This window comes from Lathyrus oleraceus, chromosome 6 (assembly GCF_024323335.1).
Source record: "Lathyrus oleraceus cultivar Zhongwan6 chromosome 6, CAAS_Psat_ZW6_1.0, whole genome shotgun sequence".
Lineage (NCBI taxonomy): Eukaryota > Viridiplantae > Streptophyta > Magnoliopsida > Fabales > Fabaceae > Lathyrus > Lathyrus oleraceus.
The window spans coordinates 206,466,928-206,539,016 of NC_066584.1; positions in this window are offsets into that span (position 1 = coordinate 206,466,928).

Below are 72,089 nucleotides of genomic sequence, written 5' to 3' on the forward strand. Positions count from 1 at the left end.
GTATTTTATCTCAGCAGTCAGCTTCGGCCTACGCATCCTCTACGTAGGGGACCGATGCAAATAAGTGAATGATCCAGCAAAAAAAAATTAATAAATAAAAGAAAGCAAAAAGTCAACTCCGGTATAGGTGACCCTCACAAAGTCATTTAAACCAAAGAATTGTAAAAATTTGCTACAAAAAGAAAAAAAGAAAAAGAAAAAGAAAAACTTACCCACTGTTAGTTGGTTCAGAGGTATCTGACACTGAACTCGGTAGGGAGGATTACGATCCGATCCCCCACAACTATAGTTGAGTCCAATAAAAGGGTTCACACATATTTATGTGCCAGAAACCCCATGCTCAGATCATAATCACTAACAAGCCACTCTACTACGAAGCATGTACGGATAACGGGCTTAATGTGATTGCGCCTGAATGAAAAGGACACAAAAAGAGATGAAGAGGCAGGCCTAGGTATTGTGGGATAATATGGGTTGGTTAATATAGGAATGAAGTCTACGTCCGTATTTACGGATTAGTGTCATCATGATACCCTTAGTTCACTCAGTTAGTACCTATCACTGTATTCCTACTTGAACTTAGAATTTTTACCTGAAGCACTCGTTTGCACCAGTTTTTCTTTTATGAGCTTTTTAATGTTTTGCTTAAGGACAAGCAAAGGTTTAAGTGTGGGAGAGTTTGATAACACTGAAATTTACCGTATTTTCGACTCCGATTTCACATGCACTTTAGTTGTTTTATTGCTATTTTATTGTGTTATTACTATGTTTTTCTTTTTTTTCAGGTTTTTACTTTAATCGGAGCCCCGATCGAGAAAAGGAGCGAAAAAGAGCCAAAAACCCTAAAATTCAGCATTTTGTACTTGTGGCTTCCCCCATGGCTGGCGCCATAAACCCTGCCATGACGTGTCCAAGCTCAACCTCCCTCAACTTCCACGTTCCCCTCTACTTCCACTAAGGCGCCTCAAATTGGCCTTGTGGCGGGCTCCATGGCCTTGTGGTGGGCGCCACAAGAGGAAAAGTTTTCCCTCCCATTTTCAAGTTGAAGGGCATCCTTGTCATTTCCATCTTTTTATTTGCTTATAAATAGAAACTCGAAATCACTTTTACAAACAACCAAACTTAGAACAAAGGCAAACTCAGAGCAACTTTGTTTCACTTAGGCATATATTCAGTATTTTAAAGTGGTAATCGCTTCACATTGGGGTGTTACCACAATTGTGTAATCGAGTCTGTGATAGAGTTTGTAATCGAGTTTGGAGCACTTTGGAAGGAAGTTAATCCTGCCGCCATTTTCATTTCCGCTTTGCAATTTATTCAACCCTCCGATTAGAGCAGGTTTTTATTACTTGTCTTTATCTTATTTAATTTCCGGCACTCGCTTTACTTTTATTTATTTCCTCACACTCGCTTTAAATTATTTATTTCCTCGCACTCGCTTTAAATTATTTATTTCCTCGCACTCGCTTTAAATTATTTATTTTCTCGCACTCGCTTTACTTTCGTTTATTTCTCGCACTCGCTTTACTTTTATTTATTTCTCGCACTCGCTTTACTTTATTTATTTCTCACACTCGCTTTATTTTCGTTTATTTTCCGCACTCGCACTACTTTTATTTATTTTCCGCACTCGCACTACTTTTATTTAAATTAATGCACTTTTACTAAATCTATAAGGTTAGAATGTAAGGATCGTAATTGAACCGATAATCCATACAATTGTTCGTAGAAACTCTTAAGAGCTATTTTAACTTTCAACTTAAGTTTTCCCGCACTTCAATTCCGTTCGGTTAGATCGAAAGCCGTCCAACGTCTATCTAAACTTAATTGTTTTTAACTATTTCAAAAACAGCGAAAGCGCTTTGTTTAGTTCATTAGGAGTTTTTAATTTAAGAAGAAAATAGATTTTAAAACTATTTTCGGACGCGTTTATAAGTTTAGAGTCTGGTTCATGAGAACCTTTTTTGGTTAAGAAATCCAGGTTATAATACTTTTCAACTTAGTCAAGACACTATATTTTTTAAAAATAGGTTTACTACTCTAACGCAATGCGCGCCTTTTTATAAGTCACAATAAGAGGGTTTAATTACAGAGTACAACTCGGTTCTGAATACGCGAAAGCGACAGTTCCTGTTAAATTAGTTCTTTTAAAAGTAGGAAACATAGCCCATAAGTAGTTCTATTAGCAAGTACTTGGATTATTAATTGATTATGTGAATTACATTCGAACCTGTCTTTATTAATTGAACTTCATTCAATACATTACTTTTCACTGCACGCTCTAAAAACAACTATTTTGATTGCCTTTGATAAACACCATAACAATAGAGAACGATAGATCGACACTTGGTCTCTATGTATTCGACAATCTTTTATATTACTCTGACGCGTTTGTATACTTGCGAAAGCACACGCATCAATGGGTTGTATTCTAGGTCAGCAAGATGAGACTGGAAAGAAAGAATTTTCAATTTACTACCTCAGTAAGAAGTTCACCGTCTGTGAGACTCGCTATTCTATGCTTGAGAAGACTTGTTTCGCATTGGCTTGGGCTGCTAAGCATTTGCGTCAGTATATGTTGAATCATACCACTTGGTTGATATCCAAAATGGATCCAATCAAGTATATATTTGAGAAGCCTGCTTTAACTGGGAGGATTTCCCGTTGGCAGATGTTGCTATCAGAGTATGATATTGAATATCGATCTCAGAAAGCGATCAAAGGTAGTATCTTGGCTTACCATTTGGCTCACTACCCAATTAAATATTAACAGTCAGTACAATATGAATTTCCGGATGAAGAGATCTTGTACTTGAAAATGAAGGATTTTGATGAACGATTGCTTGAAGAAGGGCCAGAACTTGGTTTCTGTTGGGGCATGGTATTTGATGGAGCTGTTAATCAATATGGTAATGGCATTGGGGCAGTGATTATTAATCCTCAAGGAACACACTTTCCCTTTACAGCTAGATTGACCTTTAAGTGTACAAACAATATGGCAGAATATGAAGCTTGCATTATGGGGCTCGAAGAGGCCATTGATCTCAGAATCAAGTATTTAGATGTCTTTGGAGACTCAGCTTTGGTTGTAAATCAGATCAACGGTGAATGGGAGACGAATCAACCCGGTTTGATACCATATAGAGATTATGCGAGGAGGATTTCAACTTTCTTTATAAAAGTTGAGTTTCATCATATCCCTCGAGATGAAAACCGGATGGCAGATGCTTGTAAGACCCTAATTTTGACCCTAAGATCCCTCATGGCATCATAACATTGCATTTGCAAAGCCTCAAGGATCATAAGCCTCTTGGGTCCCTTTACCTTTGGGTAGGACCTCTTATGAGTAGTTTGAGATCACCAAGCATGCTTGATTTGTATATCATTGCTTTTCTTATGTTGTTTACTAACCAAAAGCACAAAAATATGTCACTAACATCTTTTGTTTGTAGCTTGAGCAACCACAAGGTCAAAAGCTTCAAGGAGATCACTGGTACAAAGATATGGTCAAAAGAAGATGAAAGCAAGCATGGTAATGGGTTGCTCTTGAAGCAACCTCAGCCCATGATCAAATACAATCAAGGGAAGCTCTTTAATTCATCATTTCATGCATATTTGAACTTATTTGAGTGTTCTCAATCATCAATTCATCCAGATATGAGTCATGGACTTGAGAAGTTGAGCAGTCAATTCATCTGACTATTTTGAAATGCACTAAGACCTAACGTTTTATGTGTTGGTCAAATGGATATGATCCCAAAATAAAAAATGATCTTAAGAACAATATGAACAACTTTAATGTTCACCAAAAATTGATTTGAAGCTTGGAAGGTCATCTCCCATTCCAATACATTATAGGTCATTTTAACTGAAACCCTAATTTTGGGTCAACTTCCCAAGAACATAACTCATTCATTTTTTATGATTTTGAGGTGGGATCAAATGAATTGGAAATCTTAAGATATCTACTTAAAATGTTATGTTGAACAAAATTTCAAAATCTCAAAGGAAATACATGTCATAATGCAAGACATTATAGGTCCTTTTGGACCAAATGCATTAAAAGGCAAAAAAGTCCAACTTCAAGTGCCCATAACTCTTTCATCAAAAATCCAAATGATGCAAATTTTAAGTCCATTTTGATTGTCTTGAAGATATCTACAATGTTGATGTTGGAGGCGTTTTACATTGAGGCTTGCATTACCAAAACATAAGGGCTTGAACATTGGCCAAATTTAGAAACTTTGCCTTTACATGTTTTGCACCTTGCACTTTAAACTCAAAATTCACCAATTTCCACACTTCAAATGGATTTTTTCCCAACATAACAATTGTTCCTCACATCAAAACCTTTCCAACCATTACTCACATGCTCATGATTGGATTTGGCAAATAGCATTTTCGAAGAGGGGAAGTTTTTGGTTCAATTATGCATAACACATAAAAACTCCATGCACAAGCCATTTCACTCCAAACTACGCGTCCAAATCATCTCACATTCATTTCAGATTGCATTTGGCATTGAATTTGGGCCTTTTGCATGATCATGCAAGCCCATGCAATGAATATCCAATTCCATGCACACGGATTGAATCACACTTGCCTTGCCTTTCCATCTATAAATAAGAGCTTCATTCCATTCAAATCTGATCCATGAAACAACCTGAAATGCTGCTAAACTGAAAACCTAACCTCTCACCAAAGGAGCTATTTCACTTTTCTTAAAAAATTTTCAGATCTAAAATTCAACTACATCTGGTTGAATCTTTGGATCTAAAGCTCCTAGACCTCTCTCTCATACTCCATTGATCTTCTGTTTGGCCAAAGGAAGCAAGAAAGCAAGCTCAAATCTCCAGAATTCAAGGTTGTTCTTCAACTGGTTTTTTCTTCGAATCTCACCAATTATTGATCTATTTGCTTGGATTTTGTGTTGGCTGAAGTCCTCTTCATAGAGGCAATTGTTTTGTATGCTCAATTATTGAAATCCATGAAGTTCACTTGAACATCACAGAATTTCCATCTCTGATTTCTCTCAATATAGAGATCTAGAGTGGAATTGAGTGGTACAGGGATGATGTACATCATCCCAACTTTCCAACGATGTATGGATCGTGTATTTTGGTTAAGCTTTTGAAACCTGCAAATGTCACCAGAATCTTCATGCTCACCGGAGAAGAAGGTGGCTCCGGTGGCCGTCCCTTTTCCAGATGCGTTGTGGACCATTGGATCTGATCTCTAGTTTATATCCCAGCCCTTGGATCTTTTGACTTTTAATAATGCCATGTGTAGCGCATTGACTTGGACCTATGGTGGAAGCGCGCTTCTGGAGCGTATGATATGCCAGCTCAATTAATGAGCTCAGATCTAACGCTCCTTGTTTTTTTTAATTTTTTATATTCTGTTTTTATTTCTTTTATTTCCATTATTTTCAAAAATTCATATCTTCTTCATTTTAAATCCAAAAATTATGGGACCAATTGCATTCTTCTCCAAATAATTTCTAGTTTCTAATTTTGATTTTTAATTTTTTTAATTTTGTCATTTGGTATTTTTTGTGAATTTTCTCTTTCCCGGTCATTTTTAATTCATTTTAAATAGTTTTTGATATTCAAAAAATACAAAAATATTTTCCCAACCTATTTGAATGATGATGAATCTATGAAAAATATTCTCATCAATTTTTTAATTTATTTGAGATTTTAGTTCAATTAGGTTATTTTTGTTCATTTTTAATTGATTAAAAATAGTTTCTGACTTTTAAAAAATGCTAAAAAAAATTGTCAAAATTTGTTTGACCTTATTGAACTTAGGATAAATCACTTGGACCTTTCAAGGTTGATTTGAAGTGATTTTGAAGTTTGACCTTTCTTTTATTTTTTAATTCAAGTTTATTTTAATATTAAAAATGCCAAAAATATTTTGCTTATTGTTTGACCTCCAATCTTCATCTCATTGTTTGACTTTGACTTTCAATGTCATTTGGTCAACACATATGGATTGGTACATTTGATTTCACCTTATGCACTTTATTCTTTCCATTTTCCTTTTGCATTATTCATCTCTTTCTTCTTCTTCTTCTTCTTCTTTTTCTTTTTTGATCAATGAGTTGAAGGTTGATAAGTTAGCATTGATTAGCGAGGCTTAATCTTCCTTGATTCAAATCTAATTCATCTTGATCAATTGATCAAATGAATGGCTTTGCATTAAGGATAAATTGTTTCCTAAATTATGCAAAGGACTTAAACCAATACAAGATCAATTCTCTTCTTCTTTTTGGCATGGCAAGTTGTTGGAACTTGGTTCACTAATAAAGACTTCTAACTTGTGTTGTTGCCTACATCATTATTGACCGGCCTCAGATAGTTGTGACTTCTACATAAGTCCCATTACGATTGCTTAACATAGCGCTAAATTTGCCATATGGCACACTAACTACTAACACTAACCATTAACAATTAACATTTACTTTTTGCACTTTAATTTTATGCAATTTACTACTCTTGTACATATTATTCATTTGCTTTTTCCTTTGCTCACTTGAGCACATGTTTATGTTAATGCCATTTGCCTTTTGCTCACTTGAGCACATAATTGTGTATATACTATTGTGCTTGTGTTTTTTTTTATTGTTGTGAACCAAATACAATGAATTGGACAAATGGACTTAGACTTTAGGATCTTCCCTATGCAAATTTGGAATCAAAGAGCAACTAGGCATTGAGCCTTTAGAGTGCTATAAAAAGTCAAAGAACAACTAGGCATTGGGGCCTTTAGAATGCTTAATCTTGAAGATGAACATTAAAAGGACCATATTCTAAACTCCCTCTTGTCCATTCTTTGATTGTATTATAGAACCTTTTGATGTGTGTTTTCTTGTGCTGGGAGTTCCAACTTGAGCTTAATTGAGGAACCATTGCCATGAGCTTCTAAGAGAGAGGGAGATCCAAGATACATTGAGGAGTCTTTCCAAGAGTTCATTTGACTGTTGATTGCTTGAGTTTATGCTTTGTGTGATTACTTATTCCAAAGGATGGGAGCTACTTGGATCATCAATATGATCTAAAGAGAGGAACTCCATTTGTGGTTTTGTTTCTTATCCCTCACCTTTTTGCATTACTTAAGACCTTAGCCCTTCTTCTTCTTCTCTCCACTCTAACCCAAGCCAAACTTTTGTGCAAACATCTAACACTTGTTTTCAACATTAGAAACCTAAGCCTTATGCTTTTAATTTTCAAACATTCTTTTCATAACACTTATTTTGAATTGAATCTTTAAGTCCACTTCGACCATTTTGTATATACTTCTAATTGGTAAATATAACCCATACAAATGTGTTTTTGTGGTTTCAATGGCCACCTTCTAATCAAAACTTTTTCATAACCTTTAGTTATTAGGTTTGAGTTATCTTTGTGGTAGATGTAATACTCACCAATATTCTTAGTGATGGACAATGAGTCTTCCATGCTTATTATAGGGTTAACCCCTCACTAGCATGTTGAAGATATCCTCACATGGTGGATTTCTGGTTTTAGGTTGAGTTCTCTCCCTTTGATAACAAAAGACCTTAAGGCTTTTGGACTAATCAATTCACCAACTTGTTTTGAGATTTTTACCCCGAACTACGAGGTTTTGATCCTAATTTTTTTTAAGATGGTACGTAGGCAATGGGTTTATCCATCCAAACACAAAATGTAAATAACTTGTATATTCTCTTCTCATCCCCTCAATCATGTTTGCACAAACAAATTTTCACAAAACAACAACCTTACCACAAATATGAAAAGGGCTCCCTAGGAGTACCTAGGATGTTTTGGGTGCCTAACACCTTCCCATTGCATAACCAACCCCCTTACCCAGATCTCTGTTTCTCTTTTACTAGTTTTTGATTTGATAAAACTTTTAGGTTTTTGTTCGCTTTCTAACCATTCCTCTGGATAAATAGAAGTGCGATGGCGACTCGACTTGTATGATTTACCTTGGATTTAGTCAATATCTCTAATGGTAACGAATACCCCGCTACAGCAAGATAGTTATTAACCACTGTACTAATATGCACAGGTTCACAGATGTCACGACATCTCATTCTATGTCACCCTAGAATGTATGAACCCCTGGTTCTGTGCATCAGGAAGAAGGGCTTAACAGAAATCAAACCTAGCACTCACTTCTGTTGTTTTCTTCCATAGTTATCAGCATGATGTCTTACTGTTGTTTGTGGACATCATCTATTACATTGTTCCAGTGTGTGTATCTTTTACTTGTATTTCCTGAGTTAAAGATTGAACATGTTAATCTAATTTCCACTTATTAGATTGCTAACAATTTGGTTATTTGTTAGGTTCATTAATTGTAGGTTAGTAGTTGGTTTCCTGGTTTTTCTCTAAGCTATTGAATCCCTGAGAAAAATACTGAACCAGAAAAACCAATCATCCTACACTTTAGCACCTGCTGTTGGGAATGAATGTCACAACATTCAGTTCGACATCCAGAACATATGCTGATTCTGTTATGTTCCTGGAAACTTGCTGTGCTAAGGTTGCAATACTGGAAAAGACCAACTAGTCTCTCCTTCAGTATCATCCTTCAGTATCAACTGTCAAAACATCCAGTTTGACAGTTTCACTATGATCCTTCAGCCATGTCTGTTATCCTTGAGAAGAACAGACTTAAATACATACTGAACTATAGTTAACCTACTTATCATTCAGTATGTACTGTCCCTGATGAATGTTACAACTTTCTGATTGACATTCAAACTGAAGGCTATATGCCAGGTCAGTTATCATCTTGATAAGCTGACTGGAATACCTGCTGAGTTATGACAGTAATAAACACATGCAAAAGGAAAACAAACACAGGGAATTGTTAACCCAGTTCAGTCCAACATGACCTACATCTGGGGGCTACCAAGCCAGGAAGAAGATCCACTATTAGTAGTATCAATTCAGAGTTAAACTCACCCGTTTACAACTCCTCACTTAATCCCTACCCAATGCAATCTATACCTAGGAACTCCTAGATAGAAACCTCCAGTTTCCATTCCTATCACTACAAATACAATGTAATGTTAACACACCTTGAACTTGCTTCACAGCTTCATTCAAGAACAAAATCACTCTTGCCTACAGGCTTTGAGTTACAAACCCTCTCAGGATTTACCACTGAGATACACATGGTAACCTTCCCACAGATTGGGAGGTTTACCTTACACACACCCCTAAAAATTCATTCTAAGAGGCTTACCAAAAACTAGATTACAATCAGCTATTTATAACCTAATCACCCAACTGGATTTGGGCCTTCAGAAAATTGCAGCAGACTTGTTCTTGCTGTTACAACTTCAGCAGAAAAATTCTGCTACAAACAAGGTCTTCAAGTTCCTAAACTCTCTCCATATATATCTCCATATTTAGAGCTTATATATATTCTGATTTAGTCTTCAAGACCTCCACATGGGAGTTAGGATATTCACCAGATATCCTTGCTTATCCCAGAAAATATACTGAATTAATTAATTCAGTTTTCTACACATGTGCGATGTCACAGACCTGATGTCGTGACATCGTACATGACATGTTGGTCCAGATGTTGAATTTCTTCAACCCAACATATTAACACAACAGAGATGATTACATTATTTGTTTTCTAAAATTAATGCCAATCCTAAGGAATCAACAATCTCCCCCTTTGGCAAATTTTAGCTAAAACAAATAAATAATACACTGGACAAAACATCCCAATTTGGGAATGCTCTTCATCTCCGTCATTGGCTCCACCACCACAAACACCAAAGTTGGTGTACATGGGGAAGAAGAGGGACAAGACTCAGTTGTACCAGAACCCTTCCCCTCAACCGGAGAGCTTCCTGAAGAGTATGTAATGCTGAGTATATAGACAATGTAACTCAGATCACAAGGCACAATTGTCTTCTTAACTCAGATCACAAGACACAAGTGGTAAACCCAGTTGGTGGATTTTGTGCTTGATGCCAACTTCTGTTTGCTGCCACATCCACAGTTGGCTTGCTTCTGGTACATCCTCAACCCCAGGACTATATTTCTCTCCCCCTTTTTAGCTAAACATTTGTAAAGGCACCCTTCACAAAACCAGATCCAGGCGCAGCTTGCCCAAACCTTAACATACCCCATGATTCTGAGAATGGAGTGTTTTTCTTGTGAGAGGAAGAGGGCTATTGCATCCTTTAAATAGTCTAGCCCGTGCCTAGGAATTTCCGGTAGAAATAAATGCTTGGTCAAGATGCATTTATTTTTGCTGAGAAACAGTCAGAGAATCACCAACAAAATCTCAGATTATCTTTGAATACCTTTTATAGCTCCTGACTGTTTCTTTTCCAAAACAGTCGTTCCAGTGCATGGAGACTATTCCATATATGCAGTCAGACACGTTGCACGCGATGTCTTAACATTTCACGCGGCTTTTTCCTGCATTCTGCTAGTATTCAACATTTTCCAAGGTTCCTGTCATACCTCCAGTAGAGACTTGACATCTGGCACTGATACAGTCAAATTCCCACACTTCATCAGATGGTTACTCCCCCTGTACCACACAGCTGTAGCCATCTGGCTTATTCTGATTTGTCAGAATTTGACACATCACCTTCATAATCCCTACTGACTTTTAGTTTCAGAAGGAATTAGCAGCATTGTCCAGGGCAATGTCATGACATCCGGTCAGACATTCTTCAGCTCACTCAGCCTTGACATACATCACAGTATCCTGATAACTGACAAGGTGCCATACCTAGTTATCTGAGTACACATAGACCACAAGCTTGATGATGACTTGCAGCTTCAAGGACAAGACTCCCCCTGTCATGGACGCCCTACTCTCCTCTTGAAACTTGGAGATCACACATGAGCATATCCAACACCCCAAAGTTGGACCTTCACATACTTCCTGATTCAAAGAGAATCCAGACCACTTGATGAATGGAAAACATAAGACGCATCTTCATGTCTTCAAGAGAACACCCTCTGTTCAACCCTCTTAGCTGAACACATTCACACTCTGTGTCAATCTCTCTTCTAACCAGAATAGAAGACCACTTCACAAGATGTTCTAACATCAGCTGGGACATCCTTCACAACGAGGAGCACCATCTGATAGTCTTCAGATATCACTGAGTCATCAGCTTGATTAAGAAGACCCCAGACCTAAATTGGGACATATACATTTTCATCCCATTACAAGAGATAGTCTTCCATAGATGGCTCAGAACTCCTACCACAAGCTCCAAGGGATGAATAGAAAGCACCTCCTTTAGTCTTCAACTTACTACTTTTCTACTCAAGAGTAATTTGTCTCAGACTTTCCTCAAGAATAATCAGCAGCCATATGTTGATTATCTTGATTCTTCGAACTCACTTCTGAGGTAAATCAATTGCCACTGGTTGATTACCTCCTTCATGAATCCTCATATGAAAAGGTCAAATGCTGCTTTTTGACCTCCTCAAGTTTATCAGACTTCTCCCAAAGATATTCTGACCTTCCAAGTGAGACTAGAACTTCAAGCTTTTTGAAGTATCCAATCTACAACCCTGTAGACCTTTCTATCTCAAGTTGATGTGCCACTACACCAACTAAGAATCTGATGTTGAACCAAATGTCACAACATTGTGTTTTAACATCTAGCTGTTGAATTCAGCTCCTTCTTCTGCCACTTGAAAGAACTTCCTCCCTTCACAGAACAAGAGTTCAATGTTCTCATAGACTTGATTGTGGAACCAAGTTTGAGTAAACAACCTCCATCCTGCAGGTTTGCAGTTAAGTCATCCAAGCTCACACCTTGATGAATCCCTGCTTCTTCTCCAAAGACATCAGACACTCTGATGTATGAGTCTTCAGAAGGACCAGTTAGAAACTCACCCTTCAGCTCTACCAAGGATTCCACATCCTAAGGCAAGGTTGTTTCCATGATGTCAAGACTGTTGCCACTTGTTCTTGACTCCACAGTGTGCATAAGCTAATGCACTTCCTTACCTAGATCAGAAATAAACTGATCCAAGTAACCACCATCAAGACTATGATGTCTTCTTCTTCTTGAACATACCAAGGCTGAAACATGTTTCTTGCCAGGAAACCTTTTTAGAGATCATATGCTTTTGCTGCCACCAAAGAGATAGATCATAAGCCAATGTACTATCCTTCCTGTGATTCTGCACAGGGTCTTGAAGAAGTGATGTTCCAACATCTTTAAGAAAATTCGTTATCTTGAGCTCCAAGGATAATCAATTACACACTTGTACTTGGCACAAGTAGACATTGATCTTAAATCCTTTCCCAATTTTCCTTTCAGATATTTCCACCATAAGAATACATTGAAAGTACTCTTCTTGTGTCAACATCTTCTGCTTGCAAGCACCTAGACAATTTTGAAAGTCTTCCCAGATTAAATTCACCCTTAGGAATGACAGAGATGAATTCTTCCTTGCAAATGTGTCATACAACCACCAGAACCCATGTGACACAGGTCAACAGCCAACCAGACCCTAGGCTGACCAGACTTGAGGAGGTTAACCAAGACTCCCCCTCAAATTAACAATCATGGACACTCCACACCAATATCCATGCATTGTACACATATGTCTCAACATGACATACACTATCCCTACCAGTGGCAACTAATTCCTCCAATCAGACTCCAGCTGACCATAAGTACTAGTGAGACACACAATACCAGTCAATAGTAGTTATGCATTGCCAGGGCATACTACTTCAACCAACCTCTGAATCTTCATATTCTTACTCCTTGACAGAACTGCCACTTCTGCACGTGGTGTTTGAATAACATGATTCATGGTTCCAATCCTCGTAGATGATACAGCAATCAGGTTACCCCATTATTGACTGCTAACATCCAGGGGACTTGTCTTCCAACACAACATAGTACTTCAGGGAACACCTATCCAACCCTGCTCAATCTACAGGAATATGCCAAACAGCAGGAGATTGCACACTGCCACATCTCAACCAGCTCAACTTCTAGAGATCAGACTTCTAAAGGTGACCTTCTTGAGCATACACACAGTTAACCCTACCCTTGTCAACTGAGCACACACAGATGTCTCCTCTTCCAGGTCAGGAGTAGGTTCCAAACAAGTATCCCTTTGTTTGATACCTAAAAACATATGCTCTTCAACCAGTAGCTGCATACTTGTTGAACAACATGTTCTAACATCGCATAGAACATTAATTCCACCTCCTTGGAACAACCCTCCTTGAAAGTCTTCAAGGTCTTCATATACACTACCCAAGAGTGTAAAAGAATCAGTGATCAGGTGATTCTTACCATCCTGACGTGAGAACATCATGATGAGTGGACTTGAGGGGACTCAAGTGGCTTTGACATCCTCAGAGGTTATGATGAAATCTTGAATGCAGCAGCCTTTCATCCACATGAGGGGAAACTACATCAGAGTTTGAGTTTTGCCAGGTATTATGCAGCGGAAATCATAATACAACTCAACCTATGAACACACATTTCACCCGATCAGCCTCCAAGTCTATACCAAGTTTGAATGTGATTCAATATTGGCACAGATGTTCCATCCAAAGGCCAATTGCCAACCTCCAGATACAGGTACACATCATTCCTGTCATGAATAGTCCATCCACCTACTTCAAGGGACCATTCAGGGAAATTCCAGAACCTTCCACAGGTTCCAACATTAGTACTACCATAACTCCTTGCAAGATACCAGAAAGTATCACCCATGGATCTCATCCAGAAACAGAACAGGATGCCTGCTCTGATACCAATTGAAATTCTGGTGTAGTCAGAATTCAGATGTTATACTCCACATCATGACATTTGATCTAACATTGTACCTAATACAGCAAGATAGTTATTAACCACTGTACTAATATGCACAGGTTCACAGATGTCACGACATCTCATTCTATGTCACCCTAGAATGTATGAACCCCTGGTTCTGTGCATCAGGAAGAAGGGCTCAACAGAAATCAAACCTAGCACTCACTTCTGTTGTTTTCTTCCATAGTTATCAGCATGATGTCTTACTGTTGTTTGTGGACATCATCTGTTACATTGTTCCAGTGTGTGTATCTTTTACTTGTATTTCCTGAGTTAAAGATTGAACATGTTAATTTAATTTCCACTTATTAGATTGCTAACAATTTGGTTATTTGTTAGGTTCATTAATTGTAGGTTAGTAGTTGGTTTCCTGGTTTTTCTCTAAGCTATTGAATCCCTGAGAAAAATACTGAACCAGAAAAACCAATCATCCTACACTTTAGCACCTGCTGTTGGGAATGAATGTCACAACATTCAGTTCGACATCCAGAACATATGCTGATTCTGTTATGTTCCTGGAAACTTGCTGTGCTAAGGTTGCAATACTGGAAAAGACCAACTAGTCTCTCCTTCAGTATCATCCTTCAGTATCAACTGTCAAAACATCCAGTTTGACAGTTTCACTATGATCCTTCAGCCATGTCTGTTATCCTTGAGAAGAACAGACTTAAATACATACTGAACTATAGTTAACCTACTTATCATTCAGTATGTACTGTCCCTGATGAATGTTACAACTTTCTGATTGACATTCAAACTGAAGGCTATATGCCAGGTCAGTTATCATCTTGATAAGCTGACTGGAATACCTGCTGATTTATGACAGTAATAAACACATGCAGAAGGAAAACAAACACAGGGAATTGTTAACCCAGTTCAGTCCAACATGACCTACATCTGGGGGCTACCAAGCCAGGAAGAAGATCCACTATTAATAGTATCAATTCAGAGTTAAACTCACCCGTTTACAACTCCTCACTTAATCCCTACCCAATGTAATCTATACCTAGGAACTCCTAGATAGAAACCTCCAGTTTCCATTCCTATCACTACAAATACAATGTAATGTTAACACACCTTGAACTTGCTTCACAGCTTCATTCAAGAACAAAATCACTCTTGCCTACAGGCTTTGAGTTACAAACCCTCTCAGGATTTACCACTGAGATACACATGGTAACCTTCCCACAGATTGGGAGGTTTACCTTACACACACCCCTAAAAATTCATTCTAAGAGGCTTACCAAAAACTAGATTACAATCAGCTATTTATAACCTAATCACCCAACTGGATTTGGGCCTTCAGAAAATTGCAGCAGACTTGTTCTTGCTGTTACAACTTCAGCAGAAAAATTCTGCTACAAACAAGGTCTTCAAGTTCCTAAACTCTCTCCATATATATCTCCATATTTAGAGCCTATATATATTCTGATTTAGTCTTCAAGACCTCCACATGGGAGTTAGGATATTCACCAGATATCCTTGCTGATCCCAGAAAATATACTGAATTAATTAATTCAGTTTTCTACACATGTGCGATGTCACAGACCTGATGTCGTGACATCGTACATGACATGTTGGTCCAGATGTTGAATTTCTTCAACCCAACATATTAACACAACAGAGATGATTACATTATTTGTTTTCTAAAATTAATGCCAATCCTAAGGAATCAACACCCAGTGGGTTTTGCCTACTTTTCATACTTGTTGTATTGTATTGTATTGTTTTGTGACATATTTTTTGTGCAATTTGGGATTACTGTATTGTATGTAATGATTGATTTGCTTGATATTAATTCCTTGTATGCTTGGTGATCTTTGTGAGATGAGTTCTATACCCGGACTTGAGTGCACTTAGGATAGGAGAATGGCATAGTCTTGTTGACTTGTGTGGAGTTATTCCTTAGCAAGTTGACTTGCAAGACCATTCACTTGGTGGAGGTCATGTTGGGATCAATAATGTCACACAAGTAGTTATGGTTAGACATTACTCTTTCCAATATAGACCTTAGAAGCCAAGGACCTTAGTTTACCAAGCCCATCTTGGCCTATTCTTAGGATGTAGTGCGAAAATCGTTCAAGTGTAAGATTTGATACGATTGTTACGCGATACTACACTCATAAGAGTCTCTCTTGAGAATATTTTTGGAATACGAGTAGTCGTTTATCCGATAATATCCGAAAGATGGAATGATGACTATGGGAACCTCTTGTAAAACATGTTTAGCAGGTTTAAACCCTAGTACACTCTATTTGGGTGGTTCCTAACCGAGACTCCATGCTCGTGACTCGCAACAAACCCTTGATTCGTGGTTGATCCGTTCATGTATCCTTAATATCAATGGAACTTGGGTGTTGATAAGGTGTAAACCATAATCCACCAAAATGGATGATTGATATTAAGGATGATATGATCCATCCCATGACCTTTGTTTGGTGTGCTTTTCTTGATCCTTGAGTGTGATTGTAGCATTCATGCATTCATGCACCCATTTGCATCCATATCATCAATAATGAAGAAAATTTTCAAGGGACTTAAGAGGTTTATTTGCAAATTTTCAGACATGGAAAGACAAAGAAGGAATACAAAGAAGTACAGTTTCAGACAACCAGATTTGAAAGAGTTAAGGAATTTGACATCCTATGTACTAGATCCCTTGGGTTTCAAGGCTCGTTTTTGGAAGCTTCTTCCTCTTCTGACTACTCAGGTGGACGAAGGATTGATGAGTGTATTGGTGCAGTTTTATGACCCCTTGTACCGTTGCTTCACGTTTTCGGATTTCCAACTTTTGCCTACACTTGAGGAGTATGCCTACCTTGTGGATATACCTATTCTAGTTGTCGTTCAGTGGCTTGGAGAGTATTCCTACTTCTCAAGAGATAGCAGACATGTTGCACATAGATGAGTCTCTGGTCGGTGCTCATATGACTACCAAAGGTGGAATTCGAGGTCTCCCCTCTGAGTTCCTCATTGCTCAAGCTACTGTATATGGGAAGGCCATGAGTGAGGACGCCTTTGAAGCCATATTTGTACTTCTCATCTATGGGTTAGTGTTATTCCCCAACATCGACAAGTTTGTGGATGTTAATGCTATTAGTATTTTCTATACTCTTAATCCCGTTCCGACTTTGTTGGGTGACACTTATTTCTCTTTGCATATGAGGAATGCGAAGGGTGGTGGTATCGTTGTGTGTTGTTTGCCTCTGTTGTATAAGTGGTTTATTTCTCACTTACCGCAGACGGTCGCCTTCAAGGAGAACAAAAGATGTCTACGGTGGTCTACGAGACTCATGTCTCTCACTAATGATGATATCTCTTGGTACAACCGTGTGTATGATGGTGTGCAGATTATTGACTCTTGTGGTGAATTCTCCAATGTACCTCTTCTTGGTACATGTGGTGGGATTAACTACAACCCTGTTTTGGCACGTCGTCAACTTGGGTTCCCTCTAAAGGATAAACCTAATAACATTCTGTTAGAGGGTGTGTTCTTTCAGGAGGGTAAAGATCCCCAAAACTTGAAGGGCAGAATGGTCCGCGCTTGGCGCAAGATTCATAGGAAAGGAAGGAAAGAGTTGGGTCCTAAGAATTGGGTTGCTATGGAGCCTTACATTGCTTGGGGTAGGAAGAGAGCGTTTGAGTATCTAATGCCTTACGAGTATCCAAGACCTACACCTTTGGTTATGGATGGGCCTTCAACCCTCCCTGACCGAGGAGTAGAGGAGTTGAGAGACGAAGACCGATCACGTGCTTGGATCCGTGAAAGAGAGGAATTGCTTCAGCAAATCAAGGAGAAGGATGCTTTGATAGAGTTCCTCGAACATCAGGTTATTCATGATCCTGATGATGCATGGACTTCTCTACTCCCTCAGTCTTCCAGGTTTTGGAAAAGGAAGTACGACCGACTCGCCAAGGAGAAGGCAGATATGGAGGCAGCCTACGAGAGGGAGGTGAAGAGACTTTATGCATCCTATCTTCCTATGTCCTGAGCTTTAGATGTTTATTTCTAGGGATCCATAGGATGATTATTTTCCTTTTCTATTGTATATGGTTACCAATGCTGTACTTCTTTGGTGTAAAATATTTCCCAGATATTATGTTTCCATATAAAAGTGTTTAATATTTCCAAAATTTGCAAATAGAACCCTAAAATTCCTTTGAAATAAAAAATAAATCATGTGCACAAGCATTGCATGCATCATGTGCATAAGCAGGTTTTGTTCCCGGCTTCTTGTCTTGTGGTCTAACTCTGTGTTCTTCATTTATTTTGAAGACAAGCTGACTCACCGGTACTACACCAGAGCCAACATTTCAAGAGTGATGGATCATTTGGAACAAGAGAACCGCGAACTGAAAGAGGAAGTGGCCAGATTAAGTGCCTTGATGGAGTCATTCATGGCTGCCCAGAGCCAGTCTTCTCCGACACCTTCAACTCCTCCCCAGAGGACAGTCATCTCTGAGATTGTCTCCTCGACTGTGCCCACAGCCAGTGCACACTTTGCTCCAACGGCTATGCCAGTCGGATTCCCGTGGGGGATGCCTCCCAATTTCATGCCCGAGGGTCCTGCTCCTACCTTTGCTTCTATGCCGGCATCTAGCCCGATCCTTGTTGTTCCTCCTCCTGCCGTGCATACTCTGCCTAGAGTAGACGACACCATCTATCATTCTGAGTCGTATGAGGGCCCAGATGTCTATGAGAAAATGGACGCTATGAACGATCAATTTCTTGAGCTTCGCAAGGAGTTGAAAACTCTCGTAGGAAAGGATCTTTTCGGCAAGTCTGCTGCCGAACTCTGTTTGGTTCCTAATGTGAAGATCCCTGTGAAATTCAAGGTCCCTGACTTTGAAAAATACAAGGGAAATACTTGCCCTCTCAGCCACCTGGTCATGTATGCCAGGAAAATGTCGACTCAGACCGACAATGACCAATTGCTCATCCACTACTTTCAGGACAGTCTGTCCGGTGCTGCTCTGCGTTGGTACATGGGTTTAGACAGTGCGAACATCCGATCCTTCAACGATCTTGGCCTTCGTCAAGCAATACAAGTACAATGTGGATATGGATCCCGATAGGGATCAATTGAGAGCCATGTCCCAGAAGGACAAAGAAACATTCAAAGAATATGCCCAGAGGTGGCGAGAGGTAGCATCACAGATCGTGCCCCCTCTAGAAGAGAAAGAGATGACTAAGATCTTTTTGAAGACCTTGATTTCTTTTTATTATGAGCGGATGATTGCTAGCGATTCTTCCAACTTCACCGAGATGGTGAATATGGGGATGCGTCTAGAAGAAGGGGTTGGAGAAGGACGTCTGACGAGAGAAGAAGGCTCTTCTGCCAAACGTTATGGGGTGTTTTCAAAAAAGAAAGATGGAGAGGCACATGATGTGACCTCTCATATGAAACCAAGAAGACCCTCTGTGAGGTGGAAAACTGTGCGTCCTGTAACACCCCAATAAAAATATGATAATTATTTAATTTAAGTTCATAGTATATTTATTAATTTAATTAAAATAATTGGATTATTATTGGAATTATTATTATTGGAATAATAAAAGTTGGAATCAGTAAAAAGGTCCCATTTGGTAAAAAGGGGTTTTCACGTGAAAAGGGAGAAGCGACAGAAAGTGGAGAAAGAGCAAGAGAACAAGGGTTGAAGAAAGGAAAAACTTGAGGCTAAAGAATTGCCGGATTAACTCAGGTAAGGGGGGTTTATCGTCGTTTGATGGGTATTATGGGTTAACATGTAATGGATAGTGATAAACCATTGATTTGACTTTGATTAGAATGATGTATGCTGAAATTTGTGAAATACTAGATGAACGAAATTTGGATTATAATTGAAGGAAATTCGTAGGAATTAGATGTAATAATGTTAGAATTTGTGAAATTGAATAGGGTATGATTTGTGTTAGATGATATGAACGACTACTGTGTATATTGGACTGTGGGAGGTTGGATCTGAAGAATCTCGTAGCAGAGAAAACCCATTGCAGATCTGAAATTTTGGTTCTGGTCATACGCGTATGGCACTAGGCAATACGCGTATGAGATGGCTTGGAAGGGAGAGGAATGGCGCTGATACGCGCCATACGCATGTTATTACGCGTATTCTGTGAGTGGTACGCGTATGGGGTGAGGCCATACGCGTATGGATGAGGAAGATGATGTTTTGAACGTGGTTTGGTCTCTGTTGGTACGCGTATGGGGAAGTGGTACGCGTAGCATACGCGTATGAGACAGGTGATACGCGTATGGGATTGGCTGAGAAATGGGCCATACGCGTATGGGACTAGGCAATACGCGTATGAGCAGAATTGTGATTTTTCTGAGCTGTTGTTGTGCAGTTTTTGGTCGTTTCAGCTGAGTGATGTAATTTAGCTGATGAATGATATAGGAGGGATCATTTCCCGTTGTTTTGAGCAGTATAGGTATTAGTAGAGTGTGCTAATACTGTGATTGATTATGTGGCATGACATGATATGATTATGGGATAAATATGTTAATGATGTATGATGGTATGCATAATGTTGTGAATGTATCTATTATGTATGCAATTGTGAATGGACTGTTTATGGCTTAGAGTGTGAGCATATGTCTATTGTGGATTGTTGATGTTCGCATGCTAGTTGATTTAGCGTGCATATTATGGCCTTTATGGTGGTAGCTAATTCCCATGGTGAGGAATTAGTGAGTGAGTTATTGTGGATTGTTGTTGATGTTTGCATGCTAGGTGGTTAGCGTGCATATCATAGCCCTTGGGGTGGTAGCTAATTCCCATGGTGAGGAATTAGTGAGTGAGTCACTAGGTCTCAAATGAGTGGGACTAGTGAGCTTGGTAGCCGTATCTGGATTGATCGATGAGGTTGAACTATATGTTCACGAATAGTCGGTACCGCATGCATGGAGTCTCATTGCATAATGTATGTATGTATGGCGTATAATATGAATGGATGTATTCCAATATTATACGTGTTGTTTTGGTGATTGTGTTGAGTATGATTTTGGAGTTGATATTGCCGTTACTGATTGTGTGACCTGATTAGGGTGATTGAATGTGTTAACTTACTTAACATTACATGATAATTTATAATGCTTATTATATCGATTGAGGAACTCACCCTTACAACTATGTTTCAGGTAACGAGCAGTGATTGAGTAGGAGATAGTCCTTGGAGTCTAGTGTAGTTCCTTAGTGGGTCATGCTCTGGTAGATGTAACATCGGGATGGGATGTTTTACTTGTTTTTCATTGATGATTGTTGAACAAGTTTACATGTAATGTGTTACATGTTTTGCATTGTTGTTAGACTTTATCCGCTGCGAATTATGCAAATGTTTTATTTTGATTAAATAAATGAGCATGACAGGATATTTTGGAAAACGGTGTGAAGTGTCAAGTGTGACACCCTTAAATTGCATATCTACTCTGATTTATGTTTTGATGTTTTAATTTAATTTTGGGGTATTTTAGAAGGGTGTTACATAAGTGGTATCAGAGCATAGTCGGTCGAGTCGAGTCGTATTTATTCTGTTCCCCTGTATGTGATAGGTTTTGTGTAATCCTATCAGTACTTATTGTTTTAGCTTGTTGGGTTCTCAGAATAGAGATGGCTGGAAGAGGTAGAGATGATGCTGCGATTGCTGAGGCTCTGGGTATGCTAGCTGGAGTACTTGGAGGGAATCCGAATGTTGTGGGACTGGGAGCTGCTCGTCAACTGAGTGAGTTCCAGAAGAACAATCCTCCAATGTTCAAGGGAGCATACGATCCAGATGGTGCTCAGAAGTGGTTGAAGGAGATCAAGAGGATTTTCCGAGTGACTGAGTGTGCCGATAACCAGAAGGTCAGGTTCGGTACGCATATGCTGTCAGAGGAAGCAGATGATTGGTGGGTTGCTACCCGCACTGAGTTGGAAGCTGCTGGGAGTGCTGAGATCACTTGGGCGGTGTTCAGAGAGAGATTCCTGAGGAAGTACTTTCCAGAGGATGTCAGAGGAAAGAAAGAGATAGAGTTCTTAGAATTGAAGCAGGGCAATCGGTCTGTTACTGAGTATGCTGCTAAGTTCACAGAGCTGTCGAAGTATTACACTCCCTATGATGAGGCTACTGGGGAATTTTCAAAATGTGTGAAGTTTGAGAACGGGTTACGTCCCGAGATCAAGCAGGCTATTGGGTATCAGCGGATCAGAGTGTTTTCTGACTTGGTTGACTGTTGCAGGATTTTTGAACAGGATACCAAGGCCAGAGCGGAAAGCTATCAGCAGAGAGTTGATAGGAAAGGCAAGAATCAGAATGATCGTGGAAAACCGTACGCAGCTGGCAAAGGTTTCCAGAGACAGAGTGGGAGGAGGAGACCTAGTGGAGGAGACTCCAGTGCCCCTGCTAAGTGTTACAGATGTGGTCAGGCTGGACATCGTATCCATGAGTGTACCAGTAATGAGAAGAAGTGTTTCAAGTGTGGGAAAGGTGGTCACTTGGCTGCAGAGTGCCGGTTGAAGACTATGACTTGTTTCAACTGTGGAGAGGTGGGTCATATCAGTCCACAGTGTCCTAAGCCGAAGAAAGAAAACCAGTCGGGAGGCAAGGTCATTGCTTTATCGGGTTCTGAGACTTCTGCAGATGATCGTTTGATCCGAGGTACGTGTTATATTAATGGCTTTCCTCTTGTAGCTATTATTGACACAGGTGCGACTCATTCCTTTATATCTTTGGATTGTGCTGTGAAACTTAAATTAGAGATATCTGGGATGCATGGAAGTATGGTGATTGATACTCCTGCGAAGGGTTCAGTGACTACTACTTCAGTTTGTTTGAACTGTCCTTTGAGTATTTTTGGTAGAGACTTTGGGATGGACCTCGTGTGTCTTCCACTAGTGCAGATTGATGTTATCCTGGGTATGAACTGGTTGGTGTTTAATCGAGTTTATATCAACTGTTTTGATAAGACGGTGATCTTTCCTGAGATTGAGGAAGGAAAGAGTTTGTTTCTATCAGCATAGCAGGTGAATGAGGCAGTAGCAGATGGGGCAGAGTTGTTTATGCTGTTAGCGACTTTGGAGGCTAAAGATAAACTAGTGATTTGCGATCTAGCCGTGGTGTGTGATTTTCCTGATGTGTTTCCTGAAGAAGTGAATGAATTACCGCCAGAGCGTGAAGTTGAGTTCTCGATTGATTTGGTACCTGGTACTAGGCCGATATCGATGGCTCCGTACCGTATGTCTGCTGTTGAGTTAACTGAATTGAAGAGTCAGCTGGAAGATCTGTTGGATAAGAAATTTATTCGTCCGAGTGTGTCACCGTGGGGCGCACCAGTGTTATTGGTTAAGAAGAAAGAAGGTACTATGAGGTTGTGTGTGGACTACAGGCAACTGAATAAAGTGACGATCAAGAATCGGTATCCTTTGCCGAGGATTGATGATTTGATGGATCAGTTGGTTGGTGCGAGTGTGTTCAGCAAAATAGATTTGAGATCGGGGTATCATCAGATACGTGTGAAAACTGAGGATATTCAGAAGACTGCTTTCAAAACAAGGTACGGACATTATGAGTATTCTGTAATGCCTTTTGGTGTGACTAATGCGCCTGGGGTATTTATGGAGTATATGAATAGGATTTTCCATCCGTACCTAGACAAGTTTGTTGTGGTGTTTATTGACGATATTTTGGTGTATTCGAAATCTGAAGAAGAGCATGTTGAACATTTGAGAGTGGTTTTAGGAGTTCTACGAGAAAAGAAGTTATTTGCTAAACTGTCCAAGTGTGAATTTTGGTTAGAAGAAGTTAGTTTTCTTGGTCATGTGGTTTCAAGAGGTGGTGTTGCTGTTGATCCTTCTAAGATAGAAGCGGTATCTAAGTGGGAAGCTCCGAAGTCAGTTTCTGAGATAAGGAGTTTTCTTGGACTTGCAGGTTATTATAGGAAATTCATTGAGGGATTTTCTAAGTTGGCGTTACCGTTGACGATGTTGACTAGAAAGGGGCAAGCATTTGTTTGGGACTCAAAATGTGAAGAAGGTTTACAAGAGTTAAAGAGAAGGTTAACTACTGCTCCTATTCTGATATTACCAAGTCCATCGGAACCATTTGAGGTTTACTGTGATGCTTCATTGTTGGGTTTGGGTGGTGTTTTGATGCAAAATAAGCAGGTCGTAGCTTATGCTTCGAGACAACTGAAGGTTCATGAAAGGAACTATCTGACACACGATTTAGAGTTGGCAGTTGTGGTATTTGTTCTGAAGTTATGGAGGCATTACTTGTACGGGTCAAGATTTGAGGTTTTCAGTGACCATAAAAGTTTAAAGTATTTGTTTGATCAGAAAGAGCTGAATATGAGACAGAGGAGATGGTTAGAGTTTCTGAAGGATTATGACTTTGGTTTGAATTACCATCCGGGTAAAGCAAACGTAGTGGCTGATGCATTGAGTCGGAAATCATTACATATGTCTATGTTAATGGTTAAGGAATTGGATTTAATTGAGCAGTTTAGAGACTTGAGTTTGGTGTGTGAGAGTACTCACAATAGTGTTAAATTGGGAATGTTGAAGTTAACGAGTGGTATTCTGGATGAGATTAGAGAGGGTCAGAAATCCGATGTGCTTTTGGTTGATAAGTTGACTCTAGTGAATCAAGGTCAAGGTGGTGAATTCAGAGTTGATGAGAATGGTGTTTTGAAATTTAGTAATCGGGTGTGTATTCCGGATGTTACCGAACTTAAGAAGAGTATTCTTGAGGAAGGACATCGTAGTGGCCTGAGTATTCATCCTGGGGCTACGAAGATGTATCATGATTTGAAAAAGTTATTTTGGTGGCCGGGAATGAAAAGAGAAATTGCGAGTTTTGTTTATTCTTGTTCGACTTGTCAGAAGTCAAAGATTGAGCATCAGAAGCCGTCTGGGCTAATGCAACCGTTGGCTATTCCAGAGTGGAAGTGGGATAGTATCAGTATGGATTTTGTTTCGGGTTTACCGAGGACAATTAAGAATTTTGAAGCTATTTGGGTGGTTGTTGACAGATTGACAAAATCGGCTCATTTCATTCCGATCAGAATGGATTATCCGTTAGAGAGATTAGCTGAGTTGTATATTGAGAAAATTGTAAGTTTGCATGGTATTCCGTCGAGTATTGTTTCAGACAGAGATCCTAGATTTACATCGAAGTTCTGGGAAGGTTTGCAGAGGGCTTTGGGAACTAAGCTGAGATTGAGTTCTGCATATCATCCGCAGACTGATGGTCAGACTGAGAGGACGATTCAGTCACTGGAGGATCTTTTGAGGGCTTGTGTTTTGGAAAAGGGAGGTGCTTGGGATTGTTATTTACCTTTGATTGAGTTTACCTACAACAATAGTTTTCATTCGAGTATTGGTATGGCACCGTTTGAAGCTTTGTATGGTAGGAGATGTCAGACACCTTTATGTTGGTATGAGTCCGGTGAGAGTGCTGTGGTTGGACCAGAGATTGTTCAACAAACTACGGAAAAGATTAAGATGATTCAGGAGAAGATGAGGATTGCTCAGAGTCGTCAGAAAAGTTATCACGACAAGAGGAGGAAGTCACTTGAGTTTCAAGAGGGAGATCATGTGTTTCTTCGTGTTACTCCGATAACTGGGGTTGGTCGAGCTTTGAAGTCGAAGAAGTTGACACCTCGATTTATTGGTCCTTATCAGATTTTGGAGAGGATAGGGGAGGTAGCCTATCGTGTCGCTTTACCGCCGTCACTTGCGAATTTGCATGAGGTTTTTCATGTGTCTCAGTTGAGGAGGTACATTCCTGATCCGTCGCATGTGGTCCAAGTAGATGATGTACAGGTGAGAGATAACCTGACTGTTGAAACATCACCTATGAGGATCGAGGATCGAGAGTTGAAGCAGTTGCGGGGTAAAGAGATTGCTTTGGTGAAGGTAGCTTGGGGAGGACCAGCAGGTGGCAATGTGACTTGGGAACTTGAGAGTCAGATGAAGGAGTCTTATCCAGAGTTATTCGCTTGAGGTATGTTTTCGAGGACGAAAACTCTTTTAGTGGGGGAGAGTTGTAACACCCCAATAAAAATATGATAATTATTTAATTTAAGTTAATAGTATATTTATTAATTTAATTAAAATAATTGGATTATTATTGGAATTATTATTATTGGAATAATAAAAGTTGGAATTAGTAAAAAGGTCCCATTTGGTAAAAAGGGGTTTTCACGTGAAAAGGGAGAAGCGACAGAAAGTGGAGAAAGAGCAAGAGAACAAGGGTTGAAGAAAGGAAAAACTTGAGGCTAAAGGATTGCCGGATTAACTCAGGTAAGGGGGGGTTATCGTCGTTTGATGGGTATTATGGGTTAACATGTAATGGGTAGTGATAAACCATTGATTTGACTCTGATTAGAATGATGTATGCTGAAATTTGTGAAATATTGGATGAACGAAATTTGGATTATAATTGAAGGAAATTCGTAGGAATTAGATGTAATAATGTTAGAATTTGTGAAATTGAATAGGGTATGATTTGTGTTAGATGATATGAACGAATACTGTGTAAATTGGACTGTGGGAGGTTGGATCTGAAGAATCTCGTAGCAGAGAAAACCCATTGCAGATCTGAAACTTTGGTTCTGGTCATACGCGTATGGCACTAGGCAATACGCGTATGAGATGGCTTGGAAGGGAGAGGATTGGCGCTGATACGCGCCATACGCATGTTATTACGCGTATTCTGTGAGTGGTACGCGTATGGGGTGAGGCCATACGCGTATGGATGAGGAAGATGATGTTTTGAACGTGGTTTGGTCTCTGTTGGTACGTGTATGGGGAAGTGGTACGCGTAGCATACGCGTATGAGACAGGTGATACGCGTATGAGATTGGCTGAGAAATGGGCCATACGCGTATGGGACTAGGCAATACGCGTATGAGCAGAATTGTGATTTTTCTGAGCTGTTGTTGTGCAGTTTTTGGTCGTTTCAGCTGAGTGATGTAATTTAGCTGATGAATGATATAGTAGGGATCATTTCCCGTTGTTTTGAGCAGTATAGGTATTAGTAGAGTGTGCTAATACTGTGATTGATTATGTGGCATGACATGATATGATTATGGGATAAATATGTTGATGATGTATGATGGTATGCATAATGTTGTGAATGTATCTATTATGTATGCAATTGTGAATGGACTGTTTATGGCTTAGAGTGTGAGCATATGTCTATTGTGGATTGTTGATGTTCGCATGCTAGTTGATTTAGCGTGCATATTATGGCCTTTATGGTGGTAGCTAATTCCCATGGTGAGGAATTAGTGAGTGAGTTATTGTGGATTGTTGTTGATGTTTGCATGCTAGGTGGTTAGCGTGCATATCATAGCCCTTGGGGTGGTAGCTAATTCCCATGGTGAGGAATTAGTGAGTGAGTCACTAGGTCTCAAATGAGTGGGACTAGTGAGCTTGGTAGCCGTATCTGGATTGATCGGTGAGGTTGAACTATATGTTCACGAATAGTCGGTACCACATGCATGGAGTCTCATTGCATAATGTATGTATGTATGGCGTATAATATGAATGGATGTATTCCAATATTATACGTGTTGTTTTGGTGATTGTGTTGAGTATGATTTTGGAGTTGATATTGCCGTTACTGATTGTGTGACCTGATTAGGGTGATTGAATGTGTTAACTTACTTAACATTACATGATAATTTATAATGCTTATTATATCGATTGAGGAACTCACCCTTACAACTATGTTTCAGGTAACGAGCAGTGATTGAGTAGGAGATAGTCCTTGGAGTCTAGTGTAGTTCCTTAGTGGGTCATGCTCTGGTAGATGTAACATCGGGACGGGATGTTTTACTTGTTTTTCATTGATGATTGTTGAACAAGTTTACATGTAATGTGTTACATGTTTTGCATTGTTGTTAGACTTTATCCGCTGCGAATTATGCAAATGTTTTATTTTGATTAAATAAATGAGCATGACAGGATATTTTGGAAAACGGTGTGAAGTGTCAAGTGTGACACCCTTAAATTGCATATCTACTCTGATTTATGTTTTGATGTTTTAATTTAATTTTGGGGTATTTTAGAAGGGTGTTACATAAGTGGTATCAGAGCATAGTCGGTCGAGTCGAGTCGTATTTATTCTGTTCCCCTGTATGTGATAGGTTTTGTGTAATCCTATCAGTACTTATTGTTTTAGCTTGTTGGGTTCTCAGAATAGAGATGGCTGGAAGAGGTAGAGATGATGCTGCGATTGCTGAGGCTCTGGGTATGCTAGCTGGAGTACTTGGAGGGAATCCGAATGTTGTGGGACTGGGAGCTGCTCGTCAACTGAGTGAGTTCCAGAAGAACAATCCTCCAATGTTCAAGGGAGCATACGATCCAGATGGTGCTCAGAAGTGGTTGAAGGAGATCAAGAGGATTTCCGAGTGACTGAGTGTGCCGATAACCAGAAGGTCAGGTTCGGTACGCATATGCTGTCAGAGGAAGCAGATGATTGGTGGGTTGCTACCCGCACTGAGTTGGAAGCTGCTGGGAGTGCTGAGATCACTTGGGCGGTGTTCAGAGAGAGATTCCTGAGGAAGTACTTTCCAGAGGATGTCAGAGGAAAGAAAGAGATAGAGTTCTTAGAATTGAAGCAGGGCAATCGGTCTGTTACTGAGTATGCTGCTAAGTTCACAGAGCTGTCGAAGTATTACACTCCCTATGATGAGGCTACTGGGGAATTTTCAAAATGTGTGAAGTTTGAGAACGGGTTACGTCCCGAGATCAAGCAGGCTATTGGGTATCAGCGGATCAGAGTGTTTTCTGACTTGGTTGACTGTTGCAGGATTTTTGAACAGGATACCAAGGCCAGAACGGAAAGCTATCAGCAGAGAGTTGATAGGAAAGGTAAGAATCAGAATGATCGTGGAAAACCGTACGCAGCTGGCAAAGGTTTCCAGAGACAGAGTAGGAGGAGGAGACCTAGTGGGGGAGACTCCAGTGCCCCTGCTAAGTGTTACAGATGTGGTCAGGCTGGACATCGTATCCATGAGTGTACCAGTAATGAGAAGAAGTGTTTCAAGTGTGGGAAAGGTGGTCACTTGGCTGCAGAGTGCCGGTTGAAGACTATGACTTGTTTCAACTGTGGAGAGGTGGGTCATATCAGTCCACAGTGTCCTAAGCCGAAGAAAGAAAACCAGTCGGGAGGCAAGGTCATTGCTTTATCGGGTTCTGAGACTTCTGCAGATGATCGTTTGATCCGAGGTACGTGTTATATTAATGGCTTTCCTCTTGTAGCTATTATTGACACAGGTGCGACTCATTCCTTTATATCTTTGGATTGTGCTGTGAAACTTAAATTAGAGATATCTGGGATGCATGGAAGTATGGTGATTGATACTCCTGCGAAGGGTTCAGTGACTACTACTTCAGTTTGTTTGAACTGTCCTTTGAGTATTTTTGGTAGAGACTTTGGGATGGACCTCGTGTGTCTTCCACTAGTGCAGATTGATGTTATCCTGGGTATGAACTGGTTGGTGTTTAATCGAGTTTATATCAACTGTTTTGATAAGACGGTGATCTTTCCTGAGATTGAGGAAGGAAAGAGTTTGTTTCTATCAGCAAGGCAGGTGAATGAGGCAGTAGCAGATGGGGCAGAGTTGTTTATGCTGTTAGCGACTTTGGAGGCTAAAGATAAACTAGTGATTTGCGATCTAGCCGTGGTGTGTGATTTTCCTGATGTGTTTCCTGAAGAAGTGAATGAATTACCGCCAGAGCGTGAAGTTGAGTTCTCGATTGATTTGGTACCTGGTACTAGGCCGATATCGATGGCTCCGTACCGTATGTCTGCTGTTGAGTTAACTGAATTGAAGAGTCAGCTGGAAGATCTGTTGGATAAGAAATTTATTCGTCCGAGTGTGTCACCGTGGGGCGCACCAGTGTTATTGGTTAAGAAGAAAGAAGGTACTATGAGGTTGTGTGTGGACTACAGGCAACTGAATAAAGTGACGATCAAGAATCGGTATCCTTTGCCGAGGATTGATGATTTGATGGATCAGTTGGTTGGTGCGAGTGTGTTCAGCAAAATAGATTTGAGATCGGGGTATCATCAGATACGTGTGAAAACTGAGGATATTCAGAAGACTGCTTTCAGAACAAGGTATGGACATTATGAGTATTCTGTAATGCCTTTTGGTGTGACTAATGCGCCTGGGGTATTTATGGAGTATATGAATAGGATTTTCCATCCGTACCTAGACAAGTTTGTTGTGGTGTTTATTGACGATATTTTGGTGTATTCGAAATCTGAAGAAGAGCATGTTGAACATTTGAGAGTGGTTTTAGGAGTTCTACGAGAAAAGAAGTTATTTGCTAAACTGTCCAAGTGTGAATTTTGGTTAGAAGAAGTTAGTTTTCTTGGTCATGTGGTTTCAAGAGGTGGTGTTGCTGTTGATCCTTCTAAGATAGAAGCGGTATCTAAGTGGGAAGCTCCGAAGTCAGTTTCTGAGATAAGGAGTTTTCTTGGACTTGCAGGTTATTATAGGAAATTCATTGAGGGATTTTCTAAGTTGGCGTTACCGTTGACGATGTTGACTAGAAAGGGGCAAGCATTTGTTTGGGACTCAAAATGTGAAGAAGGTTTACAAGAGTTAAAGAGAAGGTTAACTACTGCTCCTATTCTGATATTACCAAGTCCATCGGAACCATTTGAGGTTTACTGTGATGCTTCATTGTTGGGTTTGGGGGGTGTTTTGATGCAAAATAAGCAGGTCGTAGCTTATGCTTCGAGACAACTGAAGGTTCATGAAAGGAACTATCTGACACACGATTTAGAGTTGGCAGTTGTGGTATTTGTTCTGAAGTTATGGAGGCATTACTTGTACGGGTCAAGATTTGAGGTTTTCAGTGACCATAAAAGTTTAAAGTATTTGTTTGATCAGAAAGAGCTGAATATGAGACAGAGGAGATGGTTAGAGTTTCTGAAGGATTATGACTTTGGTTTGAATTACCATCCGGGTAAAGCAAACGTAGTGGCTGATGCATTGAGTCGGAAATCATTACATATGTCTATGTTAATGGTTAAGGAATTGGATTTAATTGAGCAGTTTAGAGACTTGAGTTTGGTGTGTGAGAGTACTCACAATAGTGTTAAATTGGGAATGTTGAAGTTAACGAGTGGTATTCTGGATGAGATTAGAGAGGGTCAGAAATCCGATGTGCTTTTGGTTGATAAGTTGACTCTAGTGAATCAAGGTCAAGGTGGTGAATTCAGAGTTGATGAGAATGGTGTTTTGAAATTTAGTAATCGGGTGTGTATTCCGGATGTTACCGAACTTAAGAAGAGTATTCTTGAGGAAGGACATCGTAGTGGCCTGAGTATTCATCCTGGGGCTACGAAGATGTATCATGATTTGAAAAAGTTATTTTGGTGGCCGGGAATGAAAAGAGAAATTGCGAGTTTTGTTTATTCTTGTTCGACTTGTCAGAAGTCAAAGATTGAGCATCAGAAGCCGTCTGGGCTAATGCAACCGTTGGCTATTCCAGAGTGGAAGTGGGATAGTATCAGTATGGATTTTGTTTCGGGTTTACCGAGGACAATTAAGAATTTTGAAGCTATTTGGGTGGTTGTTGACAGATTGACAAAATCGGCTCATTTCATTCCGATCAGAATGGATTATCCGTTAGAGAGATTAGCTGAGTTGTATATTGAGAAAATTGTAAGTTTGCATGGTATTCCATCGAGTATTGTTTCAGACAGAGATCCTAGATTTACATCGAAGTTCTGGGAAGGTTTGCAGAGGGCTTTGGGAACTAAGCTGAGATTGAGTTCTGCATATCATCCGCAGACTGATGGTCAGACTGAGAGGACGATTCAGTCACTGGAGGATCTTTTGAGGGCTTGTGTTTTGGAAAAGGGAGGTGCTTGGGATTGTTATTTACCTTTGATTGAGTTTACCTACAACAATAGTTTTCATTCGAGTATTGGTATGGCACCGTTTGAAGCTTTGTATGGTAGGAGATGTCGGACACCTTTATGTTGGTATGAGTCCGGTGAGAGTGCTGTGGTTGGACCGGAGATTGTTCAACAAACTACGGAAAAGATTAAGATGATTCAGGAGAAGATGAGGATTGCTCAGAGTCGTCAGAAAAGTTATCACGACAAGAGGAGGAAGTCACTTGAGTTTCAAGAGGGAGATCATGTGTTTCTTCGTGTTACTCCGATAACTGGGGTTGGTCGAGCTTTGAAGTCGAAGAAGTTGACACCTCGATTTATTGGTCCTTATCAGATTTTGGAGAGGATAGGGGAGGTAGCCTATCGTGTCGCTTTACCGCCGTCACTTGCGAATTTGCATGAGGTTTTTCATGTGTCTCAGTTGAGGAGGTACATTCCTGATCCGTCGCATGTGGTCCAAGTAGATGATGTACAGGTGAGAGATAACCTGACTGTTGAAACATCACCTATGAGGATCGAGGATCGAGAGTTGAAGCAGTTGCGGGGTAAAGAGATTGCTTTGGTGAAGGTAGCTTGGGGAGGACCAGCAGGTGGCAATGTGACTTGGGAACTTGAGAGTCAGATGAAGGAGTCTTATCCAGAGTTATTCGCTTGAGGTATGTTTTCGAGGACGAAAACTCTTTTAGTGGGGGAGAGTTGTAACACCCCAATAAAAATATGATAATTATTTAATTTAAGTTAATAGTATATTTATTAATTTAATTAAAATAATTGGATTATTATTGGAATTATTATTATTGGAATAATAAAAGTTGGAATTAGTAAAAAGGTCCCATTTGGTAAAAAGGGGTTTTCACGTGAAAAGGGAGAAGCGACAGAAAGTGGAGAAAGAGCAAGAGAACAAGGGTTGAAGAAAGGAAAAACTTGAGGCTAAAGGATTGCCGGATTAACTCAGGTAAGGGGGGGTTATCGTCGTTTGATGGGTATTATGGGTTAACATGTAATGGGTAGTGATAAACCATTGATTTGACTCTGATTAGAATGATGTATGCTGAAATTTGTGAAATATTGGATGAACGAAATTTGGATTATAATTGAAGGAAATTCGTAGGAATTAGATGTAATAATGTTAGAATTTGTGAAATTGAATAGGGTATGATTTGTGTTAGATGATATGAACGAATACTGTGTAAATTGGACTGTGGGAGGTTGGATCTGAAGAATCTCGTAGCAGAGAAAACCCATTGCAGATCTGAAACTTTGGTTCTGGTCATACGCGTATGGCACTAGGCAATACGCGTATGAGATGGCTTGGAAGGGAGAGGATTGGCGCTGATACGCGCCATACGCATGTTATTACGCGTATTCTGTGAGTGGTACGCGTATGGGGTGAGGCCATACGCGTATGGATGAGGAAGATGATGTTTTGAACGTGGTTTGGTCTCTGTTGGTACGTGTATGGGGAAGTGGTACGCGTAGCATACGCGTATGAGACAGGTGATACGCGTATGAGATTGGCTGAGAAATGGGCCATACGCGTATGGGACTAGGCAATACGCGTATGAGCAGAATTGTGATTTTTCTGAGTTGTTGTTGTGCAGTTTTTGGTCGTTTCAGCTGAGTGATGTAATTTAGCTGATGAATGATATAGTAGGGATCATTTCCCGTTGTTTTGAGCAGTATAGGTATTAGTAGAGTGTGCTAATACTGTGATTGATTATGTGGCATGACATGATATGATTATGGGATAAATATGTTGATGATGTATGATGGTATGCATAATGTTGTGAATGTATCTATTATGTATGCAATTGTGAATGGACTGTTTATGGCTTAGAGTGTGAGCATATGTCTATTGTGGATTGTTGATGTTCGCATGCTAGTTGATTTAGCGTGCATATTATGGCCTTTATGGTGGTAGCTAATTCCCATGGTGAGGAATTAGTGAGTGAGTTATTGTGGATTGTTGTTGATGTTTGCATGCTAGGTGGTTAGCGTGCATATCATAGCCCTTGGGGTGGTAGCTAATTCCCATGGTGAGGAATTAGTGAGTGAGTCACTAGGTCTCAAATGAGTGGGACTAGTGAGCTTGGTAGCCGTATCTGGATTGATCGGTGAGGTTGAACTATATGTTCACGAATAGTCGGTACCGCATGCATGGAGTCTCATTGCATAATGTATGTATGTATGGCGTATAATATGAATGGATGTATTCCAATATTATACGTGTTGTTTTGGTGATTGTGTTGAGTATGATTTTGGAGTTGATATTGTCGTTACTGATTGTGTGACCTGATTAGGGTGATTGAATGTGTTAACTTACTTAACATTACATGATAATTTATAATGCTTATTATATCGATTGAGGAACTCACCCTTACAACTATGTTTCAGGTAACGAGCAGTGATTGAGTAGGAGCTAGTCCTTGGAGTCTAGTGTAGTTCCTTAGTGGGTCATGCTCTGGTAGATGTAACATCGGGACGGGATGTTTTACTTGTTTTTCATTGATGATTGTTGAACAAGTTTACATGTAATGTGTTACATGTTTTGCATTGTTGTTAGACTTTATCCGCTGCGAATTATGCAAATGTTTTATTTTGATTAAATAAATGAGCATGACAGGATATTTTGGAAAACGGTGTGAAGTGTCAAGTGTGACACCCTTAAATTGCATATCTACTCTGATTTATGTTTTGATGTTTTAATTTAATTTTGGGGTATTTTAGAAGGGTGTTACACGTCCCGCCGGTAACCAGCACCAGGTGGCTCATATAGCACCTGTCTTCAGAGATAATCAGCAGTACCAGCAACATAACAACAATCAGCAACCACATCCGCAATATCAACATCAACAACACCGTCCGCAACAGCAGGCCTACCAGCCTCGAAATAGTAATCAAACCAGCACAAGTTACGAGAGGAAAAGGGTCACCTTCGATCCTATTCCGATGACGTATGAAGAGTTATATCCCTCTTTGATAGAGAGGAAGTTGATTACTCCGCGAGACCCACCGGCTATACCTACTAACCCCCAGTGGTGGTATAAGCCTGAATTACAATGTGTTTACCATTCTGGTGCTCCCGGCCACGACGTGGAGAATTGCTACCCTTTGAAGACCAAAGTCCAAGACCTTGTGAGCTGTGGTATTCTGTGTTTCGAGGATGTAGGTCCTAACGTGAAGAAGAACCCATTGCCTGAGCTTGGGAAATCTGTTAACATGGTCCAGGGTTGCCCTGGCAAATACAAAGTCAAATATGTCAGTCATATTCGACAATCTCTGGTCCAAATGCATCGTTTGCTATGTGATTATAGTCATTATGAGCATGACCATGATAGATGCCGAGTTTGTTCTGTTAATCAAAGAAGTTGTCGCCAGGTGCGCAAAGATGTTCAAGAAATGCTGGATGAAGGAGTTATTGAGATCCTTCAAAACAGAAATTTTGACGAAGATGCTGATGAGGTCAACGTAATTTCCCCAGTATTCCGAATCCCCGAGCCTATTATCATCAAGTATGATGGTAGCAAGCAGAAGGTTTCTCCCGCATTAACCATCAAGCCAGTCGGACCAGTACCATACTCTTCTGAAAAGGCGGTCCCCTATCGCTACAATGCTGTCGCAGTAGAAAATGGGAAAGAGGTGTCCTTGCCATCCTCATCTGTTGTTAACATTGTCGATGTTAGCGGTTTGACCCGCAACGACCGTGTATTTTCAGCACCTTCAAAGCCTTAAGCTAATGCTGATTTCGTTGAGCGCCCGATTGGGAATGTTATTAGCACCCCGAATCCGGCACTTGTTGTTAAGCCCTCCTCTACATTGAGAACTCCTGCTTCTGTTGGCCCAAGCGGCAATATGAAAGAAGACTGTGATGAGATGTTGAAGCTCATCAAAAGGAGAAAATACAATGGGTCATCATTGAATGTATTGCCAAAATCCACTCTCGCTAAGTTGTCATATCAAGGGCCTCCCATGAGGCAGAGTGGAGTAGTTGTGAAGGCTTTCGATGGGTCTCGCAAAACTGTGATTGGGGAAGTTGATCTCCCAGTCAAGATCGGACCGAGTGATTTCCAGATTACCTTCCAAGTTATGGATATTCACCCATCGTATAGCTGCCTCCTAGGCAGATCATGGATTCACGAGGCAGGCGCCGTGACATCCACCCTACACCAGAAATTGAAATTTGTGAAGAATAAGAAGCTGGTGGTGGTAGGGGGAGAAAGGGCTCTCCTGGTTAGCCATTTGTCTTCCTTCTCATATATAGATGCTGAGGATGAAGTTGGAACTCCTTTCCAAGCTTTATCTATTGCTGAACCTATTGAGAAGAGAACTCCTTCATTTGCTTCCTACAAAGATGCAAAGTTGGCCATTGAGCGTGGTGCAACTGCTGGATTAGGGAAAATGATTGAGCTAGAAGACAACAAATCCCGAGCTGGCATAGGTTATTCATCTGGGGTTTCCAATACGCAAGGGCTGTTTAAGAGTGGAGGTTTCATCCACAATGGTCAAGACAAAGAGGCTGCTGCCGTTCTGGAAGAGGACGAAGAGGATTCTGGCAACTTCGTCATCCCTAGGGGGATCTGCAATAATTGGGTCGCTGTGGATATTCCAACAGCTATCCATAAGTCAAAGTAATGTTCATTGTGTTTAAAAACCCTCCTCCCATTATTTTCATCCAATAGATTCATTGTTGGCGCATAAATACAATGATATTTTCATCCAATAGATTCATGTTAAATGTTTGTTTTTCCAATTATTTTCCCTTTTCGCTTTTTGCATGAAATTGGTGATCACATAAAACCTAAAAATAGAATAAAAACAATCTTTTCATCTACATAATGATTTGCCTTGTTTGAATTCTAAAGCTTTTCATATCCAAAATCATTATGCAGGTTGATCAAACCCATTGAACATAATGACCCAACACCATCTCCCAACTTTGAATTCCCTGTATTTGAGTCGGAAGAAGATGATGTTGAAGAGATTGCAGACGAGATTACCCGTCTACTTGAGCATGAAGAGAAGATCATTCAGCCACGTCTCGAGAATCTGGAAACAATCAACTTGGGGTCTGAAGATTGTGTGCGTGAAGTGAAGATTGGGGCACTCTTGGAAGGATCTGTTAAGAAGGGGTTAATTGAATTGCTACGAGAATACGTCGATGTCTTTTCCTGGTCATATGAAGACATGCCTGGTCTAGATACAGATATTGTGCAACATTTCCTACCTTTGAAACCTGAGTGCGTGCTAGTGAAACAGAAGCTCAGAAGAACTCATCCTGATATGGCAGTGAAGATCAAAGAGGAAGTTCAGAAGCAAATTGATGCGGGGTTTCTGGTGACTTCTACATATCCTCAATGGGTGGCCAATATTGTGCCCGTGCCTAAGAAAGATGGAAAAGTCCGGATGTGTGTGGATTATAGAGACTTGAATAAAGCTAGTCCGAAAGATGATTCCCTTTACCACACAGTGATATGTTGGTAGATAATATAGCTAAATTCAATGTCTTCTCATTTATGGACGGATTTTCCGGATATAATCAGACCAAGATGGAACCCGAGGATATGGAGAAGACAACATTCATCACACCTTGGGGAACATTCTGTTATCGAGTGATGCCCTTCGACTTGAAGAACGCCGGAGCCACGTATCAACGAGCTATGACCACCTTGTTTCATGATATGATGCACAAGGAGATCGAGGTATATGTTGACGATATGATCGTTAAGTCAAGAACGGAGGATGAACATGTAGAGCACCTGTTGAAGCTTTTTCATCGTTTGAGGAAGTATAAGCTCCGTCTGAATCCCAACAAGTGTACATTTGGAGTCCGTTCCGGAAAGTTATTGGGATTTATTGTTAGTGAAAGAGGTATTGAGGTTGATCCTGCAAAGGTCAAAGCAATACAAGAGATGCATGCGCCCAAAACTGAGAAGCAAGTCCGAGGTTTTCTTGGCCGCTTGAATTATATTTCCATATTCATATCTCACATGACTGCCACATGTGCACCGATATTCAAGCACCTCCGGAAAGATCAGTCCCATGATTGGACTGATGATTGCCAGAAAGCTTTCGACAGTATTAAAGAGTATCTGTCTGAGCCTCCGATTCTGTCTCCGCCCGTGGAAGGAAGACCATTGATTATGTATCTGACTGTTCTTGAAGACTCAATGGGTTGTGTCCTTGGTCAGCAAGATGAAACAGGGAAGAAAGAATATGCTATTTACTACCTGAGCAAGAAGTTCACCGATTGTGAGTCTCGATATTCAATGCTTGAGAAAACATGTTGTGCTTTGGCTTGGGCTGCTAAGCGCCTACGCGAGTATATGTTAAATCATACGACCTGGTTGATTTCCAGAATGGATCCAATCAAGTATATCTTCGAGAAGCCTGCTTTAACAGGGAGGATTGCCCGTTGGCAGATGTTGTTATCTGAGTATGATATTGAGTATCGAGCTTAGAAGGCTATTAAAGGTAGTATCTTGGCTGACCACTTGGCACATCAGCCGATTGAGGATTATCAGTCAGTTCAGTATGACTTCCCAGATGAGGAGATTTTGTATTTGAAAATGAAAGATTGCGATGAGCCTACACTCGATGAAGGGCCAGAGCCTGGTTCTAGATGGAGTATGGTGTTTGGTGGCGCTGAAAATCAATATGGAAATGGTATTGGGGCAGTGACTGTTACTCCTCAGGGAACACATATTCCTTTTACAGCAAGGCTAACTTTCAAATGCACGAATAATATGGATGAGTATGAGGCCTGTATTATGGGATTGGAGGAGTGCATTGATCTAAGGATCAAGCATCTTGATGTATATGGTGATTCGGCCCTCGTTGTTAATCAGATTAAGGGTGAATGGGAAACGAATCAGCCTGGCCTCATTCCATATAGGGATTATGCGAGGAGGATTTCAACATTCTTTACTGAGGTTGACTTCCATCATATTCCTCGAGATGAGAATCGGATGGCAGATTCTCTTGCTACACTTGCTTCGATGATTGTGGTTAAACTTTGGAATGAAGTTCCCAATATCACTGTGATGCGCTTGGACAGACCAGCTCATGTATTTGCAGTAGAAGAAGTAGAAGATGATAAGCCATGGTATTATGATATCAAGTGTTTCCTTCAGAACCAGTCTTACCCGCCTGGGGCATCTGTAAAAGACAGGAAGACTCTGAGGAGATTATCAGGAAGTTTCTACCTCAATGGTGATGTGCTTTATAAGAGAAATTTTGACATGGTTCTGCTCAAATGCGTGGATAGACACGAAGCAGACCTATTGATAACTGAGGTCCATGAGGGTTCATTTGGTACTCATTCCAATGGACATTCCATGGCTAGAAAGATGTTGAGAGCAGGCTACTATTGGGTGAAAATGGAGTCTAACTGCTGCAAATATGTGATGAAATGCCATAAGTGTCAGATTTATGCAGATAAGATTCATATTCCCCCGACACTTCTGAACGTGATTTCATCACCATGGCCTTTCTCCATGTGGGGAATTGACATGATTGGCATGATAGAGCCAAAAGCGTCTAATGGACACAGATTTATTCTCGTAGCAATTGATTACTTCTCCAAGTGGGTTGAAGCGGCATCATATGCAAATGTGACCAGGCAGGTGGTCGTGAAGTTTATCAAGAATCAACTCATATGCCGTTATGGTGTACCAGATAAGATTATTACTAATAATGGATCTAACCTGAACAACAAAATGATGAAAGAACTGTGTAGTGAATTCAAGATTGCACATCATAACTCTTCTCCCTATAGACCCAAGATGAATGGGGCTGTTGAAGCTGCTAATAAGAATATCAAGAAAATTATCCAAAAGATGGTTGTCACATACAAAGATTGGCATGAGATGCTACCATTTGCTTTACACGGATATCGCACATCTGTCCGCACTTCAACAGAGGCAACCCCTTCTCTCTTATTTATGGCATGGAGGCTGTACTCCCAGTAGAGGTGGAGATCCCATCAATGAGACTCTTGATGGAAGCCAAGTTGACTGATGCTGAATGGGTTCAGAGTCGTTATGACCAGCTGAATTTGATAGAAGAAAAGAGATTGACTGCCATGTGCCATGGTCAATTATATCAGCAAAGGATGAAGAAAGCTTTTGATAAGAAGGTCAAGCTCCGTGTGTTCCGAGAAGGTGACCTTGTGCTCAAGAAAGTCTTGTCTTTCGCGCCCGATTCCAGGGGCAAGTGGACTCCAAACTATGAAGGTCCATATGTTGTTAAAAGAGCCTTTTTAGGCGGTGCTTTGATACTTACAACTATGGATGGGGAGGATTTCACTCGTCCTGTGAATTCAGATGCAGTCAAGAAATACTTCGCCCAAAAATAAAAACAGAATAGCTAGCTAAGTTGAAAACCCGAAATGGCGGCTTAGGCAAAAATGAGCGTCTCGGTGGATTGAAAACCCGAAAGGGCGATCCAGGCAAAAGTTAGAGACATAGAAAATGAATATATATATATATATATATATATATATATATATATATATATATATATATATATATATATATATATATATATATATATATATATATATATATATATATATATATATATATATATATATATATATATATATATATATATATATATATATATATATCCCGCTAGATTGAGTACCTCATCCTGGGGTAATCTAGGCAAAAAAATAGGGATTTGGCAAGTAACTGCATCCTGATAAGACTTTGTTCTACAACTGTCATCCGTCAGAGATTCTTGCTCATTTGTCATCAACCAAAGCTACAAATACATCGGATTCAGAATTGGTGGAGAAATGGTCATTATGTTCACTGTAGCCCTTTTCCAATATATATCACCAATTTCAAATTTGTAAAGATCTATGGAGTCTTGCCATTTGTAGACTATCATTCCGTCAAATAAATTCGAGCCTTTTATCCAATTATTTGCACTCTTATTTGTTTCTATTCAACAAATGGTTTACATGTTTTAATTGAAAAAAATATCATTGTTTTCAATAATCGAATTTTTCATAATTTGTTTTTAAACAAAATGAACATTCACAATGACATAAGGATACTTAAGAGATCTTCGGTGCTCTCCCAAGGATGGTATGATCCCCAACAGGGTAAGACATTTGTTCATATTCCCGACATGCCTGTATCTTCTTCCTCCGGGGCCTTTTGTGGTTTTTTTCCACTAAGCGGGGTGTTTGGTAAGATATTTACCACTCTTCCCTTCAGTAGAGTAGCGACCTTTCCTTCTCAGGAGGTGTGATCTTTGGTAGTACGGTATTTGGCGGTGACCTTGGAAGCCTCCTGTTTGGTGGTTGTTTCCCCACAGATCCTCCCACCTCCTCGGATAGATTCCCCAGTAGAGTTGCTTATGTGGCGGATTTTATCTGTGCAATAACTCCTGCCCTCCCAGCTGGAACGACTGATGTTCATCCCCTTCCAGAGATCTTTTCTTCCTGGTATCTCTTGCCCTCATCAGATTGGATACTCTCCGGTGAACCTGGCTTTCTCTCTTAAGATGTAGTACCGGATGTTTGTGTACTTATCCTTTGGAACTGTTTGTGTTAGAAATGTCTGTTTGTCAGCATTCATCATACATAAACCATGCATGCGTGCATATTGTTTTCAAACATTCAGATATCCATGATTGCATTCTTCGCCATATATCTTTGTTTGTAATCCCCTACTAGTGGGTAATATGCTTCCTAAGCAGATGTCGGTGTTTGATCCCTCAATATAGAGTCAACCCTTTAAGCAGAAAGTGTTTATCTTTCCTTCCATGTTCCCCACCGAGTTATATCCTCGTGGATAATGGTTGTTTCTGTTGCCTCCCAACACATATATTGGGGTGGACTTCCCCATTGAGTTATATCCTCATAGGGACAAACATTGTTTCATCGTGCCTATCTAGTTTGATCCTAGACTGGCCTCTTATGATTGTTCCCTGCACTCCACTGTGGTATAAATGAATAATTGCTTAGTAATTAGTAATCATTCATCTTATCCCCGGCGGAGTCTGTGATTTTCTACCTTCATACCGGTAGTTGTAAACCCTATTTCATCCCCTTGCGGAGTTAACCTTTTGTTCATCCTAATCGATGACGGTTACTCTTCCGTGGTTGTCTACCCAGTATCCGGTAGATGTAATCCCCTTCTTGACGGTTATCATTATCCAATATTCGGTGTCGATATTCCCTCATTTCTCTTGGATAATTGCTCTAATTAAGCAGTTTATCCCTAGCAAGTCATCTTTCATATGCCGATTGCCGGTGATGTTCGCTGCTCCCCTTAAATGGTCATCATTATATACCTAGTTTCGGTATCCCGATGCCTTTCTCTCTCGGTCGATTTATCCTTTATTAAGCCAGTAACCGGTTGTGGATAATCTTCCATCAAGTATATTATCTATGTTCTGACGGTAATAGATAATATATCTCATGCACTCTTTGGTCGAAGCCAGTTGTTCTTCCCCAGTTGAGTAAGATTCATATCCCTTTGTGGAATCGAATGTCCATCCCATAATCGAGTTTGCTTTTAGCCCTCTTTTGGATGATGAGTGTTTTGGGAATATTCCCCAATTCACGCTTTGATTGGTCACCTATTATATGCCCAGTAACCGGCATCCCTGGTGTTCCCTCCTTCTGCTCCCTATTATGACTTTTTGTCCCCTGTGGAGTCAGATTTTCCTGAGTTGAAATATACATTTTAGGTCTTCCTCAGATCATTTGGTTGATTGATATCTCTCACCCTTATACCGGTCTTAGATATTCATTCTCCCGGAGCATGTTTTTCCCTCACCCTGATGCCGGTGGGATCACATGATCTCTTTTTGAGCCTATTATCCAGTCACCGGTAATACCTTATTTGTTTTTTCCACAGCTGAGTCCTTAGTGGACATCCTCACTTGAGTCCGGATTTTTATCCGAAGTATCCATTACGGATAATTTTGCTGTATTGGCATATTCCCCAATACATGCATCTTCGAGTCAGCTCGAGTCCTTCCATGGATTCATTTCATGGATTCTCTCTGTGTCTCTCAGCAAGTTTTAGGTCGTGACCTGCTCACGCATTTTCATCCCTTTACTCCCCGGTAGAGTCTCTGCCCTATATAATGAATTATCCATAGGAATCGTCGGTTTCCTCCTGATCTTTGCCTTTGTGGACCTATCCCCACAGAGTTTTACCATTTGCATGCATACATCTGCATCATGAGGTCTCTTAGGGACCAAAATTCGTCTCTTTGTTATTATTTAAGACCATTATACCCAGTCGAGACGAAGATTTTAACCTTCACTTCTCCAGCTAGAATGACCTTAAGTAGGGGCATCTGTAAGACCCTAATTTTGACCCTAAGATCCCTCATGGCATCATAACATTGCATTTGCGAAGCCTCAAGGATCATAAGCATCTTGGGTCCCTTTACCTTTGGGTAGGACCTCTTATGAGTAGTTTGAGATCACCAAGCATGCTTGATTTGTATATCATTGCTTTTCTTATGTTGTTTACTAACCAAAAGCACAAAAATATGTCACTAACATCTTTTGTTTGTAGCTTGAGCAACCACAAGGTAAAAAGCTTCAAGGAGATCATTGGTACAAAGATATGGTCATAAGAGATGAAAGCAAGCATGGTAATGGTTCCCAAAGCTCTCCTCCATCAAATATGCCTTCCTAGCATCTCAATTCATCATTTTGATCAAAGCAAGTCAAAGGGTTTGAGGTTTGTCCCCCCAAGGAAACCCTAATTCATCTGTGCACCACAATGTCTTGCTCTTGAAGCAACCTCAGCCCATGATCAAATACAATAAAGGGAAGTTATTTAATTCATCATTTCATGCATATTTGAACTTATTTGAGTGTCCTCAATCATCAATTCATCCAGATATGAGTCATGGACTTGAGAAGTTGAGCAGTCAATTCATCTGACTATTTTGAAATGCACTGAGACCTAACTTTTTATGTGTTGGTCAAATGGAGATGATCCCAAAAGAAAACATTAGCTTAAGAACAACATAAACAACTTTCATGTTCATCAAAAATTTATTTGAAGGCTGGAAGGTCATCTCCCATTCCAATACATTATAGGTAATTTTGACTGAAACCCTAATTTTGGGTCAACTTCCCAAGAACATAACTCATTCATTTTTTATGATTTTACGGTGGGATCATATGCATTGGAAAACTTAAGATGTCTACTTAAAATGTTATGTTGAACAAAAGTTCAAAATCTCAAAGGAAATACATGTGATAATGCAAGACATTATAGGTCCTTTTGGACCAAATGCATTAAAAGGCAAAAAAGTCCAAATTCAAGTGCCCATAACTCTTTCATAAAAAATCCAAATGATGCAAAATGTAAGTCCATTTTGATTGTCTTGAAGAGATCTACAATGTTGATGTTGGAGGTTTTTTCATTTGAGGCTTGCATCATCAAACCAGAAGGGCTTGAACATTGGCCAAATTTAGAAACTTTGCCTTTACATGTTTTGCACCTTGCACTTTAAACTCAAAATTCACCAATTTCCACACTTCAAATGGATTTTTGCCCAACATAACAATTGTTCCTCACATCAAAACCTTTCCAACCATTACTCACATGCTCATGTTTGGATTTGGCAAATAGCATTTTCGAAGAGGGGAAGTTTTTGGTTCAATTATGCATAACACATCAAAACTCCATGCATAAGCCATTTCACTCCAAACTACGCGTCCAAATCATCTCACATTCATTTCATATTGCATTTGGCATTGAATTTGGGCCTTTTGCATGATCATGCAAGCCCATGTAGTGAATATCAAATTTCATGCACACAGATTGAATCACACTTGCCTTGCCTTTCCATCTATAAATAAGAGCTCCATTCCATTCAAATCTGATCCATGAATCAACCTGAAATGATGCTAAACTGAAAACCTAATCACTCACCAAAGGAGCTATTTCACTTTTCTTCAATTTTTTTTCAGATCTAAAATTCAACTACCTCTCTCTCATACTCCATTGACCTTCTGTTTGGCCAAAGGAAGCAAGGAAGCATGCTCAAATCTCCAGAATTCAAGGTTGTTCTTCAACTAGTTTTTTCTTCGAATCTCACCAATTATTGATCTATTTGCTTGGATTTTGTGTTGGTTGAAGTCCTCTTCTTAGAGACAATTGTTTTGTATGCTCAATTATTGAAATCCATGAAGTTCACTTGAACATCATAGAATTTCCATCTCTGATTTCTCTCAATATAGAGATCTAGAGTGGAATTGAGTGGTACAGGGATGATGTACATCATCCCAGCTTTCCAACGATGTATGGATCGTGTATTTTGGTTAAGCTTTTGAAACCTACAAATGTCACCGGAATCTTCATGCTCACCGGAGAAGAAGGTGGCTCTAGTGGCCGTCCCTTTGCCAGATGCGTTGTGGACCATTGGATCTGATCTCCAGTTTATATCCCAGCCCTTGGATCTTTTGACTTTTAATAATGCCATGTGTAGCGCATTGACTTGGACCTATGGTGGAAGCGCGCTTCTGGAGCGTATGATATGCCAGCTCAATTAATGAGCTCAGATCTAACGCTCCTTGTTTTTTTGAATTTCTTATTTTCTGTTTTTATTTCTTTTACTTCCATTATTTTCAAAAATTCATATCTTCTTCATTTTAAATCCAAAAATTATGGGACCAATTGCATTCTTCTCCAAATAATTTCTAGTTTCTAATTTTGATTTTTAATGTTTTTTATTTTGTCATATTGGTATATTTTGTGAATTTTCTCTTTCCTGGTCATTTTTAATTCATTTTAAATAGTTTTTGATATTCAAAAAATACAAAAATATTTTCCCAACCTATTTGAATGATGATGAATCTATGAAAAATATTCTCATCAATTTTTTAATTGATTTGAGATTTATTTGAGATTTTAGTTCAATTAGGTTATTTTTGTTCATTTTTAATTGATTAAAAATAGTTTCTGACTTTTAAAAAATGCTGAAATTTTTTGTCAAACTTTGTTTGACCTTGTTGAACTTAGGATAAATCACTTGGACCTTTCAAGGTTGATTTGAAGTGATTTTGAAGTTTGACCTTTCTTTTATTGTTTAATTCAAGTTTATTTTAATATTAAAACTGCCAAAAATATTTTGCTTATTGTTTGACCTCCAATCTTCATCTCATTTCTGATTTCTCATTGTTTGACTTTGACTTTCAATGTCATTTGGTCAACACATATGGATTGGTACATTTGATTTCACCTTATGCAATTTATTATTTCCATTTTCCTTTTCCATTATTCATCTCTTTCTTCTTCTTCTTCTTTTTCTTTTTTGATCAATGAGTTGAAGGTTGATGAGTTAGCATTGATTAGGGAGGCTTAATCTTCCTTGATTCAAATCTAATTCATCTTGATCAATTGATCAAATGAATGGCTTTGCATTAAGGATAGATTGTTTCCTAAATTATGCAAAGGACTTAAACCAATACAAGATCAATTCTCTTCTTCTTTTTGGCATGGCAAGTTGTTGGAACTTGGTTCACTAATCAAGACTTCTAACTTGTGTTGTTGCCTACATCATTATTGACCGGCCTCAGATAGTTGTGACTTCTATATAAGTCCAATTACGATTGCTTAAAATAGCGCTAAATTTGCCTTATGGCACACTAACTACTAACACTAACCATAACATTTACTTTTTGAACTTTACTTTTATGCAATTTACTATTCTTGTACATATTATTCATTTTCTTTTTCCTTTGCTCACTTAAGCATTTGTTTATGTTAATGCCATTTGCCTTTTGCTCACTTGAGCAGATAATTGTGTATATACTATTGTGCTTGTGTTTTGTTTTGATTGTTGTGAACCAAATACAAAGAATTGGACAAATGGAGTTAGACTTTAGGATCTTCCCTATGCAAATTTGGAGTCAAAGAGCAACTAGGCATTGAGCCTTTAGAGTGCTATAAAAATTCAAAGAGCAACTAGGCATTAGGGCCTTTAGAATGCTTAATCTTGAAGATGAACATTGAAAGGACCATATTCTAAACTCCCTCTTGTCCATTCTTTGATTGTATTATAGAACCTTTTGATGTGTCTTTTCTTGTGTTAGGAGTTCCAACTTGAGCTTAGTTGAGGAACCATTGCCATGAGCTTCTAAGAGAGAGAGAGATCCAAGATACATTGAGGAGTCTTTCCAAGAGTTCATTTGACTGTTGATTTCTTGAGTTTATGCTTTGTGTGATTACTTATTCCAAAGGATGGGAGCTACTTGGATCATCAATATGATCTCAAGAGAGGAACTCCATTTTTGGTTTTGTTTCTTATCCCTCACCTTTTTGCATTACTTAGTACCTTAGCCCTTCTTCTTATTTTCTCCACTCTAACCCAAGCCAAACTTTTGTGAAACATCTAACACTTGTTTTCAACATTAGAAACCTAAGCCTTATGCTTTTGATTTTCAAACTTTCTTTTCATAACACTTATTTTGAATTGAATCTTTAAGTCCACTTCGACCATTTTGTATATACTTCTAATTGGTAAATATAACCCATTCAAATGTGTTTTTATGGTTTCAATGGCCACCTTCTAATCAAAACTTTTTTCATAACCTTTAGTTATTAGGTTTGAGTTATCTTTGTGGTAGATGTAATACTCACTTATATCCTTAGTGATGGACAATGAGTCTTCCATGCTTATTATAGGGTTAACCCCTCACTAGCATGTTGAAGCTATCCTCACATGGTGGATTTGTGGTTTTAGGTTGAGTTCTCTCCCTTTGATAACAAAAGACCTTAAGGCTTTTGGACTAATCAATTCACCAACTTGTTTTGAGATTTTTACCCCGAACTACGAGGTTTTGATCCTAATCTTTTTTAAGATGGTACGTAGGCAATGGGTTTATCCATCCAAACACAAAATGTAAATAACTTGTATATTCTCTTCTCATCCCCTCAATCATGTTTGCACAAACAAATTTTCACAAAACAACAACCTTACCACAAGTATGAAAAGGGATCCCTAGGAGTACCTAGGATGTTTTGGGTGCCTAACACCTTCCCATTGCATAACCAACCCCCTTACCCAGATCTCTGTTTCTCTTTTACTAGTTTTTGATTTGATAAAACTTTTAGGTTTTTGTTCGCTTTCTAACCATTCCTTTGGATAAATAGAAGTGCGGTGGCGACTCGACTTGTATGATTTACCTTGGATTTAGTCAATATCTCTAATGGTAACGAATACCCCGCTACAATGCTCTTGCAATATTGGCATCAATGCTTGTAGTGAAGTATTGGAATGAAGTTCCCAATTTGTCTGTGATGCGTCTTGATAGACCAGCTCATGTGTTCGTTGTTGAAGAGATCAAAGACGAGAAGTCATGGTATTACGACATCAAATGTTTTCTCCAAAGTCATATTTACAAGTCTGGGGCATCTTTGAAAGATAAAAATACTTTGAGAAGATTAACCGCCAATTTCTACTTGAATGGTAATATACTATACAAGAGAAACTTCGACATGGTTTTGTTCAGATGCGTGGATAAACATGAAGCAGACTTGTTAATGACTGAAGTGCATGAAGGTTTCGTTGGTACTCATTCCAATGGACATGCGATGGAGAAGAAGATGTTGCGAGCAGGTTAATATTGGCTGACAATGGAATTTGACTGTTGCAGGTTTGTGAAGAAATGGCACAAGTGTCAAATATATGCGAATAGGATTCATGTTCCTCAGACACTATTGAACGTGATTTCTTCCCCATGAATTGATATGATTAGCGTGATTGAGCCTAAAGCTTCGAATGGACATCGTTTCATTTTGGTGGCAATTGACTACTTCATAAAATGGGTTGAAGCGGCATCATATGCGAATGTGACCAAGCAAGTGGTTGTGAGGTTTATCAAGAATTAGATTATATGCCGTTATGGTCTTCCAAGTAAGATCATTACTGATAATGGATCGAACTTGAATAACAATATGGTGGAAGCTCTTTGCAAAGACTTCAAGATTGCACATCATAATTCTTCTCCCTACAGACCCAAGATGAATGGGGTTGTTGAAGCTGCAAATAAGAACATCAAGAAGATTATTCAGAAGATGGTTGTCACATATAAGGGTTGGCATGAGATGCTCACATTTGCGTTGCACGGGTATCGAACATCCATCCGCACTTCAACTGGGGCAACCCCTTTCTCTCTTGTATATGGTATGGAAGCAATACTCCCCGTAGAGGTTGAGATCCCTTCATTACGTGTGCTTATGGAAGCCAAGTTGACTGAGGTTGAATGGTGTCAGACTAGGTTTGATCAATTGAATTTAATTGAAGAGAAGAGATTAACTACCATGTGTCATGGTCAGTTATATCAGCAAAGAATGAAGAAAGCTTTTGATAAGAAGGTCAAACCTCGTGTGTTCAGAGAAGGTGACCTTATGCTCAAGAAGATTTTATCTTTCAAACCAGATTCTAGGGGGAAATGGACTCCTAACTATGATGGCCCATATGTTGTTAAAAGAGCCTTTTCAGGCGGTGCTTTGATTCTTACAACTATGGATGATGAAGAGTTCACTCGTCCTGCGAACACAAATGCAGTCAAGATATACTTCTCCTAAAAAAAGAAAAGAACATCTCGCTAAGTTAAAAACCCAAAAGGGCGGCTTAAGAAAAAATAAGCATCTTGGTGGATTGAAAACCCGAAAGGGCGATCCAGGAAAAAGTTAGAGACATAAAACAAAGAGAACTTTCCCGGTAAGTTGAGTACCCCACCTTGGGGCAACTTATGCAAAAATTAGGGATTATGGAAAGTAACTGCGTTATGTTGATCTTCAATTTGGAGAAACTTTGAGCACAAGGGTTGACAATAATTCATCATCCCCGGTAGCGGCCGAAACCGCATCGGACATCAAGAGTTGGTAGAAAGGATTAGTGGTCATTCGTATTCAATGTAACCCTTTTCCATGTAAATTACCATTTTTAACCTTGTAAAAATCTATGGAGTCTTGTCATTTACAGACTACCATTCCATTAAATAAAGTTGAGCTTTTATCCAATTATTTTCACTCTTATTTACCTCAGCCAATAGTTTTAAATTTTATTATGATCATTTTGAAAATTAAAATTTTAATCAAAATCATTTTTTAAATATATAAAAGCAAGAATTTTTCAAAGAAAATTTAAAAGAAATATCAACAGCATTTCAAAAGCAGCAAATCTTTAGTGTAAAGCATTAAGGGTTCCCCAAGTAGTTAACCTTTCAGGTTTCCCAGCTAAGTTGGTTGATTCAGTACCCTGCAAAGTTGAGTTTGATCCCAGACAAAGTTTGTGTATTCATCAGCAATTTTGGTCCTCAGTCGAGTATTTTGATTCCCTAGTAGATTGTGTTGGTGTCTCCATCAGTCGCCATTCGACTCACTCCCAGTCAGAGTTTCCTCCTGGTTTCTATGCAGCTATCTTGCGTATGACCTAAAATTCCCCGCAGACTCGATGATGTTTCCTTTCCTCAGTAGATCTCCTCCTTCCCCATCTAGGGTTGAACTTTTGGGATGTGGATCTCTCTATTTTCTGGCAGTTGTTTCCCTTTTATGGATTGACCGAGGATTGTACCGATGATTCAAATTTTGTGACACCCTTGCATCCTTTGTGATCGTTTTGTCAGCATAATCATCATATATACATGTAGCGGGGTATTTGTTACCATTAGAGATATTGACTAAATCCAAGGTAAATCATACAAGTCGAGTCGCCACCGCACTTCTATTTATCCAAAGGAATGGTTAGAAAGCGAACAAAAACCTAAAAGTTTTATCGAATCAAAAACTAGTAAAAATGTCAGAGATTTGGGTAAGGGGGTTGGTTATGCAATGGGAAGGTGTTAGGCACCCAAAGCATCCTAGGTACTCCTAGGGAGCCCTTTTCACATTTGTTGTAAGGTTGTTGGTTTTTTTTTTTTGTGAAAATTTATTTGTGCAAACATGATTAAAGGGATGAGAAAAGAATATACAAATTTATTTATATTTTGTGTTTGAATGGATGTACCCATTGCCTACGTACCATCTTAAAAAAAGATTAGGATCAAAACCTTGTAGTTCGGGGTAAAAAAATTCAAAAAAAAGTTGGTGAATTGATTGGTCCAAAAACCTTAAGGTCTTTTGTTATCAAAGGGACAAAACTCAACCTAAAACCATAAATCCACCATGTGAGGATAGCTTCAACATGCTAGTGAGGGGTTAACCCTATAATAAGCATGGAAGACTCATTGTCCATCACTAAGGATAAAGGTGAGTATTATATCTACCTCAAGGATAACTCAAACCTAATAGCTAACGCTTATAAAAAAAGGTTTGATTAAGAAGGTGGCCATTGAAACCACAAAAAGTATTTGAATGGGTTATATTTACCAATTAAAAGTATTTACAAAAATAGGGTTAAAGTGGAGTAAAAGGTTCAATTCAAAATAAGTGTTATGAAAAATAAGTTTTGAAAATCAAAAGCATAAGGCTTAGGTTTCTAATGTTGAAAACAAAAGTTATTGTTTGCACAAAAAGTTTTGGCTTGGGTTAGAATGGGGAGAAAAAAAAAAGAAGGGTTAAATTCCTAAACATACAAGAGATAAGAGAAAAGAAAATAAAACCACATTAGGAGTTCCCCTCTTGAGATCATATTGATGATCCAAGTAGCTCCCATCCTTTGGAATAAGCAGTCACAAACAAATATCTCAAGCCATTAAGCACAGGTAATCGGAATAAACCTCCAGGGGGTATCCCCACAAATAAAGTGGAACACCAGACCATCTCTGCAAGAGTCATGTGAGCCCTCACAAAAAAAACTCAACAAACAGATTAGAGAAACAAAAAAATAGGGTAATCAAGGGTTTCCCCCAAATCAAAATGTAACCACAAGAATCATGCCCTTTCAATTCATAAAAAAGCTCACAAAAAGCAACCAAGGGTAGGAGGCCTAAACCTCCTGTCAAACACATGCATCAAAAGGGTATCAAATTCACCCATAATACCTCATATATTCAGAAAATCCAAATTGAAGGCATAAAGATGATGGATATAGGGCAAACCTGATTGGAGAGATCGAATGAAATTGAATTGCACCGTTGGATTTGCAGAGCAATCTGAGGGTTTGCCTCTGGAGGTTGCTCTGAACTCTGTCAGCTCTTCTCTCACTTTCTTTTTCCTGCCAGGGTAATAGGAATGACTTGCTTTTGTTTCACTGAAACTCTGAATTTATAACCTGGTTTTTGTGGACCTGTGGGCTCAAATGAGAGAGGCCCAAGTCCAATTTTTTTTTTGTTATATTTTATTTATTTATTTATTTATTTATTTATTTATTTATTTATTTATTTATTTATTTATTTTCGTATTTCTTTTCTTCTTTTTTTTTCGTTTTTTCTTTCGTTTTTTTTTTTTTTTTTTTTTTTTTTTTTAGTAAACAAAAGTAAGAGAAATAATGATGTATAATTCAAGCATGCTTGGTGATCTCAAACCAATCACAAGGAGTCTCACCCAAAGGCAAAGGGAACCAAGATGCTCATGATCCTTGAGGCTATGCAAATGCAATGTTATGATGCCATGAGGGATCTTAGGGTCAAAATTGGGGTCTTACAATATATATATACATATACATTCATATAATTTCATATTTGCATATTCATATTTGCTGAATAATTGTTTGAGATTTTTATGCATTGTTATGGTGGTACTTTATCCCTATACAAGTTCGGTGTCTGTCCCCTCAATTATAGATGGTCGGCCCCTTAAGCAGAAAGACTTTAACCTTTCTGCTTTCCCTACTGAGTTATTTCCTCGTGGATGATTATTATTTCAGTTTTTCCTCCCCAGTCGATTATCTAGATGGAACCACTCCCCTTGAGATATATCCTCAATGGGTTGAGTCTTGATTGACCGTTTCTTTCTAGCTCTTACCTAGATAGATGCTTTTAGTCTCCTAAGAGTTTATTGCCCCGTAACTGGTAATATTCTTCTTAGTTTGCAGTTTGTTACTTCCTGCCCAATACCCGGCGAAAGTATCCCTGTTTTTCTCCTGAATAGAGTCCCGAGTGGATTATTTTCCAAGAGTCTATCCTTGATATGTTCATTTTAACCGGTGACAGATTTTCCCTTTCATGGTATTCTACCCAGTAAAAAGGTAGTTGTAATCCCTATCCTTGACATTCCCAGGCAAGTCTATCCTTGATATGTTCATCCTAACCGATGATGGATTTTCTTCCCTGTTGAGTTTATCCTTCATATGTTCGTCCTAACCGATGACGGATACTCTCATCTTTGGTCTTCTACCCAGTAACTGGTAGTTGTAAATCCTACTTTCTACAGTTTTTCCCCAACAAGGCTATTCTTACCCAGTAACCGGTAATGAATACTCCCTCCTTGTGGTTCCAAGTGATTCATCCTTGATATGTTCATCCTAACAGGTGATGAATGTCTTCTCTGTCAGATCTTTATTATCTCCTTACCCAATATCAGGTAGTAGATAATATCATTCTTTTCCTCCTGTGTTGAAGTTTATTTCTCCCCCAGTTGAGTTAAGTGCGTATTTTCTTGGTGAAATCGCTTTTCCTGCATGATTCGAGTACTTCAGTGTTATCCTGATCTATTCGCTTTCCTTGTAGACGTTTTGTTTCCCCGGCTGAGTCTTTCCATTTTGTATGGAATTCCTCTAGTCCCCCAACAGTTTTAAGTCGTAGGCCAGGCTGCATAACCTCGTTTATTCCCCCCAAAGTCTCTATCTCCCCAGTGAGTTTTCCTCATAGAATGCATTACGCTCCTGCGGATCCTCGGACTCTCTGAATTCTTTTCCTTTGTGGAAACATTTCCCCACAAATATTTCTTTTAACATTCATATCATATGCATCATGAGGTCTCTTAGGGACCAAAATTTGTTTCTATATGTTGTTATTTAAGCCCATTCTACTGAGTTGAGCCAAAGATTTTAACCTTCACCTCCTCAGTTAGAATGACCTTAAATAGGGGCAACTGTAAGACCCCAATTTTGACCCTAAGATCCCTCATGCAATTTCATCATAAGCACTAGCATTGGGATCACACATTGGCATCCTCCTTACCCCTCTCTCATTGGGTTTATTTTGGGAGAGATCACCAAGCACCATGTGACTGTCTCATACTTGTATATTTATCATTTTACTAACCAAAATGCCAAAAATGTGTCTTTTGCATTTGCCTAACTCTTTTGTAGGTAGGGCATGATCTCATTGATTTATCAAGATCATATATAGGGTTTGAGGCCCTCATGAGAAAGAGCATAACCATGAATTTGATCCAAGAATGGTTATAAGCATTATATATGAGTTCCATTGATTCCTATATGTTATATTGATCGAGTATTCTTCAAGAGTTTGAAGGTGATTTGCCTTGGAAACCCTAGTTTGTCTGGGTATCTTGAGTAACTTCTTCAACAAGCTATCTCACCAAATTTATCAAATTTCTCAAAGGACACTTAAAAATTTATCATCTTATGCATATATGATCTACCATGAGCCAAGAAAGTCAATAGATTTGAAGGTTAGCAAGTTGGTTGATGGTGCTCGGCCAGATGAATTCATCTGATCAAAATTGGGTCTCCCTTGACCCTATCTCCTACAATTGTCACCATATGAAAATGATTACAAGAGAAACGTTACTCTAAATGAAATTACAAACAACTTTAATGTTGAGACCTATAGCTAGTTTTGCTTGGAAAATCATTTTCTATGTTGAAACATTATAGGTCATTTTGTCTAAACTCTAATTTGAAAGTCAACTTACCAAGGCCATAACTTGCTCAATTTTTATGAGATGAAAGATTCCAGGTTGCACAATCAAATTCATGATGTCTACATCAACTTTTATGTTTAGAGTGAGAGCTAAATAAACTTTTATGAGCATGTGATATGAGGTTACATTATAGGTCATTTATGACCTATACCATTTAAGAAGTGATTTTTCTCAACTTCAAAAATGCATAACTCTATTATTCTAAATCCAAATGACATGATACTGGTAACCATTTTGAAGGTCTTTGAAGGTGGTACAACTTTTATAAAGACACGTTTCTCCTTTGAATCTCACATAAAAAGTTACGCAAAATGGAATATTGAGATATATGGCTTGACACTTAGAAAAAATTTCAACATGTTGAAATTTCCAAACTTGCACCTTCAAATTAACTATGATCCAAGCTCCAAATAAAAAAGTGTTCAACATCAAACTTGTTCCCCTTGATCCAAGCTTTGCAATTAACCCGAGTTCATGCATTTTGGATGAAGTTTGATAGGTCTGCGTATGGGTTTAATAGAGTTGCATCATTGGAGGAAATCAAATGTCCAAAACTCCATTTCACATTGCCTTGCCAATCAAGCATCATTTGAACTTCAGTGCAGTTGCAATTGGATCAAAATGGATTGCTTCATGGGCCTGTACACGCCCATGCAAGCTTGTGCATCACATTGCCAAATTTAGAAAATTTTCAAGTGTGAAATAATCAATCCCAAATGCTATAAATACATGGCCTCTAAGCTCATTTGAAGCACACCTTGCGCGCCAGCTTTGCCCCCCATTGAAACCCTCTCATGTCCTCCTTTTTTATTTTGGTGATGGTTGAGGGTGGACCAGTCCGGTGAGGTCCAGCGGAGAAGAAGACCAGAACTCTGGTTCCGATGGTGCGTTGGCATATCTCCCAGCCACAAGATCCTTTCAAAATGTTTTAATCCTGAGCGCTCATGGTGATTACCCTTGGTAAAGCGTGCTGACTCGTGTGTTTGGTGGAACGCGTGTTTCAGACCACTTGATCTGCCACCTCAATTAATGACGGAGATCAAGTGGTCCACGCTTTTTTGATTTTTTGATTTTAATTTTTATTCATATGATTTTTATTAATTCATATTAATTTTAATATTGATCCAAAAAATATGAGAGTTTCACCAAAAAATTTCAAATAATTTCTTCTTTCATATTCGGAATTAAAATCATTTTTTTGGATCATTATTAATATTTTTCATGATTTAATCAATTTTGTGAATTTTTTAAATTGTTTTAAAATACTTTTAAGCCTTTAAAAATTCTGAAAATGTTTCTCGAAGGTCCTCTGTCCTTGTTTGACCTATGATAAATCTCATGGCCATTTCTTTGGTGTTTTGATGAGGTTTTAGGAATTTGACAAACCATATTTAATTTAAATGCCATATTTTAGTATTTTTTTAATTTGAATAAATACCAAATAATTGTGTTGACCTATTGTGATGATTTGTGCAAGTTTGAATCATGTTGTTGGGCCTTGGTCAAGGTTGATTTGACTTTGTTAAGTTAATATCATTGGATTTATGGGATTGATGGAATGGACATTCCATCTTCCAAAATTAATGAATGATATTAATTTGGTAAAAGTCCTCCTTTGACCAATTTGATTTTTGATCCATTCCCTTCCCTCTTTATCTCATTCCCCTTCTTTATGCATTCATCTTATTTGGCCTATGATATCTCTAAGTCATAAGGCTAGTTGATTGTAAAATCAACATAAGTATGGATGGGATTAGGCCATCTCTTTTGCATATTCTTTTTGTGTGTGGTATGTTTCATGAGCATAGTCCATTATAATATGTCTCTAACATGCATTAACACCAAAATTCTATTGCCCGACCTCAAGTAGTTGCGACTTCTACATAAGTCCAATTATGATTGCTTAACATAGCGCTAAATTTTTGACATAAAAAGAAGAGCATTCTAGTTAGTGAGATTGTAAGTCTCCCCTCTTTCATGGCATTGTGTGGAAACTTGGTTTTTTTACCTTTCTTTGGAAGATGTCTTGGCTCAAGGATCCATGCTTGTGATAAGTGGGTTGAGTGTTCTCCAAAGAATGACTTAAAATGAAAAGCAAAAGCAAAACAGTACTAACTTCTAACTCATTAACAACTAACATTTAATTTCAAGACCTTTATTTTAATTTACTTTATTTTTTAAGTTCTATTCATTTGCCATTATTCATACCATTCTAATTTTTTATGTTAATGCCATTTTCCATTTGTCTATTTGGACCATATTGTGTGATATATCTTGCTTGTGTATATTTTGTTTGTTTGTGTGGTCTTGGACCATTAATGTAAATAATAAGAACAAAAACCCTAAAAAACTTTTGTGTGGACTGTTGACTTGATCTTTGACAAATTGGACTTAGAATTTAGGCAACCTCCCTATGCGAAAGGACTTGGCCAATGCATACTTTTTTGAAACCAAGTGATTGCAATTTGAAACTTCATCTGCTACATCATTCAAGATCCCTTTGAGTTCAACTGCAACATGATCATTATGAAGCTGTTATTTTGAATCTATGACTTGTGGAATTCATCTGCTACATGGGCTAATTTAAGGAAGATCATGGAGTGGCTAAAGCTTGGATGTGGCTATCTTTATTTGATGCTTTATTCTTCAAGTTAATATTGTATGCATTGTTTGTTGCTTGATTCTAATATCCAAGGGAATTTGGGTTTCTATATTGCTTGTTTCTTGCCTATTGGATTGCTACCCATCGGTCAGATCTTTTCAACTCTTAACTTTTAATTTTATTGCACAGGATTAGTCTCTTCATCTCCTCCCCATTTCTTTAATTTCAAAATCTCTTCCTCCTTTCAAAAATCTTCTTTTTTTGAACTAGTTTTGTTCTAAACTTTGACCACTTTGCAAACTAGAAACTTTGGCCTTATGCCATCGCATTTTCAAACTTCTTTTCTTAATCAAACTTGTAAATAAACTTAACTATACTTGACTTAAACTTTAAAAAAATCCAAAAAGAACTAACTCATTCAAACCATTTTTAGGCCTTTGTGCCTTTCAAACTTAATTTTTGTTAAAAGCAATGCATACACTTTGAAATTTATATCACGAACTACGAGATTTTGATCCCTCATTTTTATGTTGGTACGTAGGCACAACTCCAAAGGTCTTGTCAAACAAAAGAATATAATTAATGAATTCTTTTCTCATCCCCTCACTCTATTTCTTTTAAACATCATTTTTGTACAAAATACATATGCACACAAAAAAGGGCTCCCTAGGAGTACCTAGGACACTTTGGGTGCTAACACCTTCCCTCTATGTAACCAACCCCCTTACCTGTAATCTCTGACATTTTATTAGTTTTGATTTGAAAACTTCTTACTTTTGGGTTTTGTTCGTACTTTTTCCCTTTTCCCTTGGAAACAATAAAAGCGCGATGGCGACTCTTGTTATTTGATGTCTTTCTTATCCATAGCTTGATGATCATGAATATACCACTACACTGGGTAAGAATAACACGTTGGGGAAAAGCCAAATAGGATTTACAAGTACCGGTTACTGGGCAGAAGACCAAAGAGAGATAATATTTGTCACTGGTGAAAGTGAACATATCAAGGATACACTCAAAGGGAAGAATATTCGTCATCAGTTAAGATGAACATATCAAGGATAGACTGCCGTGGAAAAGTAGGAATTACATCTATCAGTTACTGGATAGAACACCGAAAAGAGAATATTTGTCACCGGTTAGGATGAACATATCAAGGATAGACTCAAAGAGGAGAGATAGGAATTTATATCTATCCATTACTGGATAGAATACCGAAAAAGAGAATATTTGTCACCGGTCAAGATGAACATATCAAGGATAGACTCAGCAAAGGGGAAAACGGGATTTACAACTACCAGTTACTGGGCAGAAGACCGCAAAGAGGAGGAAACCCGTCATCGATTAAGATGAACATATCAAGGATTAACCATTTGGGGAATGGAAAATAGGGATTACAACAACCCTTTTACTAGGTAGAAAACCACAAAGAGAATATCTATCATCGGTCAAGGATAAACTCAAAAAAGAAAGAATATCTGTCATCAAATAAGACGAACATATCAAGGATAGACTACCTGGGGAGACGTAAAACGAATCCGCTGAGAAAAACAAGAGGAAATAGATTACTGTTACCGGGTATTGGGTAAGAGTAAGGTACTCGCAAACCGCGAAGGCTAATACAAGTTACTGGGTAATGGACTCTCAGGGGACCAAAAGCATCTATCTAGGTAAAAGCTAGAAAGAAACGGCCAATCAAAGACTCGACCTGATGAGGATATAACTCAAGGGGAGTGGTTCCATCCAAATAATCGACTGGGGAGGAATCTAAAATAATAATCATCCATGAGAAAATAACTCAGTGGGGAATAAGAAAGGTTCAATTCTTTCTGCTTAGGGGGCTGACACTCTAAAATTGAGGGAGGACGGACACACCAAATTTGCATGGGGGAAAGGATACCACCAAGCAGAGGATCGGAAATAATGAATCACAAAGTGCAATAATAATGCAATAATGAAATCTATGAATTTATGTATATGTATATGTATATGATGATTATGCTGACAAAGCAATCACAAAGGATACATATGTCACTGATCTGAACCATCGCTACAACACCTGGCTAATCTCGACAGGATGGAGGCATCAACTGGAGAAAAGAGTTGGGATGTGGATATAAACCATCCATCTCAGAGGTTCAACCCTGACTAGGGGAAAGAGGACAAAGTTGTTGAGGATTTGAACTATCAACTTTGCGGGGAATTTTAGGTCAACACCATATCAAATGGGAGACAACCTCGCAGGGGATTCTACCAAAACTGCTCAAGAATCAGTGCTGACAGGGGATCAGGAGTGAAATCCGCTGGCGAACTAAGGGGAAATGAAATCTTGCGCTGGAACTACGCAAACTGCTAAGAAACGATCTCAAACTCAGCTGGGGAAACAAACTCAAACTCAACTGGGGAGACTAACTTGCTGAACCGACTGCTTGGGGAAGACCAACAATGCTTCACATTTTGGGACCCACCTGTTCTCAAACAGCTGTTGGTATTCCTTACTGAAATTGATTGTGTAATTTCTTTTATTTTTAAGAAAAATGATTTTGATTTTAAATTCAATTTCAAAAATGATCATCATAAAATTTAATTCTATTGGCTGAAAGATGAATAAGAGTAGAAATAATTGGATAAAAAGCTCAAATTTATTTAATAGAATGGTAGTCTGTAAATGACAAGACTCCGTAGATCTTTACAAAAGTAAAAGAAATGGTAATTTACATGGAAAAGGGCTACATTGAATATAATGATCACTAATCCTTCTACGAACTTCAATCTCCATTGTGCTCTTGGCTACGGTTGAAGACGACGAATCAGAACCAAATGACTTGCTCAAGAATGTCTTCAAGACCGAAGATCAACCGAATGTAGTTACTTGCCATAATCCCAATTGTTCGCATAAATTTCCCCAATGTCGGTTACTCAATTTATCGGGATAAATGTTTTTTTGTTTTATGTTTCTATCCACTGGATCTCCCTTTCGGGTTTTCAATCCACTGAGACGTTCAATTTTTCCTAAGCCGCCCTTTCGGGTTTTCAACTTAGCAAGTTGTTCTTTTCTTTTTTAGGCGAAGTATTTCTTGACTGCGGCGGAATTCACAGGGAGAGTGAACTATTCACCATCCATAGTTGTAAGAATCAAAGCACCGCCTATAAAGGCTCTCTTCACAACATATGGGCCTTCATAGTTAGGAGCCCATTTTCCCTTAGAATCTGGTTTGAAAGATAGAATTTTCTTGAGTACAAGGTCACATTCTCGGAATACACGAGGCTTGACCTTCTTACCAAAATCTTTCTTTATTCTTTGCTAATATAACTGACCATGACACATGGCAGTCAATCTCTTCTCTTCAATCAAATTCAGCTTGTTATACCTGGTCTGACAACATTCAGCTTCAGTCAACTTAGCTTCCACCAAAGCACGCAACGATAGAATCTCAACCTCCACTGGGAGCACAACTTTCATGCCATGAACAAGTGAGAAAGGGGTTGCCCCTATTGAAGTGAATATGTATGTACGGTGCCCGTGAAAAGCAAATGGAAGCATCGCATGCCAATCCTTGTACGTCACAACCATCCTCTGAACGATCTTTTTGATGTTTTTGTTTGCAACTTCAATAACCCCATTCATCTTGGGTCTGTAGGGAGAAGAATTATGATATGCAATCTTGAAGTCTTTGCAAAGAACTTCCACCATATTATTATTCAAGTTAGGTCCATTATCAGTAATGATCTTACTTGGAACACCATACCGGCATATAATCTGGTTCTTGATAAACCTCACAACAACTTGCTTAGTTACATTTGCATACGATTCCGCTTCGACCCACTTTGTGAAAATAATCTATAGCCACCAGAATGAAATGATGTATGTTGGAAGCTTTGGGCCCAATCATGCCAATCATATCAATTCCCCACATGGAGAGGAAATGACATTCAACAGTGTCGGGGGAACACGAATCTTGTCTACATAAATTTTAAATTTGTGGCATTTCTTCACAAAATTGCAATAGTCAGATTCCATTGTTAGCCAATAGTAACCTACTCTCAACATCTTTTTAGCCATAACATGTCCATTGGAATGAGTACCAAAGGAATCTTTATAGACTTCAGCCATCAACAGGTTTGCTTGGTGTTTATCCATGCATCTGAGCAAAACCATATCGAAGTTTCTCTTGTACAGCACATCACCATCAGGTAGAAGTGGTCAACTAATCTCATCAAAGTCTTCTTATCTTTCAAAGATTCCCCAGACGGGTAAATCTGACTTTGGATAAAACACTTGATATGAACATACCACATCTTTTCATCTATGACCTCTTCAATAGAAAACACATGAGTTAGCCTACCAAGACGTATCACAATAAGATTGGGAACTTCATTCCAAGACTTCACCACAATCATTGAAGCCAACGTTGCAAGAGCATTTGCCATCCGGTTTTCATCTCGAGGGATATGATGAAATTCAACCTTTGTAAAGAAATTTGAAATCCTCCTCGCATGATCTTTATATGGTATCAAACTGGGTTGATTCATCTCCCATTCACCTTTGATCTGATTCACAACCTAAACTAAATCTCCATAGATGTCCAAATACTTGATTATGAGATTAATGGTTTTTTCAAGCCCCATAATGCAAGCTTCATACCCAGCCATATTATTTGTACACTTGAAAGTCTATCGAGCTGTAAATGGAATATGAGTGCCTTGAGGAGTAATAATCACTTCCCCAATTCCATTACCATACTGATTAACAGCTCCATCAAATACCATGCCCCGACGGGAACCAGGTTCTGGCCCTTCTTCAAGCAATGGTTCATCACAATCTTTCATTTTCAAGTACAACATCTCTTCATTAGGAAAATCATACTGCACTGACTGATAATCTTCAATCGGTTGGTGGGCCAAATGGTCAGCCAAGACACTACCTTTAATCGCTTTTTTAGATCGGTATTCAATATCATACTCGGATAATAACATCTGCCAATGGGAAATCCTCTCAGTTAAAGCAGGCTTCTCAAAAATGTACTTGATTGGGTCCATTTTGGATATCAACCAAGTAGCATGATTCAACATATACTGGCGCAGACGCTTAACAGCCCAGGCCAATGCGCAACAAGTCTTTTCTAGCATAGAATACCGAGTTTCACAGTCGCTAAACTTCTTACTGAGGCAGTAAATATCATATTCTTTCTTTCGAGACTCATCTAGCTGACCAAGAACACAACCCATACTTTCATCAAGCACAGTGAAATACATGATCAAAGGTCTTCCTTCAACAGGTGGAGATAGAATCAAAGGATCAAGCATATATTCTTTGATACTGTCGAAAGCTTTGTGGCAATCTTTGGTCCAATCACTAGACTGGTCTTTCAGAAGAAGCTTGAATATAGGCGGACACGTGGCAATCATATGTGATATGAATCTTGAGATATAATTCAAGCGATCGAGAAAACCTTTGACTTGCTTCTTAGTTTTGGGCGCAGGTATCTCTTTTATTACTTTGACCTTAGCAGGATCAACTTCAATACCCTTCTCGCTGAGAATAAAGCCTAACAACTTACCAGAACGAACACCAAAAGTACACTTATTGGGATTCAAGCGGAGTTTATACTTCCTCAAACACTGGAATAACTTCAACAAATGCTCGACATGGTCTTCTTCATCACCAAATTTAGAAATCATATCATCAACATAGACTTTGATCTCTTTATGCATCATATCATGAAAAAGAGTGGTCATAGCTCTTTGGTATGTTGCACCAGAATTCTTTAAACCGAAAGGCATCACTCTATAACAGAATGTTCCCCAAGGTGTAATGAATCTGGTCTTCTTCATATCTTCGGGTGCCATCTTGATCTGATTATAACCGGAAAATCCATCCATAAACAGAAAGACTTTGAATTTAGCTGAATTGTCTACCAACATATCAATGTGTGGTAGAGCGAAATCATCTTTCGAACTACCTTTGTTCAAATCTCTATAATCAACACATATACAGACTTTTCCATCCTTCTTAGGAACAAGCACGATATTGGCTACCCATTACGGATACTCAGCGGTAACAAGGAAACCGACATCCATCTGTTTTTGCACTTCTTCTTTGATCTTCACTGCCATATCAGGGTGAGTCCTCCTCAACTTCTGCTTGACTGGCAGGCATTCTGGCTTCACCGGTAATCTATGCTCTACGCATGTCTTGATAGGACCAAGCAAACACATTTGAATACTCTTGGAGAAGATCAATCAACCCATTATTAACCTCTGGACACAGTTGAGACCCAATCTTGACTTCCTTCACATCATCTTCAGAACCCAAGTTGACTAGCTCAATCTACTCTACAAAGGGCTGAATGGCTTTTTCCTCGTGCTCAAGTAGACAAGATAATTCATCAGATACTTCTTCATCAATCTCTTACTCAACCTCAAACATAGGGAAATCAAAGTTTGGAGAAGGAATAGGATCATTGTATTCAATGGGTTTAGAAACCAACCTTCATAATGATTTGATATTTTGATTTTAGAGAAATGAATTCTGACCAAATATTATGCAGATGGACAATTATTTATTTATGTTTTTTGTGATTACCTATTTCATAAAAGCAAAAAGTAAAAATAAAACATCATAGATGTGGATGAATAGAATTGCATTTTATTGATGATAATTTGAAAATGCCCAACAATGTTCACTTCTCCCTTAGGCATAGGAGAGGGATTTTTCTTAAAATAATGAAAAAAGAAAATTACTTAGAACGATGGACAATGATAGGAGCATCAACAGCAACCCAATTGTTACAAGTCTTGCCATGCGTCACAAAGTTTGCACAGTTTTCATCTTCATCGCCCTCGATCACAGCAACTGAGTATTGTTCATTACCATGGATGAACCCTCCGTTACGGAAACTCAGTTGCACTTCTTTAGCTTTGGCATTAGACGACCCTCGCTGGAATCCCAATCCGGCTCGGTTCTTGTTCTCAGCGACTTCTACCATACGGCCCCACTGATCTGTACTGCCATCTTCAATACTTTTCTGCCTGTCTTTGAAAAAAGACATGGGTGCCCCAGTTTTCTTTACTTCAACAATAGATAGAGCTTGGAATGGAGTTCCAACCTCCTCCTCAGCTTCAACATACGTGAAAGATGACAGATGGTTCACCAAAAGCACTTTCTCTCCACCAACAATGACAAGCTTTCCATTCTTCACAAATTTCAATTTCTGATGCAGAGTAGATGTTACAACTCCTGGGTCATGGATCCATGGCCTTCCCGATAAGCAGCTATAGGCCGGGTGGATATCCATTACATGAAAAGTACTTTGAAAATCACTCGAACCTATCTTCACTGGAAGGTCCACTTCTCCTATAACAGTCTTGCGAGAACCATCAAATGCCTTGATGATCACGCCACTGTATCTCATCGGGGCACCTTGGTAGGATAATCTGGACAAAGTTGATTTGGGGAGTACATTCAAAGAAGAACCGGTATCAACCAACACATTTGACAGTGTGCATCCTCCTTGCAATTCATTGATATATGTAGTGCCAAATTGTGATTTCTGCCTTCCACGGGAAGTTCTTCATCACAAAAACTCAAGTTGTTGCAAGAAGTAATGTTAGCCACAATATGGTCAAACCGATCCACGGTCACATCATGCTCAACGTAGGCTTGCTCCAACACTTTTTTCAATGCTTCTTTATGCGCTTCAGAATTCATTAGCAGAGAGAACACTGAAATCTTCGAAGGAGTTTGGAGTAGCTGCTCCACCATATTAAATTCACTTTTCTTTATTAATCGTAGTACCTCATCATCATCATTAGGCTTCAATTTGCTGGATTCACCAGACTGACACATTGGAGCACTAACTGGGTTTATTGCAGGTATATCAACCTTCTTACCAACTGAAATATCTTCAATCACTTATTTTGGGAAAATGGGACCGAAAACATGACCGTTACGGGTCACCTTCGCGATATCTACAATATTCACAACAAAATTGGTTGTGGGCAACGAAACATCTTGCCCATTCTCCACCATGGTAGCATTATACTGATACCGAACAACTCTATCGGATGCATACGGGACGGGGCCCGCTAACTGTATCACTAACGATAATACCAATCTATTGACGTTGTTGCTGCTTCTACTATCAAACTGAATTACCACCCGCTCAGGGGTCTTGAACACTGGAACAATCACATTCACCTCATCTATATCCCTATACTGTTGAATCTGGTTACATTCACATCCATCAACTTCTGGATATCTCTCTTGACGATCAAACATCCATGGGGGTTTACATTGAAAATTGCACCACCATCATGGTCGTGCTCACAATTACTGATGGTACACAGGGTCTTATGCATCTCCACCAAGGACCGACGAATACGTCGCACATCGAAGACTCAAAAACTTCCTGGACAACCATCTACCATATTGACACAGGAATTACCATAAGAGGATAACAGATTGGCTTTCACATTCGGCGCACGGTCCTCAAAGGACACCATCCCACTCTTTACTCGTTTCTGGACCTCATACATCAACGGGTAACAATTCTCGATATCATGGTCGGGAGCTCCTTGATGAAAGGCACAACGGAGCTCGGGCTTATACCACCATCAAAGTGGTTTTGGATTTTGAGGTGGATTTCTTGGCTGGAGTAGGTTCTTGAGAACCAAAGATGGGTAGAGTTTGGCGTATGACATAGGAATAGGGTCAAAAGAGACCTTCTTCCTCTCAAAATTTTGTTTTTGTTGATTATTGTTGGTGTTGTTGTAGTTGTTGGTTCTTTGTTGCGGTTGTAGTTGATGTTGTTGTTGAACTGGCATTGATTGACTCTTTGAATTGTTTGAAAATACTGGAATAACTGATGAAACTTGATGTTGGTGCTGACGCGGTTGTGGATTTCTTTTGACATGAGGCCTCCTCTACCTCCCTACTAATACTGCATTGGTTTCCCCTTCCTTCTTTTTGGCGAAACTGCTTCCATATTTCTTGCTTGATGAAACCTCTTCTTTAGACAAACGTCCCTCACGGACTCCTTCCTCTAACCTCATCCCCATGTTTACCATTTCGGTAAAGTCACTGGGGGCACTAGCAATCATTCGTTCATAAAAAACAAACTCAGGGTCTTTAGGAAAATCTTGGTCATCTCCTTCTCCACCTATGGGCGTACTCTATGAGTGTATCTTTGTCCTTTTGAGACATAAACCTCAACTGGTCTCTATCTGACGCCAAGTCTATGTTATACTTATACTGCTTCACAAAGGCTTCACCAAAATCAATAATTGTGCGAACACTTGCACTATCTAGCCCCATGTACCATCTCAGAGCGGCACCAGTCAGACTGTCTTGGAAGTAGTGAATCAATAACTGATCATTATCAGTTTGAGTTGACATTTTCTTAGCATACATAACAAGGTGACTAAGCGGAAATGTATTTCCCTTATACTTTTCAAAGTCAGGGACTATGAACTTCATCGGGATCTTGACATTTGGTACCAAGCAGAGTTCAACGACACTTTTACCGAACATATCTTTCCCTTTCACGTTTTCAACTTCTTGCGCAACTAAAGGAATTAATCTTTTATCTCATCCATCTTCTCATAAACATCAGGGCCCTCAAACGGCTCAGAATGATAGATGTTGTCCTCAACACGAGGCAGAGTATGAACAAGTAGAGGAGGCACATACATGACCGGGCTAGATGCCGACATGGAAAAAAATGTGGGTGCAAACCCTTCAGGCATGAAATTTGGTGGCATTCCCCACGGGAATCCAGCAGGCATAATTGGACCAGATTGAGTAGCAGCAACAGGCACAGTTAAGGTAGCAACCTCTGAGATGATCGTCCTCTGAGGAGGAGGAGTTGCGGGAGTTGGAGAAGACTGATTCTGGGCAGCTATAACAGACTCCATCATGGCAGTTAGGCGAGCAATCTCATCCTTCAATTCTCGGTTAACTTGCTCTAAGTGTTCCATGATTCTCGGTTGATTGGCGCGAGTGTTGTATCGGTAAGTCAGCTTGGCTAAGGCACAAAATAATAACCAATAAGACATCTGGCGGAAGAAAACATGTTATGCGAATGATGCATGAAATGAAAATACTTGTTTGTTTATTTAATTTCAAGGAATATACTATTTTACTAACAATTTGATTGACCATAAAAATCTCTTTTATTCGTAAAATTTGGAAGGATTACATTGAGTACATTTTCAGAAACCAAAGTACAAGTACAAGAGAAAAGGAAACTAATCATCCTAAGGATCCCCTAACAACAGTGTCAGATGATCTGGCTGCAGACGCGTACTTCCTTCGGATGGGTCGGATCTCGGACTCAAAAGAAGTCTTCATCCGAGATTTCTCAAGGACGAGATGATCAACAATCTTCTTCTAAGCACTGGAAGACCGAGGCATACTAGAGGAAGATGGACCCTCGGGTTCTCTTTGTCTCTTCATTGCTCGGTCTTCCAGAAGTTCAATAAGTGCCACTTTGTTCTTAGACTCAAGCTGCAACTCCTCATGCTTTCGGCTGAAAGCATGGAACCGCTCTTCCCATGTATCCTTCTCTTTCTTCATCTTGGCGAGTGCGTCTTCCAACTCCTCTACATCCTGGTTAGGGAGAGTTAATGGCTCAGCCACAACCATAGACATGGGTCTCTCACAAGCATACGACATCTTCAACTCCAAAGCTCTTTTCTTCACCCAGGTAGTGTAAGCTTCCAAAGATACACAGTTAAATAGACCAAGCTCTAATCTCCCTTTCCTATGTGTAAGACCCTAATTTTGACCCTAAGATCCCTCATGTAATCATAACATTGCTCATTTTCATTTGCCTCAAGGATCATAGCATCTTGGCTCCTTACCTTTGGGTTGGGACTTGTGTGAGTTGGTTTGAGATCACTAAGCGTGCTTGAATTGTATATTATTTCTTTTCTTATTTTGTTTACTAACCAAAATCACAAAAATATGTCACTAACTTTGTTTGTTTTGAAGCTCAAGCAGTCATGTGATCCAAGGCTCCTAGGAGGCCCCTATGCCCATTGAAATGACCAAATGAAAGTGAAAGCAAGCATGAGAATGGTTCAAAAATATCTCAATCATCATATATGCCTCCCAAGTATCTCAATTTGTCAATTTGATCAAGATAAACCAAAGGCCTTGAGGCTTGTCCCCCAAGAAAGCCCTAATTTGGCTGTGCATTAATTGTGCCTTGCTCATGAAGCAACCTCAACCTATGATCAAATACAATCATGGGAAGTTATTTCATTCATCATTTTATGCATATATGAGCTTATGTGAGTGTCCTCAATCATCAATTCATAAATATTTGAAGTTTGGCTTTGAGAAGTTGATCAGTCAAATTATCTAACTATTTTGAAATCCATTGAGACCTAACGTTTGATGTGTTTGTCAAATGAAGATTACCCCAAGAGAAAACATGTGCTTAAGAACCATATGAACAACTTTAATGTTCATCAAAAATACATTTGAAACTTGTAAGGTCATCATTCATTTCAAAACATTATAGGTCATTTTGACTGAAACCCTAACTGTGGGTCAACTTCCCAAGGACCTCACTCACTCATTTTTTTTAATTTTGAGGTGGGACCAAATGCATTTTAACATTTAAGATGTATACCTCAATTTTTATGTTGGAAAAAATTTCATAATCCTAAAATAAACACATGTGATAATGCAAAACATTATAGGTCACTTTGGACCAAATCCATTGAAATGTGAAAAAGTCCAACTTCAAGTGCCCATAACTTCCTCATCAAAAATCCAAATGATGGAAAATTTAAGTCGAAATTTATTTTCTTGAAAAGATGTACAACTTTTACGTTGAAGGTTTTGTCATTTGATGCTTGCATCATTGAAACAGAAGGGCTTGAAGTTGGTCCATTTTGGCAAAATTTCCATATACATGTTTTGTACATTGAAATTCATGGCCAGTTTTCAATATTTTCCACACTCCAAATGAACTTTTGATCAACATAACATTTGTTTCTTATGTCAAGATCTTTCCAACCATTACCCACATGCCTATGTTTCAATTTTTCAAATGGAATTTCCGAAGAGGTGAAGTTTTGTGATCATTTATGGAAACCATGTTACATCTTTGTGCACAAGCTTAGGCATTGCAGTCTGCACGTCCAAATCATCTCACAATTATCTCAGCTTGCATTTTCAATAGATTTTGGGCCTCACATGTGCCTGTACAGGCCCATGCAAGGAGGACCCAATTCACATGCACACGAGTTTGATCATACATTGCATCAGCTGTTGCTATAAATACACATGCTTGCTTCATTTGAAAACCAACCTAAAGGCGCCTGAAGCTCTGCACAACTGAATCCCCAACCCTCCATTAAAGGAATTCTGATTTTTCTCTTCATTTTTCAAGCTCAAATTTCAACTTCATTGGTTTTTCTTTGACTTACAATTCCTTAGCCTTGCTTCCTTGTTACTTCAAGATCAAGCTGCACTAAAGAATTGGATTGGATCAAGCACTGAAAAGCTGCACTTCAAAGGTTGATTCTCCAACTGTTTTCCTTCGAATCTCCCTTATTATAGTGCATTGCTTGGTTTGGTTGGTACTTCTGAAGTCCTCATGTGAGAGGCAATTGATTTGTGCTTTTAATTTTGTGAATTGAGCAAGTTCAGATTGAGTACCTTGTTTTTCCATCTCAGATTTTTCCTTCTATGAGAGTCTTGAGCATAAACTAAGGTCACAGGGGTGATGTACATCACCCCAGCTTTCAAATGATGTACATCACCCCACGTCGGAAAAGACGGTGGTTTCCACCACCGTCCCCACGCGTTTGATTCCTGGCCCTTGGATCCATTGCTTCAGATCTAATCTTTGCTCTTGGTTTGATTGACTTCATTTAATGCCATGTGTTTCGCTATTGACCAAAGTGTACCATGCGTGCGCTTCCTGGCTGTTTGATGCGCCACGTCAATTAATGAGCCATGATTTGACGCCTCAGGATTTTTGTAATTTTTAATTTATGTTTTAATTTTCTTTTATTCCAATTATTTTTAAAAATTCACAACTTCTTTATTTGGAATCACAAAAATATGGGACCAATTGCAAAAAAATTCTCTTAAATTCTAGTTTCTAAAAATGATTTTTAATTACTTTTGTGATTCCATTTAATATTTTTTGTGAATTATTTCATTTCTGATTGTTTTTAATTCATTTAAAATACTTTTCAATATTCAAAAATGCCAAAAATGTTTTCTTAACATCTTTGGATGATGATGGATCTATGAAAAATATTCTCATCAATTTCTTAATTGATTTGAGATTTATTTGAGATTTTAGTCCAATTATGTTATTTTTCTTCATTTTTAATTGTTTAAAATTAGTTTTTGTTTTCAAAGAATGATGGAAAATTTTGTCAAACCTTGTTTGACCATGCTAGACTTATGATGATCCAATTGGACTTTTCCAAGTTGATTTGAATTGGATTTGAAGTTTGACCTTTATTTGACTTCTAAGCTTCATCATACTTCTGTTTACCATTGATTGATGTTGATTCCATTCATGTTTGATCAATGTCTTTTGCTTATGTCATTTGAATTTCAATCATGTACATTCCATTTCCATCTTCTTCTTCTTCTTTTTTTCTTTTTGACCAATGAGTTAATGATTGGTGGTTATCCTTAACATATGAGAGGCTTAACCTTCTTTGATCCAAATCAAATTCATTTTGATCAAAGATCAAGTGAATTGTTTTGCATTAAAGATAGGTTGCTTCTTGGTCAAGCAAAAAACCTAAATCCATACAAGGTCATTCTTCTTTTCTTTTGGCATGGCAAGTTGTAGGAGCTTGGCTTACTAGTCATGGTCTCTAACTTGTGTTTGTTTGCCTATAGTTTTATTGACCGACCTCAGATAGGTGTGACTACTACATTAGTCCACTTACGATTGCTTAACATAACGCTAAATTGCCTTATGGCACAATAACACTAACTACTAATCACTAACTTTTAATTCAAGCATTTAATTCTTGCAATTTACTTTAATGCAATTTAATTTCTTGCTCATTAATTCATCTGTCTTTGCCCTTTGCTCACTTGAGCTCATGTTTATGTTAATGCAATTTGCCTTTTGCTCACTTGAGCACATTATTATGTATATACTATTGCCTTGTGCTTGTTTTGTTTTGTTTGTGTGAACCCAATGCAAATGGAGAAAGGACTTAGATTTAGGACCTTACCTATGCTAAATGTAGTTTGAAGAGCAACTAGGCCTCATGCCTTTAGAATGCTAAATATGTTGAAAAGCAACTATGCCTCATGCCTTCAGAATGGTTAATCTTGAAGATGACATTGAAAGGACTCCTAATCCTAAACTCACTCTTGTCCATTCTTTTTTTTGGCATTGTGGAACTTTTTAATTTGTGTGTTCTTGTGATAGGGATACCAAACTTGAGCTACTTAGAAGGACCATTGTCATGAGCATCCAAGATAAGAGAGACAAATCCAAATTGGAAGATCCTAGGAGCTTGATTGATTATTTGCTTGATTGCTTGAGTTAAATGCTTATTGCTTGCTAAGTCCAAAGGAAAGGAGCAACTTGGATCATCTTTATGATCTCAAGAAGTGAACTCCAAGTGGTTTTATTTCTCTTCCCTCATCTTTGCATGTTTAGGACCTAGCCCTTCTCTTCTTCTCTCCACTCTAACCCAAGCCAAACTTGTTGTGCAAACATTAACATTGCTTTTAAAAATTAGAAACCTAGGCACTATGCCTTTGATTTTTTCAAACTATTTTCATAATACTTATTTTGAATTGAATCTTAAGTCAACTTAGACTTTATTTTGTGAATACTCTTCATTTGTAAATACAACTCACTCAAATTGTTTTTTTGTGGTTCCAATGGCCACTTTTGCCAAAGCTTTTCATAAACATTAGCTATTAGGTTTGGGTTATCATAGAGGTTAATATAATACTCACCTGTATCCTTAGTGATT